The sequence below is a fragment of the Hibiscus syriacus genome, unplaced genomic scaffold (genome assembly GCF_006381635.1).
Source record: "Hibiscus syriacus cultivar Baekdansim isolate YM2019G1 unplaced genomic scaffold, ASM638163v2 tig00112215_pilon, whole genome shotgun sequence".
In the NCBI taxonomy this organism is placed as follows: Eukaryota; Viridiplantae; Streptophyta; class Magnoliopsida; order Malvales; family Malvaceae; genus Hibiscus; species Hibiscus syriacus.
Genome location: NW_024063268.1, coordinates 3,489,601 through 3,561,689, shown reverse-complemented (window position 1 = coordinate 3,561,689; position 72,089 = coordinate 3,489,601). Strand labels below are relative to the sequence as shown.

Sequence of the window (72,089 nt, the reverse complement as noted above, 5' to 3'; positions counted from 1 at the left end):
GGCGACACATGACTGGGCGGGGGCCATTGAGGGGCTGGGTAGCAGCACCAATAGTGTAACAGTGTATTAGGTTTGGAAATGAAAGGTGGTAGGGGTAACTACAATATGGGTATTAATTATTTATTAAAAATTAAATTGTATTGTATAGGGGTAGATGATAGGGGTAGGTAATAGGGGAAATTTTTTTGTTTAGAGAGTTGATTTTTGGTGTTAAATAGGTGAAGTTGAAGATAAATGTAAGAAAAATATAGTAAAGAAGAAGGAGAAAAGGCAAGAAAACTTGATGAAAATAGTAATTTCAGTAGATTTGGAGCAAAAAATAACAAGGAAAGAAGATTTGGAGTTTGGTAGAATTTTTTGTTCAAGCAAGTAAGTTGGCTTAATTTTGTTTAAAATTTTAGTATTTTCAAGTAGTTTGTATTATATTTGTTTAAAAATTTAGTGATTTTCAAGTATTATGTTTTAAATTTATTATTATTTATTAGTTGTAATTAAGTATGATAATAGTATATTTATTTTGATTTATGTATTTTGATTCAAAATATATATGTGTTTGAACATACAGAGAAAATGAGCAATAAGTTTTTAATGATTGCCCATTACAATTGAAAATTTTTGAAATTTGATGTCGATGTTGTATTTGAATCTGAAAGCCCTATGAACATGATGTTTAAAAGGGACATCAGGCGTTAACAATTAAAGGAGATGATAAAAAATGAAAATTGGAGCTAAGACTGATGGTTTGCGGTACAGGTGGAAGACATGTTACAATTCAATCAAATATTCTACAATATCTATTCGAGATGATAGTGATGTTGGTCGCATGATTGCAGTACATGAATCAACAAATACTCAAATTATTGAGTTATATGTTGAGGTGTGCGAGATATATAATGTTCTCGGCTCATCCAAAATCATATTTGAAAATTCATCTCAAATGGGTTTCGACAGTGGGATTGAGGACCGGGCATATCAGTCTAGAAATAATTTTGTTGTTGTTGGGAAAACATTTTGATATTTCGATATAACAAAAGTGTAAAGGAATTTTAAGATTGACTTGTAAGATTTTATATTCGATTCAAAATTATATTCGATTCAATTATTCAAATATGAAAAATATTACTCCAAGTTTTCAAAGATCAATTTTTACTCCTTAATGAAAATTTGTGATTTATACTTAATATTTTTGGAACAATTTTTACAAAGTATTTCAAACCAAAATCAAGTCAAAAATGAGTTTTAAATAGGGAGGTACCGATACCTTCTTAAGAGGTACCGATACCCCTCAAACATGGAATGCAAAAACGGTATGGATACCCCATAGGGTATTGATACCCTTATGTACAGAGGTACCGATACCTATGTCAAAGGTACCGATATCCCTTGTGTTGATTTTGGCTCCGAGAAAAATAGAATGCAAAATGGGTACCGATACCATGTGAGGTACCGATACCTATTTACACAGATGTATCGATACCCCCTTGAAAGGTACCAATACCCTTGGTTTTATAACAGTATAAATATTTGAATTTTATACAGGTAGTACCGATACCCATTGAAGGGGTACCAATATCCATACGCTCCCAACAACTTTTTCAAGTGGATTTTCACACTACAACGACTCTATTATCACCAATTTGATTACCAACGATCTGAATTCACCCAGGTGTATTTAAACAAGTTCTGAAGCCTTTGATCATCAAGAATTGAGAAAAAAATCAAGAGAGAAAGCATCAAACATCAAGTTTGAGAAATTCAAGCTAATTTTCATTCAATTTTCATTTTGCTTTCAAGAACACACTTTGTGCTCAATTATATTTATCTTTGAGTGTTCTTTCCTTGTTTTAGAATTGTGCAAACATTCTACATTGTGAGGTTTATCTGTTAAGTTTGCAAAATTTGTAATTTTCTCTTTGAGAGAGAGTGTTCTCAAGAATTTGGGGTATAATTCTTGAGGGAGTTGTAAGGTTACTCTTTGTCCTAAAAAAGACAAATTTGTGAATTTGTGAAAAATCCTTAGTGTTGATAGCTAAGGTAGTGGACGTAGACTTTGGTTGAGAAAGTCGAACCACTCTAAATTCTTGTGCAAATCTTTTCAATTTTCTGTCAAAGCTTCGACCAAAATTTTAATTGCCAATTCACCTCCTCTTGACCTATTTATCCGATCGATTAACTCGACAATTGGTATCAGAGCTATACTCATTTGAAGGTTTTACCACCTCTTGAGTAGATTCGGGAAGAGTTAGATCGATATTCAAGTCATCAATGACCTCGACATCAAACTTCGACTTCGTTCTTGATTCTCAGCCCGTCAACAAGTCTTCTTTCTTCAATGGTGCTAATTATGCCTATTGGAAGAATATGATGAAGTTCTTCATTCAGGTAAGTGACATGGGAGCATGGAAATCATGATGAACGGATACTCCGAATCATCCACAAATTCGAATATGTGGAGTGAAGAAGAGACGTGATTATTCCAACTCAACTCAAAAGCTATCCATATTCTTTTCTGTGCACTTGGACCAGATGAATACGTGAGAATTTCATCTTGTACAACGACCAAGGAGATATGGGATAAACTACAGGTCACTTATGAAGGAACTAACGAGGTAAATGAATCTAAAATCAATCTTCTTACTCATAGCTATGAAAATTTCAGGATGAAACTAGATGAAGACATCAAAGCTATGATGGATAGATTCTCGGTGATTGTAAACGGCCTCAAGGCGTTTGGAGAAATAATCCCCAACGAGAAACTTGTGAGGAAGATAATTTATTCTCTTCTAAAAGCTTGGCAATCGAAGAAGACTGCGATTATCGAAGCTAAAAAATTAAAGTCTTTAACTCTCTATGAGCTCATTGGTTCTCTCCTCACTCATAAAATGATGATTCAAGATGAGGTAGACCTCGAGAAGAAGGGTGACACAAAGAAGGAGACTGAGAAAAAAAAGAATGTTGGTGTTGCTCTCAAATCCACAAAAGATGAGAGTAATTATGATGATGATGACGATGACGACGATGTAGAAATGGCATTATTAGCTAAACGGTTCAGAAAACTAATGAAGCCCAACAGAGGAAGAAAATTCAAATGAAATGAAGACTTCAAAAATGAACCAAATGAGAAGGACCCTATTATTTGCTATGAATGCAAAAAGTCCGGGCATGTCAAATACGATTGCCCACAATTAATGAAGAATGGTCATTCAAAGAAGAAACATAAAGCACACATGGCTACTTGGAGCGATGATGAATCATCCAATGAAGAAGAACAAGAAGTAGTAAACCTATGCTTGATGGCCACCAGGGAAGATTCTCAGGTAACCTCTAACTCATTTGATTTAGAAGATTATTCTTTTGATGAGTTATTAGATGAATATAATGGGTTGGCTTCATATTATGAAAAATTGTTTTAAAAATACAAAAAAGATATTTCAAAACTGAAAACCGAAAAAGATCTCATATCCAAGACCAACATTGATCTTGAGCGTAAGATTAAAAATTTGCAAATCAAATTAGATGAGTTTGAAAAGAAAAATATTGATTTGCATAACTTACTTTCAAGAGTAAATGACGATCATCAAAAGAAAATTGATGATCTTAAAGCTTCTTTCAATAGAGTTGGGTCAAAACGATTTGAAAAAAGAGAAAGTTCAAAATCCAACTATATTATAAAGAATTTTAAATATTACAATCATATAGGTCCCCAAACAACCTCTAATGGTAAAATCGTTAGAAGTATATGGGTTCATAAAGGACACAATACTACTAAGGATAAGGATATCCTAAACAAATGGATACCAAAGGGGACTAGGATTTTAAGGACTAATGAATATGGACCCAAAAGAATTTGGGTACCAAAAATAAAAAATTAATCTATGTTTGTAGGAAAAGAAGCATTGCTACAAGGCACGAAGTACAAGTTCAAACTCATGGTTCCTTGATAGTGGATGCTCAAGACACATGACCGGAGATAAGAGCCAGTTTACAGAGCTTAAAGACAAAAATGGAGTAGTGGTAACCTTTGGTGATAACTCAAAAGGTTACATTGAAGGTATAGGTACTATAGGTAATATCTCTTCCATACAAATAGGAAAAAGTATTCTATGTGAATGAGTTAAAGCATAATCTACTAAGTATAAGTAAATTATGTGATAAAGAATATAATGTCTTGTTTGAAACAAATGGTTGTAAAGTTATTGACGTTGCATTTAATAAGATTATGCTCATTGGTCATAGAATAGGAAACATTTACATGGTGCATTTAGATTCTATTAATATGACTAATTTATGCCTAGTTGCAAAGCTAAAATTTGATCAAGATAAAATATGTGATGCATGCTCAAAAGGAAAATAAAATAAAGTTTCCTTTAAATCCATTAATGATGTATCAACTAGTAGAGTATTACAATTGATCCATATATATCTTTTTGGGCCAATTAAGACTACTAGCTTGGGTGGAAAACAATATGCATTTGTCTTGGTAGATGACTATTCTAGATATACTTGGGTTCTATTCTTAAGTACTAAAGATGAAGCATTAGAACATTTTATCACTTTTTCAAAAGTAATCCAAAACGAAAAAGATTACTCCATTTCAAGTGTTAAGAGTGATCATGGTACGGAATTTGAAAATCTTGGATTTACCAATTTTTGTAATTCAAATGGGATTAGCCATATTTTTTTCAGCACCTAGAATCACTCAACAAAATGGAGTTGTTGAGAGGAAAAACAGAACTTTAGAAGAAATGGCTAGAACCATGCTTTGTGAAAACAATTTGCCAAAATATTTTTGGGTGGAAGCCACAAATACCGCTTGTTATATTATTAATCGAGTAATGATTAGGCCTATTTTAAAGAAAACTCCATATGAAATTTTCAAAAATAAGAAGCCTAACATTATCTATTTTTATCCTTTTGGATGTAAATGTTTTGTTTTAAACAACGGTAAAGACAATCTTGGAAAATTTGATGCTAAAAGTGATGAAGGAATTTTTCTGGGTAATTCCTTAAATTCCAAAGTTTATCGAGTATTAATAAAAGAACTTTAGTGGTAGAAGAGTCTATCCATGTTGTATTTAAACAAGTTTTGAAGCCTTTGATCGTCAAGAATTGAGAAAGAATTAAGAGAGAAAGCATCATACATCAAGTTTGAGAAATTCAAGCAAATTTTCATTCAATTTTCATTTTGCTTTCAAGAACACACTTTGTGCTCAATTGTATTTATCTTTGAGTGTTCTTTCCTTGTTCTAGAATTATGCAAACATTCTACCTTGTGAGGTTTTTCTGTTAAGTTTGAGAAATTTTTAATTTTCTCTTTAAGAGAGTGTTCTCAAGAATTTGGGGTATAATTCTTGAGGGAGTTGTAAGGTTACTATTTGTCCTCAAAATAAAGACAAATTAGTGAATTTGTGGAAAATCCTTAGTGTGGATAGCTAAGGTAGTGGACGTAGACTTTGGTTGAGAAAGTCAAACCACTCTAAATCGTTGTGCAAATCTTTTTAATTTTCTGTCAAAGCTTCCACCAAAATTTTAATTGCCAATTCACCCCCTCTTGGCCGATTTATCCGATCGATTAACTCAATAGTTGTAATGTTAGAAAGTGAGACATCGAGTGCATTTTATCCATATGGTTACCCTTTGACATACGTACATGTTGATCTAAATGTTGATGTTGACGTTGAGAACCTTCAAGGTTGATGGGGGAAAACACTTGTCGATTCTAGCGATGATGATAAAGAGGATCTCGATTTGATTGGTGATGACCCTATTTTCAATGGTAGTGAATTTATTTCTAATGATGATGCAATTAAATTCTATTAACCTCCCGCTCACATGAACTTAATATATTATGATATGATGAGGGCACCTGAATTTCTCGATATGACACAATTAATTTTGGGTAACTCTCATGACTTATCAGTTGGGTTTCAATCTAATGAAAAAGAGGAAGTTGCATTGGCAATTGAAGAGTATTGCATCAAAAACAACATGGAGTTCATTGTTGTACAATCCAGTCCGAGAATTTTGTTTATAAAATGTGTTAAATATGGAGTGTCTAACTTCAGAGGAAAAATGATTGGGTGATCACAAAGTACAATCAAAATCACACATGTTTACGAAATTCCATCCAACAAGAGCACTGATAATTGGACTCGAACGTAATATGTGAAAATGTGAAGATGTTGGTTGATCAAATCTAAGGGTTCCCATTTCAGTGATAAAAGCATCTATTAAGAACCAATTTGGATATCAAATAAAATACGCCAAGGTTTAGCATGCAAAGGAGAAGGCAAAGAAGTTAGTGTTTGGTGATTACGATAACTCCTATAATGAGCTACCAACTTTATTACAAGCAATGCAATATTTTATCACGAGGACTATAGTAAAGTATCAAACCTTGGATGCATAAAATTGATAAGGTTGAGTTGTGGTATTTTGGGAATTCAAGCCACACATCGAAGGATTTCTATTTTACAAATGTATGGTCCAATTTGATGGGATATGGTTATACGGAAGATACAAACATGTATTGTTGATAACAGTTGCACAAGATGGTGACCAAAATATCTTCCCGATTGCATTTGCAATTGTTGATAAAGAGTCAACAGAGTCTTAGAACTTCTTTTTGAGTAATTTATGTGAGTATGTTGTTTAATAAGATGGTGTTTTCCTGATATCTAATAGAGAAAAAGGTATTTTAGCTACAATTGAATGATCAGGAAGTCGTTGGACACTTCCACATGCATATCCCACGTACTGTGTACGCCATATTGGTAAGAATAGTTGGGAAATGTGAAAAAATCACCACATTTTCTTTGAAGTTTTAAGTATAAGTAAGTTTCATTATGTCAATCTCAATTATATATGCGTATATATTTGTACATTTTGGTTTTTCTTGATGTTAACATCATATATGATGAAACATGATATGAACTATTGCGACCAAAATTTAAAAGGAAGTTAAAGTATTTGAAGTTTTATGATAAAAATGTTTGGATGTGGGCAAACAACATCAGAAGGGAAAAATAGGCTCAATCATATGATGAAGGTCGAATATACGAATAAATGATAACCAACCTTGATAGCTATATCGATCAACCGAAATGACCAAGAGGGGGTGAATTGGCCTTTAAAAGAATTTGTAGTTGAAGCTATCAAAAATTTTGCACAAGGAATTTAAAGTGGTTCGACTTTCTAAACCAAAGTCTAAATCCACTATCTTGACATTCACACTAGGGATTTCTCAAATTAACTAGATTTGTAAACCTTTAAGTACAAAGTGTAACCTTACAAACACGTCAAGGTTTATACCCCAAAACCTTGATTGCATACTCTCCCTAAGAGTAATTACAAATTTAGAAAATAAAATAAAAACCTCACAAAGGCAAATATGTTTGCACAAGTTAAGCACTCACCAAAAATCACACTTGAGGAAATTTAACAATGTAGTTCACAAGTGTGTTACAAAGAATTTGACAATTTTTCTCTAAAACTCTATTGATGTTGGTTTGATCATGCAATTGACTTTCTTCTTGTTCTCCATTTGAATCTTGGTCCCTTTTATGTCTTCTAACATCAATGTAGTTGTATGAAGCTGTTGGGGATTAATTTAAGCCATTGGAATCATTAATTTTCAACATTTAATGCTCACCTACATATTTGGTATCGATAATGAGATGTTGGTATTGAGATCGAGCATCCTAACGGTCAAATTTATAACCGTTGAACCCTTGGTATCGATAATGTTTAAATGAGTATCGATACTCAACCATCGGTCTCGATACTAGGACCATGGTCTCGAGATTGAAAAGTCTTATAGACTTTAGTAGCGAGATTATCACACTAATCTCAAGGTTGGGATGGGTTTTGGCTAAAATACTAGTGTTTTGAGCTTTAAAATAAAACTTACAATAGTTGGAAATACTCAAGAACACTTATGATTATTTTTCACACTTAAAAACACTTTAAAATCATTTTTGACAAATTCTTTATAAAATTGTGAAATACAAATTTTAATAACTTAAATCATTTAAAAATTAATGTTTTATCAAAATCAAAAGTTAGTTCAACGATCTCCCTATTTTTTTATATAACAAAACCATTTGTGAAAATTTGCTTTAGCTTTAAAAATGATTTGTCAATTTAGTTTTGTGAAAAATAAAATCTCCTCCTAAGTAAAATAATTTTTGGCTAATAAATTTTACACTTACACATATTTCTCTCCCCTTTTTTATAACAAAATCAAATTTAGCTTTAAAAGAGAAAATATGTTAGTACAATAGGGAACTTAAATATTCAACAAGTTTAAAAGATCAATTTCATGCTTAACATAAAATAAACAAGTTTAAAAAGATCAAATAAGCATAAATTCATCACTAGAGTATTTCAAACATAAAGTACCAAAATAAAATAGCATCAAAGATAAAGCAATATAAAGTGCTAAAATAGAATCCATAAAGTGCATGAAAACAAGTCATAATGCAATAATCCTAAAAGCATCATAAGTATGTCTATTCTTCCAAATGCGGTGGAGAAGGAGATGAAGGCATCAAGTGATGGCATATCGAACGAATGTCATGCTTAAGCGCATCCAAGTGACGATCCACAATAGACTCAAACGTGTCCAAGAGAGTATTTATGTTCCCAGAGCTTTAAACCATATAACCATACGTGGTCTTTATCAAAATATCCTCTTGAGGTGGGGGAATTAGTGGCTCATCCATTTCATTTTCTTATTCCTCAACTACATCCTTGAGATGTTGTTTAAAAGCACGCCACTCACCAGTTCTTATATCAAAATCCCAATTGGCCTTGTGGGTCAATTTAAGATCGATGATACTAACGAGATGAATTTGAGAGGTCATACTGGTGGACACTTTAAGCTTATCCCTAAATATTTAACTAAGGATACAATTATAGGGAAGAGTTTTGGCATAGTTTGTCCCTTTAGACACGGCATCGAAAAGCTCAAGAAAAATGATCATGGTAAAATTAGGACGGATATCATTCTTAATATGATAAAACCAGCAATAATCTTAAGCGCGCATATGTATAACTATACTACCGGAAGGACAGAAAAACCATGTAATGAGGAGTAAAAGGAGACGATCAGGAAAATCAAGAGAGGTAGGGTTATTATTTGGAAAACGCTCCATAGGAACATGAGCATTTACTTTAAAAGGACCATCATCGTTATTGGTTTTTAAAAAGAGGCAATTGAAGTGGGACTAAAGTGAAAGTTTTTTCCATGAGGTATGACTCAATCCCTACAACTTTTTTTACATCCTCCTCCTCATGAATAAGAATAACATTCGATAAGAAAGCTCGAACGAGATTAAGATTGGCTAAAGGAGGCATGTTAAACAAATCTAACAACCCCAAGTGACAAAGGTTTCAAAAATAGAAAATTGATAATCCCTAGACATAAGAAAGTTTGGATCAATGATACGTTCAGATCGAAGAGATTTTATTTTGAAAAAGCTATTGAAGAGTTCAAGGGGATTATAATTATACATTTTCAAAACTAGTGGTATTTAAGGATTGACCAAGTTTAGTAGTGTCAGTAGTCCTAAGATGTTTCAAATTAGTTCTAGAAGGCATATTGGACAAAAATAGTGGCTATAAACAAGAGAGAACTCTTTTAGGAATTTTGTCGAACACTTGGTGAACAAATCTAAAACAATGGTTCTAAGAAAATATTGGTGAATGAGTTATCCTTCTACAATAAAAACACATATAATACAACCCATAAACTAATTAATTTCATCAATTTTGTTCAATAATTGCATAAGTTTAAATAAATTCATAAATTGAAAATTTTTGATTTTTTTAGAGACACATGTTGTTAAAGCAATGAATATGTGTTCAAACAACTTATAACACATTTCTAGATTCAAAAGGAACTTAACAAAATGAATTAAAAGCAATTTTTAACATAAATTTTGAAAAAAATAACAAATGGGTCTAAAAATTGATTACCTTAACGTTTTGAAGAGAAATTGTGATGATGATGATGCTAACCCACTCTAAATAATGAAGGAACAAGGAATTTGGCACACAATTGTGATTAATCGAAGTGGAGAAGTGAGATTTTTTTAGAGGAGGTGCTGGTTTTGAAAAATTTTAAAAATGTGAGTTTTGGGGAAAACAACTCATTTTAACGCATACAAGGACTGGTCTCGATACCGGGACAGGCGGTCTTGTGACTCTCCTGCTAGTATCGATACTGAAAGGCGATTTTGATACCAATTTTGGCTACTGGAATTACGATCTCGATACTCGATAGAACGGTCTCGATACCAACATCCTGGAAATGCCAAAAATGACATTTTAAACCCTTAAAGCATTCTACAATAAGCAACTAATGATTTTAAGACTATAGGAAGCACTAGAAACTTATTTAGACACTATATATAAAGATTTGATACTAAATTTAATGTTTTTCTATGTACTTTACTAAAGTGTATGTTATGGATTTTTGAGGAAATTATTAGCTATATCAAACAAGGTCCAAAACTTACCAAAAAGAATTTAAGGCCATAAGTTATCAAATTGAACATATAAGGCCACAAGAATCCAATTCATGCAATATTAACTCCCCCTTACTAAATGTAATAAATCACTAGGTGGAGACATACAAGCAAACACAAAAATAAGTATAATAACAAAAAAAACATAGAAATGCATGAAATTGAAACATTTTACCACTTGAAGTAAGATTGATTGGTTAAGTCTTCCTTTCTTCAAGTTTTCTTCCTTAGTGTGTTTTTGGAGCTCCAAAATAGCTTGACTTCACTCACCATAGCTCTAACACACTTACAATAGACAATTATGCAATTTTTGGTACCCAAATCTTTTTGGGTCCATACATGTTAGTTTTTAACAATCTAGTCCCCTTAGATATCCATAAAGATATGATATCCAAATTTTTAGTAGCAATGAGTCCTTTAGGGACCCATATACTCTTAAACATTTTTCTTTTATAAAATTTGGGGGAATAAGTATGTCTATTGTAAAAGCCATTTTTGACAAAATTTGATTTTAAGCGATCTCCTCTTTCAAATTTACTTTTAATAATTTTTTCAAAATTAGATTTTTCTTTCTTAAGATCATCAATTTTCCTTTGATAATTCTCATGAACTTTGGAAAACAAGTTTTGCAAGTCTAAATTCTTTTTCTCAAAAACATTTAATTTTTCTTGCAAATCATTGACTTGGATTTCAAGTTCTCTATTATTCTTAGAAAGTGAGTCATTTTCGATTTTCAACTTTGAATGAATCTTTTTGTATTTTGAGATCATGACTTCACATTATAAAACTAATTCATCATAGGCATCTTGCAACTCATCAAATGTATGTGAATTTGAATAAGATGAGTTAGATGATACATTTGAATCTTTTTGGATGTCCATGAGGAAAATATTGGCTACTTCATCCTCTTCATCATAGGTGGAGTCTTCATCACTCCATGTAGCCATAAAAGCCTTCTTCTTTGGCTTGCTTGATCCTTTCTTCTTTAAGTGGAGACAATCATACTTAAAGCATCCCGATTTTTTGAAATGGTAGCATATGGTAAGATCATTCTCATTCTTCGATTCATACTTCATTTCTTTTTCTTTGGATGACATGAATCTCTTGAATTTCTTGAAAAACTTGACCATCTCTTCATCTTCATCATACACCTTTTCAGTTGAATATTCTTTGTGTTCATTGGTGGATTTGAAAGCAATACCAACATCCTTTTTCTTATTCTCATTCTTTCCCTATTCTTTCTTTTATTCTTCTTGCTCCTCTTATTTTATCATCAACTTACGAGTTATCAAAGAACCGATAAGTTCGTTAATATTGAATGACTTTAGGTTCTTTGCTTTGATGATTGTCATCTTCTTTGATTGTCAAGATTTTGGAAGAGAGTAAATCATCTTCCTCACAAGAATTTCTATATCTCTTAAGGACATTTACAATTATGGAAAATATATATGTCATAGCTTTAATGTCTTTATCCGATTTCATCTTGAAATTCTCATAGTTATGGTTGAGAAGACTGATTTTCATTTCCCTTACTTCATCGATTCCTTCATTAGTGACTTGGAGCTTGTCACAAATCTCCTTGGCATTTGAACAATAAGAGATTTTCCCATATTCACCTAGTCCTAATGCACAAAACAAAATATGCATGGCCTTAGCATTTAGTTGGAATTCTTTCTTCTCTTATTCACTCAATTCTGCCAAAACTCTAGTTGGAGTAGAATGACCCTTCATGGTAGACTCCCAAGCTCCTAAATCATATGCTTGAATGAAGAGAATTATCATATTCTTCCAATAGACATAATTTGTACCATTGAAATAAGGTGGCTTGTTGACCGGTTGAGAATCATCAACATAATAAGAGCTAGAAGTTGAAGCCATCTTTCTTGGTTGATAGAGAATATTGATAGATATCTCCTATTATCTTCTCAAGGTTGTTAAACTGTCGATAGAGACCCGCTCTGATACCAATTGATAGTTATATTGATCAACTGAAATAGCCAAGAGGGGGTGAATTGGCCTTTAAAAGAATTTGTGGTGGAAGCTATCAAAAAATAAAAATTTTGCACAAGTAATTTAGAGTGGTTCAACTTTCTAAAACAAAGTCTACATCTACTACCTTAGCATCCACATTAAGGATTTCTTAAATCCACTAGATTTGTAAACCTTTAAGGACAATGTGTAATCTTACAAACACTTCAAGGTTTATACCCTAAAACATTTAATACACACTCTCCCTAAGAGTAATTACAAAGTTAGCAAACAAAAGAAAAACCTCACAAAAGAAAATATGTTTGCACAAATTAAGCACTAACCAAAAATCACATTTGAGAAAATTTAACAATGTAGTGCTCACAAGTGTGTTACAAAGAATTTGACAATTTTTTCTTTAAAACTCCATTGATGTTGGTTTGATTTTTCAATTGACTTTCTTGTTGTTCTCCATTTAAATCTTGGTCCATTTTATGTCTTATAACATTAATCTAGTCGTTGAGGGCAGTTGGGGATTGATTTGAGCCGTTGAAATCTTTAATTTTGAGCATTTAATGCTCACCTGCACATTTGGTATCGATACTGATATGTTGGTATTGAGACCGAGCATTCTAATGATCAAATTTATAGTCATTGAACCCTTGGTATCGATACTATTTGAATGAGTATTGATACTCAACCACCAGTCTCAATATTAAAACCATGATTTCGAGACTATGAGGGGTTTTGGCTAAAATACAAGTGTTTCGAGCTTTAAAACAAAACTCACAATATTTGAAAATAATCAAGAACACTTATGATTATTTTTCACACTTAAAAACACTTTAAAATCGTTTATGAAAAATTCTTTATTAAATTGTGAAATGTAAATTTTAACAACTTAAATCATTTAAAAATTCATGTCATTTCAAAATCAAAAGTTGGTTTAACAAACCTTGTAGATGCCATAAATGGAGTACTAAAAGGGACACACTATCTCCCAATTGCAAGCTTGGTGAAAGAGTCATACTATAGGTTAGCTAAGGTTTGGAGCAATAAAGGGGAGGAAATCGAGTCCATGATAAATAGATGACAACGTTGGTTTCCTGACCTTGTGAGAAAAATGCAAGACAATGTGGATAAGTCAACCTTGATAAATGTTCACTAGTTTGACTAACTTAATCAGACTTTTGATGTTAAATCCATATGCAACAACGAAGGAGGACACAAAGAAATATTTTGAGTTGATTTTCGGATTCGGAGGTGTGACTGTGGTCGGTTCTAGGCATGGCAATATCCATTTACCTATGCAGTTACTGCATGTATGTCTGTAGGGGTTGATCCGTACACCTTTACGGATAAATGCTTTAATTTGCATACGATATTAAATATATATAGTTGTGAGTTTCCACCGATCACAAATTCACAATATTGGCCACTAGCGGAGCATGACAAATGGCTACCGAATAAATAAATTCGTAGAGAACTAAAGGGAAGTGTAACAACCGGATATTTTCAAAATAATATTTAATTGAAATTGGAGGTTTTAATTGTGAAAATCGATAAATTGTGGGGACTAAATTGAAATATTTTAAAACTTGGAGCTTGTTTTAGAGTTAAAGAAAATTTAGGGACCAAGCCCTGAATTTACCCAAGAAAGTTAGGTATGTTATGTTATAAACGTGGTTTTATGTTTCAAAACAGAAAACCACACCTCAATTGCTCCCAAATTCCCTTCCCCCTACGCCGGTTTCCGACTTAGATCCCGACGTCGTCTGAATTCCGATCGTCGTTTTGAAATCACCATCGTGTTCGTTATCGAGTCAGGAACAATCCCCTTAAATTAATTGAAGCGAAACGCTGCCAAACGTCGGGAATTTCAAGTCAAAGCATCGACGTTTTTTTTAGCTCTATCGCCGGGAAAATCTTAAATTCACCGCCGATCGTTGCTCCGTTTACGACACCTCCTACACCATCGTGTTCCTTGTGTTGTTTCGAGTCCGCCGGTGTCATCCTCGGTCTCAGTCAACAACGGCGCGTGAGGAGGTGGAGCAGTCAAAGATTTGGCCGAGTTGAAATCGAGCTCTCCGTCGTTCAAAAATTTGAACCAATCTTTGTAAGTATCTCGAAATCGCTCAAAATAATTTTTAGAAATTTTTCCGGGATTTTTAGAGCCCCAGAGGAGGTCTCACGCGCCACACGCGCCGCCGCAGGGAGAGTGGAAGCTGAAAAAACCCGACCGTTGACCGTTGACCGTGACCGTTGACCTCCTTTGACCAAAACTTAAAATGGCTTTGACCGACCATTAAACGACCGTTAATCTTTTCCGAGTATACCTATTCTGATAGTTTTCGACGTCCCTAATCCGTTTCCGAAGTCCGTTTTGTCAAATTCAAACCCGAAGGCCTCCAAATCGACGGTCAAAGTGGTTGACTTTGACTTTGACCAAGAATTTAAATTTTCGAAAAGTCATACTTTATGTTTTTCGATGTCTTGATTCCGATTCCGCAATTCGTTTGACCAAATTCAGACTCGAAATCCTCCAAATTGATAGTCAAACCCTGAAAATACTTATATACTTAAGAATTTTAGCTTTGAACAATTAGATAAGATTTGGGGCTAATAAATTATTATTATTTGAAGGTATAAGAGACTTTCCGGATCATTCGAAAGCTCGACCCAACTCTTCTAGATCAGTTAAACCACGTTCGAAAACTGTAGCAGAGCGTGGTGAAACCAGCAATCAGTAAATCTACTATTTGAACCTATTATCGAGGTGTGTTCCCTAAGTACTATTTAATTATTTTATTTGTTTTGAAATATGGTACATTGAAAGCTACGATTTACTGTTTATTGATGGTTTATGGACAATGACTGATATATGATTATTGGTTTTCACCTATATATGATTACGAATTTATGGAAATTATGCTTATTGCATAAATTATATTGATTGAAAATATTGATTTAGGGTTAGATTGAATTACAATGGTATAGCTCTGATCAAGCTAATAAACAGTACGGACCTAATGTGACTCTTGGGTAGACTCGCGGGCCCAAGATGCTTCATTAGGTTGGCTTCCTTTGCTGTGTGCTTAAGGTAAGCTATATGGACTTACGAACTTAAGGATACAAGCTCTAAAGCCTATCCTTAGGTTGGCTTCCTTTTTGCTATGTGCTTAAAGTAAGCTATATGGACGCAGTTTTGGAAACTGCGGATGGTGCACAAGAAAAGGGTTTAAACTATGATTTTCAAAAGTTAAACTCTATTATGAAATTATGATGGTTTACTGAACTATTACTCGTTTATTGTACCTATTGTGATTTTATGGTAATGTGGGACACACTGAGCCTAGCTCACCTTTCGAAAATGTTTTTTCCCCCTTTCAGATATTGTTGGTTAGATACCTCGGATTGAGCACTTGGAGGATCAACATATCTCTTGAAGTATATTTGATTGTAATGTTTTTATCATTCAGGTTGACTTTATTTTGGTGACATGGACCTTATTTTAAAGTATTGGATTTTATAGTGATTACACTTTTGCTATTAATATTCGGTTTATCGTGATTTTGATTTTTAAGACATGTTTTAAATTAATTTTTTTACTTATTGGTATTATATTTATGAGTTGGGTTTTGATAGTATAATATCATGTCATTTATAATGTGATTTTACAATGATTGAATAACGGTTTCAGAAAATGTCTTCAAGAATCATGTATGTGATCCACTAGACTTAGTCGAAACGCATAGGCCGGGTCTAGGGGGTTACAGGAAGACCTCAATCAACTTTTATCCACACTAGTATGGATCTTAATTATAGAGAGGCAAGACAACCAAAGAGATATAGTCTCTGTAGGGGTGAAGGACATTCAAAGAAAAAATGTCTTAATCGACCAAAATACATGCTTCAATGATTTCATTAAGTTCTTGTATTTAGAATGTTTTGTAGTTGAATTCGAATGAACGTTTTAATATTTTGATATTTGAATTATTTGTACTTGAACGTTTGTATCTGTCTATTTGAACTATTTGTACTTGAACACTTATATATGTCTATTTTTATTTTAATATTTTGATAGTGACAGAAATTATAGTTAGTATTTAAATACACCTCAAATGGTAAAATTAAAACATTAATTCACTTTAAAAACACACAATAAATGTCATTTATTCAAACATTGAAAAAAAGTGCATGAAATCATTTTTCCTTAATTTTTGTCCATGTCGGAGTGTCGTGAAATAATAATCCTTGGTGGTTGTCGATCTCGTTGTAGCCTTTGTAATTGAATGAGATCTTATTCATCGTCGGTCACCACATCAGTCACAACATGCATAGGAGACGGTGTTGTAAAAAAACAGTCACCACTATGTTCTCTCGTGGGACTGTAAGTTGGCATAGGAGACAGTGTTGTAAAAAAAATAGTAAATGAGTTGCATAAGATATGCTCGAGCTCCACGCTTAATCTCTTCTACTGTACTATAATTGGTTATTTGAAATTCCTTCTCCAACCAAGTCATTTTTATACGAGAACTTTTTATCTCTCACGTATGACACATTCCTAAGATATTTTAAGCAAAGCTGTTGAGCATTGAGTTCAATATGAGCAATCAATGGCTTTCATTTACCATGGCTCCGATTTGCATAACCACATCTTCTAGAGTAATGGTGCATTCTCTGTATGGCAAATGAAAATAATGGGTTTCTAGTCACCACCTTTCAATTAATGCAGTAATCAATCTAGGGATTAGTTTATAACCACGAATAAATGTGACATAATAAAATCCTGCCATATCCAAGAATGTAATAATAAGATCGTGTGGGTAATTATTCCCCATCCCTCAATGTCGAAATGATTCCACAATATCTTACAATGAATACAAACAACCTTAAATAAGATCATGTCAACATAAAACTACATAATTTATTTTATAATAAGCAAATAAATTCATACCAATTCATTTTGACATAAAACTAGTGATGTGTTAATTTTGTAATCTCAATAGAGGAGTTTGATAACTTCCATAAAATATTAATAATAATTAACATTTATTTATAATAATAAAAATAAACTGACATACAACAATTAATCTAAACATTAATTCAAACAAGAACAATTTTATCTAAAAATAATATAAATTAACTAATTGATTTAAACAATAACAACAAACTAAAAATCATTTTAAAAAAATACCTTCGAATCAAATATGATTTTTTTTCCTTCCTTCCTTCCTTCCTCCTTCCTCCTTCCTCCTTCCTCCTTCCTTCCTCCCTTCCTTCCTCCCTTCCCTCCTCCCTCCTTCCCTCCTCCCTCCTTCCCTCCTCCTTCCTTCCTTCATTCTCTTATCCTTTCTCTTCTCTTCACTTCACTTCAGTTCTCACCCACTCTAAATATAATTGAAAAATTTTTGCAACATTATTAGGTACCAAATATGAGCAAAATTTTACCCAAATAATTGTTGCCCAAAAAATCACGTGCATGCAATTATAATTGCTGCCCAAAATCACGTGCATGCAATTATAATTCTGCACACCCAAAAAAAGCTGCTGCAGACTGCCCCCGGCCTCTCACTCGCTTGCCCGTGAGGCTTGTTGAAACGTGAATTGAACAGTGAAACGCCGTGTAAGTATGACGTCCCCAATTTTTTATTTGAAAAATATCATGAACAATGAAAATGTCATGCAAGTATAGAGTCTTGAATTTTTTAATTAAAAAAATTGAACAATAAAGATGCCATATAATCATACTGTATTCAATTTTTTAATTCAAAGTATTATTTTAAACAGTGAAGACACCATACTTTCATTTAGTCTTTAAATTTACTGTAATTTTTGTTATATTTTAAGAAATAAAAACACCAATACAACATTTTAATTTTTTTTTACTATATATCTGTAAATCATCCAATAATTATGCAACTTTGTAAATTAAATACGTATTAAACGTAACATTACCGAAATGATAATAATTAGTAAAATCTCAACCTAAGCAAATTTTTAAAAGCACGAAGCAGAAGACCTCGAAAACCCTCAAAAACTTGTTGAAGTTCAAAGGATAAGGAGCAGAGCCAGAAAAAGAAAATTCGAATGATAGCTTGCAAGTCTCTTTTCAGGTACGCTTCTTTTACTTAACCCTCTGTTTGTTTACTGAGAAACTGAGAAGGGAAAAAATAATTAAACTCTGTAAACAAGAAAACCCTCCCTAAAATAAAAAGATAGAACTTTAACTTTAAAATCGTCCATGTCAGATTTCTTTCGAAGTAAGATGAAAATTTAGAATTTGGTTTCTCGTTTTCCTCAAGGTTTAGTTTGAAACCTTACATGCGTCTTTTAGTTATTGCATTTTCCTATCTGCTAAGCAGTTTATATGTACGCTTTCATTTCAATTCACGCCGTTGTTTCTGTCTCAGTATCTTAGGTTGTTTAAAGTTTAATTGATTCAAGCGACGCACAGATGAAATAAATGAAACACGATGCTTTCAATCGCTGGAAACCTATATTTTTTTAATAAATAATGTGTTAATTCAGTAATTATTATCTATGCAGAGCTGACCGTTTATTGAGGTTCACAAATACTTATTTCAATTCGAAGCCGGTTAACTATTTTCAGGTTTTAATCTCTGTGAATGTGTTAAGACTTCAGAGCATCACGATTTCATGTTTGTTCCCCCTTTTAAGCTTTGTTTTAAGGTTCTTTTTAAATCTTTATGTAAGGTAGTGCAATCATCTTAAGTAATAAGACCTTATTGCAAACATTTACATCGTATTCTTACCCTTTGAGTCTTCCATGTCGCTGGTATGCTTGCTTTGGTTGATGTGGCTCCATTCACGGAGGTGTTTTATGAGGGTGAGACGATGATTTATGTGTTTAAAGTGACAATCAAGTAAACTTTATGGTATATGTTGTAGCTTTGACAAGACTCGAACAGTGTTTGAAACCTAGATGATATGTTCGTAAAAAATGGTGAGCTTGGTAGCTATTCAACCTTGACGTGCAGGCTTTTAGAGATTCCCTTGTATCAGCAATGTGATTCACTTCTTTTCTTCCGTCCCAAGTATGTTAGGTTGATCTTTTTTGTTCTGTCTGCGAAGGATTATGAAGTACTTTATTGCGTTTGAAAGATATATTGAACTTTTGGTTAGCCAAGGAAGTCTATGTTTGGTCACTGGGTTGAATAGGTATAAGACCCCATTAAGTTTGGAAAAGTAAAAGAATTTTGAAAGCATGTTACAGAAATTATTCCCCCCCCCCCTGAATTTAGTGGCTTGATCTGCATTATGCTGTCCAAGTTTTCTTATGCTACAGAAAAAAGGGAACTGAATGTATGCTTTCCTTTCTGCCTAAACTCTGCTAAAATTGGTTAGACCATAAATGTTGTAGAGGTGGAAAGATGAAATTTGCAAGGTTGTAAGGTTCATTAAAGTAATATCAATTCATTGACAGGGAAAATATTCTTATGAAAAATTGAGCCTTGATTTGAGGATAGGTGGGACGAAAGATATGCCAGGCACAATGGACAAAAAGAAAAGAAGGAAAGGTACTCCTGTATGGAGACCAATATGTGCTCAAGCTAGTTCCCTTGAAGGTATTTCTTGTTTTTGAACTACGTAATGTTTTTATTCTCTCTCATATCCTTTTTGGATGATGTTCATCGTATGTATGTATGTTAATCACGGTTAGGATTTAATCTTGCTCGATAGTTGATGTAATTATACATTTGTTTGTTGGTCTGACTAATAACAGTGTTTTAACAAAATCTCAAATGCTTCAATTCAGGTAAATTTCTTGTCAATTTCTGGATTAAATAAAGATTTGAGAACCATTTTTGTTACTTAGATTGCTATTTATGGTTTTTTACAATCTAGCAGTTTTGGGAGCATTATACTTCTTGGCAGAAGATTCGCTTGATAGTTGTATCTTTTGTTGGTTTATGTCTATTTTATGTGGTCTATAGAGTCTATGTGTTAATTTGCAGAGCCTGTGATAAAGGATGTCAAAGTCAAATCAGAAACTGGAAGTCAAATGCAAGAAGTAAATGAATCAACAACTGTACTTATTGATGCAACTGTCAGTCCTAAGTCCCTGGAGGATGATATCAAGGATGAGTCAATAAAAAAAGGCAGTGCTTTCTGCTGCAAAGCACTCACTTTCTGTTGAGGTAAAGCTAAATTGTTAAACATGGCAAAGTTCTCTTGCCTTTTTCGATGCACATTGCAGTCTTTGGTCCTTGCTGGAGAAGAGGATTTAACTATTAAGAACTTTCCTAATCTCAGTTGAATTTTTATGCCTGCTGATCCTGGAGAAAATGATTCTAGAGTAGAACTTCCTTGTAGGAATAATGCACTACAAGCTTTTGAACTTTTCTTGATTCTACCGTAGTGCCTGCTTTACCTTTCTGTTCATGCTTTATTTTTTGTTCTACTCTAGGTATTTGACCTTTTCCCCGCAGAAGCTTAGATTGCCTTTTTTTTGTCTATGCTTGATAAGCAGGTTGGGGCCTCCGTGATTCGATTTGTAAGAGGAAAAGAGTATGGAGCTCAGCATCCAAGCATTACATACCTTTAATTTCATTTCTAATTTTATTATTTTTTTAATTTTATTATATCCTTTGCAGGGAATCTACAAAGGAAAAGATTGAAAAGGAGACAGGAGTTCAGATTATCCTTCCGTCATCAAAGCAAGAGGATGCTATTAGTAAGATTTTGTTTTTTAATTCCTCTAACTCTTTTGTTTGTATCACATTTTTCCAGAATTTTAACCTGAGCAGTGTCAAACTTATCTAGATGATGTTAGTGAATAAAAATTATTATTGAACCTTCACTTAAGAGTTTAAGCTTAAATTGGCCTGCGTTGTTCATGGTATGGTGAATAAAAACTATTCTTGAACCCCAAGTTAGGTTGAATGGTCCTTCATATGCGAATTCATTAAATTAATTTCAATGGGTTATTTCCTTTGAATGGTTATTGCTTGCAGTCATTGAAGGCAGCTCTGCTGATAGTGTAACCAAAGCTTCAAAAGAGATACAACATATAATTGATGAGGTTAGTCAGCTATTTTCCTGTATTTTATGATTGCTATTTTTGAAATATTTAATTGAAAAACATGAGACATTGTTCTGGTGATCAATGTCTTGTTTTCTTCAGCAACTTGATGACTAACGGTCAATAATCTTTTTGAGGTGATTGTTTCCATATTACAGGCGGTTAAGACCCCAAGTCTTGATTACTCTCACTTTGTGTCTCTTCCATTAGCCATACACCCTGAGTTGGTTGACAAGCTTGTCAACTTTCAAAATTCCATATTAGGAATCAATGATACTTGGGCGGGTGAGAATCAAGAAGGCAACTCAGACGGAGATGCTTCTGAAAGTGATGCTCAGGATCAGCAGTTAGGTAAAGGGTCTGCTGTCGCAGTTGAACTTAAAGTTGCGGATGATAGGGAAAGCGTTAAGGTGGACATAAGTGGCATTCCTCTTGTTAGTTATGAACCTAAAGAACTTAAAGAATCGAAGTCTTCTAAATCATCAGGCAAGCAAACAATCTGTTTCCTTGATGCCTGTTTTTTCTTCTAAAATTTCCAATTAGATATTAGAATCTAAATTTGTAGCTTGGTGCATTTCATATGTTCATATACATGCATACACCTTTTGGCTATTCCAAGTATTAGTACTGAATCATTTGTAAACTTCACCAAGGTTCCAGACTTATGAAATTTTCATGTTTAGAAGTTTGTGAACCATTGCACTTTATATTAAACCTACAATTTAGGGATTGTAAGCCATAGTCGTGCAACTTTGTTGTTGATTATTAAGTTGTAATATAATTGTTTTTTTCTTCCTTTTGCTTTAACAAACCTTGCTGGTGTATATTGCACTTGACAGATTTGAGAATTGAAAAGTCCATATTTATTAAACCTAAAACATTTCACCTGACGGTGCTCATGTTGAAGTTGTGGAACAAAGAACGAGTTGGTTTAGCGGCAGAAGTATTGAAGGTAAATTCTCTTGAATAGATCGTCAGTTGGATATTATTTGATTCTGGTGGTGCTTAATATAATGTGCTCCCCCTACCCAGAGTATCGCCCCAAAAGTAATGGATGCCTTGGATAATCGACCTCTGTTTGTAAGACTTAAGGGTTTGGTAAGTTTCTCATAACCCAGATGTTATGCCTCTGGCTTTCTTTGATTTTGACTTGTGAATAGGCTAATACTTTTTGAGCCATTAGTTTGCCAACTCGGACAGCATTGACTCTTTCATAAGTTTCCTTAAGGTAGTGATACGCATGCTCGAGTTCATTGATCATCGATTTTATTGCAGGATTGCATGAAAGGTTCTTTGGACAGAGCCCGAGTCATCTATGCTCCTGTAGAAGAAATTGGTAGTGAAAATCGACTTTCACGTGCCTGTCGTATCCTATTTCCCCAGTTTTAGTATTTCTGTTTCTTTTTTTTTTTTGATAGAAGATTAGGCCTCATTAAAAACCCCCTTTTTTCAACCTTCATGTTATAAAAGTAACATGAAGGACAAGGAAAGGGGGAAAAGAGTGCCTAGAATTTATTAGATGAAACAAAGTACAACAAAGGCATACCCTAAACATCTGCAAACACCACCAGAAATTACATAAAACTTAAACACAACAGCTAAACATAGGAAATAAAATTATCTACTCCTCAATACAAGCAGACAGAAACCATTACATCACCCTATCCCATCCTTAGCTAATTTGTCAGCTTCCCAATTTGCAGCCCTCAAAATATGCTTGATAATGATATCCTTCCCTGCCATAAGAGAGACTATCTCCTTCACCAATACTTGAAACATAGGAGTGCATAAACCCGGATTCTTGATCCACTTTAGGGCATTGCTTGAATCAGATTCAAGAATAAACCTCCGATTAGGGACAAAACTTAAATCTTCCAAAAGACATAACCCCCTCTTAATCGCCAATAATTCTGCCAAGATAGGAAAACCACCCCCAACTCTTTCTGAAAACCATTGAAGCAACACACCTTTATTGTCCCGAATCAAACCACCAATACCTCCCTTATCCCAACCCTTTACCATCACTCCATCAACATTGAGCTTTAAGAACCCATCCGGAGGAGGAACCCAGCAAATTGGTTTAGAGTTGCCATTTCCTTGTCTTCCCACCAAAATCCGCAAGTTTTAAATCTCCCACAAGAGAGTCTAAAGGAATATTCACATCCTTGAACTTTGTAACAAACCAGGAAGCTATTCTAAAACGGACAATAAAGAACAGTCTCACCACATCCAGCTTAACTTTCTGAAAAATAACCTCGTTTCTGCATTTCCACACTGACCACATCAACGCCCCTGGAATAAATTTCCATATCAAAGAATTCGGAAGTAAATCATCCCACAAATTTAAAAAGTCCATGATATTCTTTGGAATCACAAAGGACAAATTCCAAATATTCAATAATCTGGCCCACAGACCCCATACTACCTCGCAATGCAAAAATAGATGCGAAACTGATTCCATATCCCTACCACACAGAGAGCATAAAGGATCATCAATCCCTACCACTCCTCGCTTCAGTATTTCTGTTTCTTTTATTTCTGCAATTGAAATTTGAAAATGGAAAAACAACAATCATGTTCTTTTCTCTTTAAACTTTGTGCGTGTGCGTGTGTGTGTGTGTGAATATTCTCTTTTGAATCCCTTGACTTTTCGTAGAAGTTATTATTGATGCTTTTGTTGAGGTTGGGCTTGTTCTAGAAAGAGATATCGGACATGAGTTAAAGGTAAGACTTCCGGTCTTCTTTATGTTTTGTCAAGTTTTCCTTTTTCCATTATATTAAATGCTTTGTGATCTGTGTAGTTATCGATTTGTTTTTGTTCAAATATACCCGCATAATGAGATTATAGTCTTTACTTCCATGGTCTATTCACCTTTTGGGCATGCTCTGCCCTTCATTTCCTTCAGGTTGACCTCTTTTGCATGATACTCATTTACTTGGATCAATCTGTATTAGAGAGGAAACTAACATAGATATTTTATTACTCCTTTGTACGGTAATGCCTATTATATGAACAAACAATAAGTGGACATGTCATCAATTCTTGCTCCATGAAACATTGTTCTCTCCATAAAGCTCCATAAGAATGAACGTAGTTTAAAAAGGTATACATCACCATGGATGCACCTTGAGAAAAGCTGCAAAGTGTTGAACTCTTCCAACATGGCAGGGACCCTAGTGCCTTAAGTCAGTCTTTGGCTTCCCCTTTGCCTTGTCTGGGTTTTGTCCATCTGATGGTTTTCCCTCCTCGAGCAAGAGTCCTCTAAATCATAAAGACAGCACCATTTCTTAAATATTCGTAAGTCAACATTGAACGACAACCTAATTTCCTGTAAACCTATTTAGACTGCTGTGAGGGAAGGAAATAAGTCGAAAGAAAGTGGAAAGAATCGTATCTAGAAGTCGATAAACAAACTCTTGTGCCTTGTATGAAACGTACTTGTTCTTTTTAGTTCGTATGATTTTCCTTTCCCTTTGGTCTAAAAAATACTAACGTTATCCTCTGTTTCATTTCAGTTGCATGCCACTGTCATGAACGCGAAGCATCGGAAAAGGAGGGGAAATCGGAAGGCGAAGTCGGATTCGTTCAATGCACGCGGCATTTTCAAGCAGTTCGGATCGGAGGAATGGGGCGAGTATCTCATACGCGAGGCTCATCTTTCACAAAGATTTAAGTATGATGAGAATGGTTATTACCATTGCTGCGCTTCAATCCCTTTCCCTGAAAACATGCAAGTCGACTAGCTTTTGGTGTTGATTTCATGTTCTGAGAAATACAATAAAGTATCTTTTCTTATTACATATGTTAAAGATTTCATGTCGCATGTGTCACGCCAAACATATTAATAATTTAAAGGGTAAAGTATATAGATAGTCCCCAAACTTTTAGGGCATTTGCGTTTTGGTCACCCACCTTAGAAGCTTGTAATACAATCATCGAATTTTTATTTCGTTTTCATTTCTGTCTTTGCCGTTACCTTTCGTTATTTTTTGATGACTCCGTTAACCTTTTTTTAGTGATGTGAGTCTTCTTCTTCTTCAATGAACAGTGATGATCTATTAACGATAGCAAGATTACGACTTAATCAACTTGATGTTCAATTTGAAGCTCACAGCTGGACATTTCCCTGTAGCACTAAACCAAAAAACTTATTAAGCTCTTGGGTTTACATAAACACTTCATCTAGCTGACATGAACCCAATTTAGCATTGCAAATTATTACAACAAACAGTGGACTACAAAATCAAACACGGCAACTCTTTTTACTTGTTCATAGGGCCCAAATAATGAGGTTTTTTGGTTCTCTATTCAACATTCTCCTAGAACCCTAATAATACAAAACAAATGAAGCACTCATCAGCAAATGAAACTACCACTTTATCCTCATGATTACGAACCGGGTGATGGTCAGAAATGACACGCCACTCCTTACGCGACGATGATGACATTGGGAGCGAACCGCTCCCTGAGGCGGCTACACTGGCCGCTGCCTCCATTGAATCAGAATGTCCCTCGATACCCCAACTCGCTCACTTTTTTATCAGCAAAAAAGCAGACCCGAAAAGGGAAAAAGAAAGAAAATTAGAGTTTTTTTTCTTTCAATTTTCAATCGAGGATACAAATCAAACCCTAGAATTGAATAAGTTTAGAAGAAAGGATCGTAAATGCTGAAGGAGTAGCGGTGGAGAACAATGGGGAAAATTACGTTTTAAAGATTGGGATTTGGAGAATAATTTCAATTTGATAAATAGTGAGATTTTAACGCCATTGAGAGCGAGAGAGATGAGTTGGAGCGTGAAATTTCAACATAGGCAAGGCTCCCGCCATTTATAGAAGAAGAAGAAGTGTCACGTCAACAAAAGAAAATGTTAACGGAGGGTTAATTGACATGTCACCAAAAAGTAACTGATAATAACTATAGAAACAGAAATAAAAACAAACTTAAAGTTTGATTATTATATTGTAAGTTTCAAAAGTTTGAACTAATATGCAAACGACTTAAAAGTTTGAAGACTATTTATATATTTTACCTTAATTTAAATTTAGACATTTTATTATAAAGATTGATTAAAATTTGGCTCTACTATTAAATGAATCAATTTAGCTAAGTTAATATTTTTTATATTTTAATTTTACTTGTACATGGATTCAATTGATACCTTAAATAGTTGAGGGATTAATTTGAATAAATCTGTATAATGGGGGATTAAAATGATTTAATTAGCAATGGAGGTATTAAATTGATACACTAATCTATACAAGTGTGGGTGTTATACATCCTAAAAGGCTAGTATGATAGTTTTTTTATATAAAAAAAACAAACTTCATTAAAATCTCTTAAGCCTATAAGGGAAAAAGAATATAACTTAAGAATTTATATTACCATAAACATAATCGTTAGATACAACATACAATATAAATTCAGAACAAATTGAGTGAAAATACAAAGCAATACTAGACCTAATAGTCCATTTAATTAAAGTATGATCCATAAAATTACAAGATCTAAGAGCGTAACAAACTTTGAAGTGGATCTTAGTCTCTAGTGTCATATGAACTTCCAAAAGGTGGTAACCCAACATGGATAGATATTCCTCTTGTCGAAACAGTTTGTTAACAAAGAGCATCGAGTTCGATTTAAATATGACATGAGTCCAACTATACTCGTTAATCAACGAAAGAGAAACACTGAAAACGTGAATTTCTGATAGACTAGTTTCAACACAACCTGATGATGTCGTAGTCATTTCTCCAAATACATAGAAAATACATGGACGAGAGAGTCACGAACAGTAACACCAACAACTGCTATCATGCCAATGGATTTAAAAGCACCATCCACTTTAATTTTAATATAATCGGGAGAAAGATTGTTATTTCATTTGACCTAATAACGACGACATTTTAGGAAAAACACACGCAATCCTCACTCTCCCCAACGCTTATTCTTGATCGATGAAAATTCTTATGACAAGGACCTGACAGTACTACTATGATAGTTGGATTGCGAGCGAGGGACAAAAAGGATAGAAAGCAATGATATTCAACTGCCGCCCCTCATGCTTAAACTCACTATTAAATTAAGGAATAATATTTTATACATTATCCATGTATGAATCTCATGCATAGAGATGACAACTAAATCTTTTAGATTAAATTATTTTAAATTAATCATCTTAAATTAAATCAGATCGGAAATAATATTCAATATATTATAACAAATTATGTTGAATTTAAATCGATTTGAATAATTTAAATTTAAATTCAAGTAATAAAAATTTAAATTATTTCAACAATTTATTATAATTCACTTATATAATACGTAAAAAGATATACATTAAAAATAAATTAATTTTTAATTAATTTATATAGTGATTTAATTAATTTATATTTATATTTAATTAATTTATATAAAATGTTTAATATAAAAATAAAGTATCCAAAGTATACATAAAGTTAATTTTTAGTGTCTAAAGAATTTTTGTTAAAGATAGATAAGTATCTAACATTTTCTCCGTTACATTTTTAAGTGTCTACAATTAGAAAAAAAATCCGTTGAGTGACATTGTCATGTTTATATTTTTAAATTTTTTTAAAATTAAAATATTATTTAAAAATAGTTTTTGAAATTGAACACGACACGGTCATTTAACGATTTTTTTAACGGCAGACACCTAAAAGTGTAATAAAGAAAACATTAGGCATCTACTTTTAACGGAAAATTATTTAGACGACAAAAATTAACTTTGAATATAGTTTGAACACTTATTTTTACATTAAATCTTTATATAATTGTAATCTCGATTGGCTTAAGTATGTTTACATAAAAAGATCACTAAAAGATTTCTATGAATTTTTAGATTCTTATGCATCTCAAAGACTATGAAAAGTTTTAGAAAAAAGACTTCGAATATCAAAAAAATTCTTTAGGAAGTTGAGATATATTGAGTCAAATCACCATCCTTTCCGGCGTCTTTTACTGGATTGCTCAGCTCCTTGGATCCAATGTTGCTTGCTTCTTGCTCAAGGCTGTCACCGGTGGCTTGGTAAGCTTAAATGAATATTGTTGTACCTCTCTATTAATACCTCTCCTACGATTCATTAGGACATACTCCCCGGATGACTATAATCTCATGATTAGCGTTTGCTATCAGAATAACAATCGTTCTATAGTGATATTAGTGCTGTTCAGAGTCGTTATTGCATGAATACAATATCTACAATGACTACAATAGCACATGTTGTGGTTAAACGGAATGCAAACGAGAAAAATAATCGCAATTGTAATTTTAATATTTATCTTTGACAGTCTCACAAGATTTAACCGGAGTCAAACATACTCCAAAAGCTACAATTATCTTGTTTAAGTTGTCAACTTATAAATATCCTTATCATAGGTCTGACATTAATCACCTTGTAGTCCGAAGGGTTAAAGAGAGATTATCTCAATTTCTTTCCCTTTCTTGATTATTGCTTTTTTCCTTTCATCTCTGTTATAAAAAATATCGACCGACGATTGTTATTTTTCCAGTCCCAGTTCTCCACCTAAATAATATTTCTCCCCAATTCATCGGATTCTCATACTCTTCATAGGATTATAGCCTATAAAAAGTTATTGTCACCATAAGTTTAACGCCAACCATCTTATAATTAGGAAATTCATACACCAAAGAAAGATCTAAAAAAAGAGACTCTTCATTTCCTTCTCCTTTTTGACTGATTTTATCTTTTCCCTTACGCTTACTTCTTTCTCATATATAAATATCAGCCAATGACCGTTATATCACCCATCACATTCCTACTCCCAAACTAAATTAGTGAACCATAAACAACCAATAAAATAAATTTGTTCTCGTCAACGCATGTACTACCACACAACATAGGTCCGACAACTGGAAACCTAGCTAATGTTTGGGGTTTTTATTGCAGACAATTCCCACCCATGGTGTTGGAGCAATTCAAGGAGTGTTGATGGAGATCATCATCACATTTGCATTGGTTTACACTCGTACGCAACCGCAGCTGACCCGAAGAAGGGTTCACTCGGCACCATCGCACTTATTAAAGTTGGTTGTATTTTATTATTAAAGTTGGTTGTATATTTGTATTAAGTATATTGTATTTAATTAATTTTTCCCTAAAACTAGTTGGTTGATAAGAAAATGTTTATTTATTAATAAATATTATTTTCCTTCACTTTTGTCTCATATTGTTATTATTATAACATGAATGAAACTGATGTAAAGTGGCATATAAATGATCTAGAAGCACATAATATTTAAATATACATAACAAATCCATAGTCATACATTGTATACGCTTAATTCAGAACATAAATTCAAAGATTATAACATTCACATATCAAATAAATTAAAAGTTGTTATTTTACGAGACATACGATCATAACTTGATTGCCTTTAAAGATCGTAAGATATCTCAGTTTGTCTATTGTTAATCATACTGGTTTTGGTCATACTAGTTTTGCTAGTAGTTTGGTCATGTTACCTAGTCTTGAAATAGATAAGAATGTACAATTTGTAATTAATATAAATATTTGGATATGAAATATGTATAATGGGAAATAGTATATACTCTCTAGGGATGTGAAATCAGGTAATCGTTATGGTTTCGGTCGGATCATGTCAGGTCAAGTCTGGGTCAAATTAGTTCAGGCCATTTTCAAGTTGATTTGAAATCAGATTTAGTTCAGGTCTGGGTCGGGTTATTCTTAGTTCGGATAGATATCAGTTCAAGTCAAAACGGTTCCGGTCCGAATGAGTTAAATAACATGTTAATTTAGGTTTGGATGGACTTCAAGTCGAACTCGTTCATATTGGGTCACATCATTGATAGATAAAATTCATGTTGGACCATATCGGGTACATATTGACTTCAAGTCGAGTCATTTTTGGGATAACTCTTTTTTGCCTTTTATGAATGTCAAATTGTAATATGTAATTATAGATGGTTTGGAGTAAATTACAAAAAAATATAAATAATTATGGGTCAATTTTGATAAAAATATAATTTTAAAGGTTTAATGTAAGAAATATGAAATTACAAACTGAAATTTTTAAAAAATTAAACAACACTGATGAGGGTCAAATCGAAATAATTATAAAATATGAAGTTGAAATTAATATAAAATTGTACTAAATTGCATTCATTTGAAAAGATGACAAACACAAATTTATAGTGATCGGAGATTATGGTATAATTTAAAAAGAAAGCATGCATATAGTAGAAATTAACTAAAAATCATGCTAATCGTAAAAAAAAAAAAAAAAAAAAACAAGCTAATAAACTCAAAATTACTCAACAATTCGCTAATCTCTACAAGTCGAGTTTCTTATAACTCTAGAACATTTTTCTCGAACAGGTGATAATACATAAACAATAGTATGCGAACGTACCACATAAAATAGACTCTAGTAATTGAATGTACCACAAAAATAGAATGATAAATCTTTAATCAGATATAGGGCGACAAATCGCAAGTCCATAGATAATGCAATCAATCACAAGTCCAAAATTAGTACGATGAACCACAAGTCTAAAATAATACTTTCACCTGAACAAATAGAATCTCGAATAAAATGTAGAATGACATAAAAATTGTTGAAAAAATTATGATAAACTGAAAATTTTGAGGCATATTTTCTATTGGTAAAGGTGAATATTCGAAATGAATTTATTGACTCATATTCTACTTCATGAGATCTTTACACTGATATCTCATATGTTCAAAACGATTAAGTGATGAATAAGAAATTGATGTTTAAAGTAGGGTACATGTGAATTTTGTTGTGTAAAGAAAATGAAAAATCCATATCCCACAATGAAAAATCGTTCTTATGCTCTTACTAAGGAACATACTTTTTAAATATATATATATATATAATTCCTCTAGATTTCGGTGATGGGCTCAGTCAATATATAGTTTGGGTTATTTATTTGTAATTTTTAATTGTGCATGATTTCGAGTAAATTACAAAAAAAAATTATGTGTCAATTTTGATAAAAATATAATTTTCAGGGCTAAATTGAACAAACATAAAATCTTAAATTAAAATTTGAATAAATTAAACAACAAGCATGGATGAGGGATCAAATCAAAATAATTATAAAATATGAAGTTAAAATTAATATAAAAATATACTAAATTGCATCAATTTAAAAAGTTGACGAACAAACATTTATAAGATTCGGTGATTATGATACGATTGAAAAAGAAAGCCTGCACATAGTAGAAATTAACTAAAAATCATGCTGAATGCAAAAATTAATCAAAAAAATAAGTAGAACATAACAGATGCAGACTTAACTAAAATGATATATAAAAATACAGAAGTGAGCTAATAAACTCAAAATTACTCAACGATTCGCTAATCTTTTCAAGTCGAGTTTCTCATAACTCAAACATTTTTTCTCGAATAGGTGATAATACATAATCATATTACTAATATAAACTATAATAATTGAATGTACCACAAAAATAGAATGCTAAATCTTTAATTAGATATAGGGCGACAAATCGCAGGTCCATAGATAATGCAGTTAATCACAAGTCCAAAATTAGTACGATGAACCACAAGGCTAAAAATAGTACTTTCAAACAAATAGATTATCGTATAAAATGTAGAATGACATATAAATTGTTCGAATAATGAATTTATTCATTCATATTCTACTTCATGAGATCTTTACATCGGTATCTCATATGCTCAAAACAGTTAAATGATGAATAAGAAATTGATGTTTAAAGTAGTATACATGTGAATTTTGTTGTGTAAGGAAAATGAAAAATTTGTATCCCACATTGGTAAGATTGTAAGCATTGGAATGGTTTATATACAACAACTAGAGATGAACATTTGTCGGATTTCAAACCGATCCGGATCGGTTTTTATCCGATCCGGTTTTTTCTCATAGAAAAAAAACCGGTTTATAAAATAACCGGTTCGGTTTTTAACCGGTTTGGAGGGCCAGATTCCTAACCGGTGTAACCGGTTTCGGTTTTAAAAAACCGGTTTTTTTAAAAAACCGGTTATAAAAAACCGATTTTAATATTCCAAATTACTCATAGGGAACCGATTCCCCCCCAAGGGGGTACCGATTCCTCACTGAATGGTTTGGCTCCGAGATTTCCAGAATGCTCGGAGGGAACCGATTCCCCCATAGGAGGTACCGATTCCCCCCTATTCAACGGTCGAAATATTTGAATTTTACACTTAGGGAACCGATTCCCTATGAGGGTACCGATTCCCCCACGCTCCAAGCATTTTTATTAAATGTTTTCACACTTAAACGGCTATATTATCTTCATTAATTATCACTAAAGTTCAGAAGTGATTCAAAGTGTATTTAAGCAAGCTTAGAAGCCATTGATCAAAGACAAGAAACATCAAGCAACTAGAATCAAGAGAGAATCAAAGAGAAAGCATCAAACCTCAAGTTCGATAAATTTAAATACTTAATTGAAATACTTAATTAACTCACATAATTGAAATACTTAAATACTTCCAAGTTTGATAAATTCAAATACTTAAAAACTTCCAAGTTCGATAAATTCAAATACTTAAAAACTTCAAGTTCGATAATTGAAACAAAGTTTACGATAATTGAAATAAAGTTATAAAATAAACTACATTGCCATCTCTTCTTCATCATCTTCGCCTTCTTCGTTTGGAGGGGATATTCCAAGTTCGACTTCTTCAATGTGTAAGTTTGCTTCCAAATCGGCATCAATTGCATCTTCTTGGGTGGTGATATGTTGCTTACGAGCCGCTCCATCCAAATAATCCTTTAAACAAATGCATACTTCCACCGACTCGGGACTTAGTCTTGATCTCCGTTGCGATATAACCCTGCCACTAACAGAAAAAGCGGATTCCGAAGCTACCGTAGAAGCTTGGACGGTTAGTAAATCACAGGCCATGGCGGCTAGAATCGGGAATTGTGCTTCCTTTTCTTTCCACCAAGCCAAAATATCCAAACTTTCAAACTCTTCAAATGTCATTTTTGATAGAAAATCGCATGACATATAATTTCCCAACTCGCTACTTGGGGTGGTAGTACGTGATCGTTTGGATTGGGAATTTACAAGAGTGTTAAAAAGATTCAAATTTATGTTACTTGGACGTCTACTAGATGATTCCGCATTCATTCTCATTTGATCGTGTATTACACTACTTGATCCGTATTTATTTAAATAAATTGCAAACATGTCTCGAAAACATTTGTTAAAATAATTTATTTGGTTTTGGACAAAGTTGGGTTCATCATCGGTTAGATTAAAAGCAAACGCAATTTTTTCAATTAGTGTTTCAACCCCACCAACATTTAACGTTGGGTTTAAAGCGGCGGCACAAGTAAAAATGGGGGGAATCTCCTTAAAATATTTTAAAAGTTTTTCCTTCATTGCAAAGCCAATTTCTTGAAAAACTTCGGTTTCAAATTCAAAGTCATTTAGTCGGGTAGCCAACAAAAATATTTGATTAAGAACCAACGGGCTAGTAGGGTAATAAACACCGGATAAAAAAGTTGTTGCATTTTTAAAAACCTCAAGCAAATCGGTTATTTTGGCTATAGTTTCCCAACTCGAATCCGGATAAATGTTTGGGACATGACCCCTCTCGAAAAGCCGATCGTGAAATGTTTGCAATGTTTCCCTTTGCCTTAAGGCAGTATGCATCATCATCTAAGTTGAGTTCAAACGAGTTGGACAATCCAAATTAGGACCCAAAGCTTTTTTATTAACGGACTTACAAAATCGTTTATAATCATTTAGTCTTTTGTTGTTGTTACAAAGAACCGATTTTATCATTGTTTTGAATTCTAATCTAATCGGCTCAATAACCTCCAAACCGGCTTGCACGGATAAATTAATTATGTGTGCAACGCAACGGGTATGAAAAAACGCACCGTCTAAATCGGTGAAAGTAATATTTTCAATCTTGGAACCGCGTTTGTATTATTCGATGCATTATCAAAGGATATAGAAAAAACTTTATTTTCTAATTTATAAAGACAAATTACCCTTTTTAAAAGTGTAAATAAATTAACACCGGTATGCGGCTCACCGAATAATTCAAACGCGATTGTTCTTTTCATCATTTGCCAATTATCTTGATCTAACCAATGTGACGTAACGGCTAAAAAAGAATTTCCGGTATTATGAGGGGAACTCCAAACGTCACATGTAAGCGACACACCATAACGGTGTTCTTGGAATCCTAAAATCATTTTTTCCCTCGCCGTACGCCATATTTTTATAGCATCTTCTAAGGGTAGTACGACTTACTTGAGTATAACGTGGTTGCATTAGTTGTTGAATTGTTGTCGTGAAATCTTCATCATCAAAGTGGTCGAACGGCAATGCTTTTGTAATCACGAACTTTGTAAACGCTTCTCGTAATTTTTCGTTGTCGTAAACAAAAACACCACATTGCGGTGTAAGATTCGATTGACTAGGATCCGATCTTGAGCGAAGTGCCTTGCATGATTTTGTCAAATGGTTCTTCAACGTTGTGTTTCCTTCCGATGCAAGAAACTTTAGACAAAATTTACAACGCGCCCTCCTCGAGCCATTTGACATCTCACATAAATCGTAGTGATCCCAAATGTCTTTGTTTCGAGTGTGTTCGATCACTCTCACGACTTCAAGGTTTCCCCCGACGGAAGATTCAGCCGTGTTACTCATGATGAACAAAAATTACAAAAGTAAGATTTGAGAGATGTTTAAGTGTTGTGTAATAAGATTTGAGGAATTTGTAATCAACCAAATACATCCCCAACCTATTTATACATGTTTAGGGTGGTAAAATGGTAATTTTTTAAAGAAAAAAACGGTCACAAAACCCCCCCAACGGCTATATTAACGGCTAGTTTTTTAAACCCATACCGGTTTTTTTTTTCGGATAAAAACCGGTTTTTTAACCGATTTTTTTCAGACCGATTTTTTATCCGGTAAAAAAACCGGTCTAGGTTTTTTTCTCCAAACTGGTTAAAATAACCGGTTTAAAAAAATCCGATCCGGTTAAAAAAAACCGATTTTTCCCAAAACCGGTTTCGGATATTTTTTTCGGATATTCGGATATTCGAATTTTTTGTGCACCCCTAACAACAACCCACTTATCAATTTTTGAGTGAATTAAGTTGAAATTTTCTTTACTTTTCGTCTTTATAAATAAAACATATGTAAAATGACAAATGAACCAGAAGCATGTACAATTTGTAATTAATATAAATATTTGGATACCAAATATGTATAATGGGAAATATTATACTCTCTAACCCCATTTCAATGAATTTTGACATTTAATTCTCTCTTCTTTTGTAAGAAAAATCTCTGTTAATTACGGTATAATACTTTGCTTCTGATCATATTGGGGTTATTAATCTATGCTTTGCGTGTGACTCTTTGCATCAACACGGTCCTCCGGTGGAAAATCAGCAGCTTTTGAGAAGCTAAACTGTCTGTTTTCTCGATGAAAGTAGTTTCGTCGGCCGATATGTATTTGGATGCTGAATTATTACCAAGACTGAATCTCTTGACCTTTCGTCTTGGACGGAAGTTGGCTACATTGTTAAAAAAGAATTTCGGTAAACACATAGCCGATGTGTTAAGTAACAACCATCATTGGATGTATGTTGAAGATAATTTGCTTACCACACCGATGTGCCATTCATGTCTTTGAAACTCTTGAAATGTCATTGCATCCATTTCCTGCAGTTGCATGACTCAATATCATCAGAAAATCGAATAGAAAGTTTCCGTTTTCGAGAAAAATGTTATTACTCCCTCATGCCTGGACTCCTGCTAATGGAATGCATTTGATCTAATGACAGCCTTTTACTCGGACAGTGTCGATGTTCTTAGGGTTACTATCTATAGAATCTCTAAAGACAAAATGATCGATTAGCTGAAACACAGCCGACATGAATGTCCATTTTCGAAACCATGTAAAAGGCATTTCAATACAAGTCCTCATTTCTGGGACGTAAAAGCATCAGATGTAACTTAAAGCGAAAAGCAAAGCAGAAGCTGAAACTTTACGTGACCCTGGTGAACAAGTAGGCTACTTAGAGCATCAGTGTAAAAAACAGACATATCGACTCCAAGATGGATGTTCCTCCGAATTCAAAGCACAAATAAATGTTTCGTTTATGCGTGAAGTGATGTACAAGCCAATTCAATCATTAATGAAAAGCGTATTAAGGTTTTAAATTGAAGTCGACATGGCAGCTAAAGGCTATCCAGAGAGTATTACCCAGAGCAAAGATCAGTTTTTAAATGGAAAATTAGCTTACTACACGATAGATCGGAGGAACCGCTAAATCCACTTTAGATTTCAACGTTGGCATAACTGAAAACCGTGGTGTTGGTTCTTGTGACCTAAACGTCCACCTGCATATATATAGTACTTTTGATCAACAAAATATACGAGCTCGTTAAGTAAATATTTCCTAGGACTCATGATTGGGTAATTCATACTTACCCAATGAACATAAAGATGCAGAATTGAACCCATTCTCGAACCAATAACCGAAACCAATAATTCTCCAAGGAATCATCGATGTTTATGTATAACTGAAAAAGAAAATGTTAAGCGATCAATATCACTCATAAACTTATACATCTGTCAAAGAAAGAGAAGCTGAGGTCGCCGTATTCATACCATAGCTTCGGCCATTGCAACTATTTGCATAGCACCCTGAATTTCCTGCCCAGTCGAGAACAACGCTTATCTTATGAGATTATTGTCGCTAAATCAATCGATATGAGATTAAAATATTTAAACAAAAAAACATACTTTAACATCCTGTACTTCATATAAACAGCATCACGCATTGGTTGGACATCTTCATCCCCCATAAAGGTCAATTGTTCCCGCAACACTAACAGATTTTGCGATATATGGCGAAAAATTACATAGAAAGAAATCATGTAATTAAGCAGTAAGAGAACCTGTAAAACGGTGCAATAATATTAGTACATCATTTAAAGGATGAAATAAGCCGAAGTTACAGTTGGCTAGCTAGCCGAATTTGTATTATGAAATCAAGAAACTCACTGTGAAATAAGGTACAGATGCTCGGTAGCCAACAAGAGTTAAGTAAAATACACATCCGAGTGCGGCAGTAGTTCGACGCTCTGTCACGGAAAGGCGTTCGCAGGTGATGCAGTATCCATGAGAGATGAGCAAAAAGGAAACGAATGAAACCGTCTGAAAGAGCACTCCAGTTATATACACCCCGAATGACATCCATAGTGAACATAGCTCAAGATAAACACACGAATACCTGCAAGAACGGTCCCTTTGAAATCCGGAGAAAAAAAAAGCTTTTTTTCCACAGAATAAAGAGCAGTCGGAATAAGCAGACATAGCTTAACTTCTTGTAGATAGACATGAAATGCAACATGTGGTAAACAGGCCAGAGGTTCCTGCAGGGTTTCCTTATAGTTCAGAACTACGATCATATTGAACAAGCAAAGACCATTAACTTGTGGATACTTGCCATTGCCTCCACTATATCGTACATATTCGTTTCATCTCTTTCATCTTCACAATCATCCTCACGCCTAAATCTTAACCCTAAATTTATGCTAACCTTACAAACTGAAAATGGTTTGTTTTTGGAGATTCAACATTATGAAGAAGCTATCAATGTTACCCATTTTTAGAAGCTCTTCGCAAGTTAATGGCAAAATCGGAGACACGTGAATTGTACATAAAACCAATGCTCAACAAGCTGATTTCTAACCTTTTTTGTTATTTTTTTTTTCAAAGAAAAACAAGTTAAGTATTGCTGGAAAATCAAAACTTACCAGAAAAGGAAAGATAGCATGAGTTGCAAAGCTTTAATCAATGGTACAGATGCAAGAGTCCATTGTAAATTATTTATCTGCTTCATTATAACCATAAAGAATACAAAACTTCAAACAATGATAAAAATTCTTAAGAGAAATCCAACAATCGGTCATTATTGACCAAATTGAAAATAACTCCAAAAAGAAAAACTGGAATTCTTAGCGGCTGCTTCCTTCTTTCATTTGTATTATATATAAAGCAAACGAAATAAAATGATGAGAATCAAATTACTAACTAAACCCAGATTTTTTATATGAAAAGATGAACAAAATAAATAAAATTTGAGTAAAGATGTCACTTTGATAGAAGCAGTTATTCATCCAATTATGGGATACGGAAAATCATTAAAAAAACATGAATTTTAACAAAGAAAGCAATAAAATTCAATTCTTTTAAGAATATAAAAGTAAAAGAAATAACCTGGAAGTGGCGGTTTTTGAAAGTGTTGAAAGTCCAAGAACAAGCGGAGAAGAACCAGATGGAAAGGAAACCCAAGTAAAGTGCAGGCAAAGGTCGATACGAGTCGTGGAGGCCGAGTCGATTCGACTCACCGATTGAAGAGACATTCATCGTTGAAGGAAAAAAGAAAGCTAGTCTGGGTATTTCTTTATTCGTGTTTTAATTGAGTTTCATTAACATTTACTAATTTGTTGTTCTCGTCGTCTTCGTCTTCGTTGTTCTATGGTTTTAAATTCAGGCCTGGGTTTTAATGTCTGGTTTTTATACTAAGCTAGAATTTTGCATTTTCCTTTTAGTTTTTTTTTTCTCTTGATTTTAGATTTATCTCCCTTCAAATATTCGAACAGACAATTTCTTTAGCCAAATTAATAAATAGTACAAACATATTAAAAATAATAATAACACTGGAAATTTAATTAGTAAAATATAAAAATCAATTTAATATATTCTATTATATCATAAGAAAATTTATGTAATTTAATTTTGAAATTTTATTTTAAATATAACATCAAATAATTATTTCTTTAATAAAAATTCTATTTCAAATAACATTTGTCTTACTTCAAGAAAACACTAATGAATTTATTATTAATTAAATTGGTATCCTAATTTTTAGTTATAAAAATATTATTAACTGAATTTAGTAACGCTTAATTTAAATATATTAATTTAATTTTTTAATAATCTCAAGTGATTATAAAGTAATAGAGTTAATTATACAATTGATCACTTATATTTGTATTTTGTTTACTTTTCCTCACTGATTTTAAAAAACATAATATATAGTGATTTTTCATTTTTATTTAATTAAGATGTAGTTAGCACGAATTAATTGCCTTTAAATATTTTGGTATAATTATATATTTAGTCATTTCTATTTACATATTCTTTCAATTTAATCTTACTTTTAATAAATTAAAATAACTTTAATCCTTCAATCGAATGATACTACGTGTCATTGATACTACGTGTCATTGATACTACGTGTTGTGTCACGTGTCACCACTCGGTTGGAGAACTAATTTTATTTTATTTTTTTGAAAATATATTTTTAAAATATTTTAAAGTTGATATAAGAATAAAATATATTTAATAATTTAAAGTAATAATGTAATATATTAGTAAATTAAAATATATACTTTGAAAAGTTGAAATATTAATAAAATATATTTTTGAAAATTTAGATAATAATAAAATATATATTTCTAAATTTAAATAAAAATAAAATATTTTTAAATTAAATTAATAATAAAAATATTTAATAAGTAAATAAAAAAATATTCTTAAAGTTGATATATACAAAATATTATGAATTTAATTAAGTATTTATATACTAAGATACAAAATATATACATCATGTTGGAGGAAAAAATTTATTTTAATTTATTAAAAATATTATTAAATTAAAATAATACGTAAATATCAAAGACCAAATTGTAATTATACCAAAATATCACTTCAACTCTTCTTTAGGGCAAAGGTGTAGTAAGAATGTAAAGATGATGGGCATTGTTTTTAGGAAATGTAGTTAGTGGTTACAAATCCATGTTATTTCATTCAACAAAACCACCTCTTTCTTTACTATGCTGTAATTCTCAAGTACCAAATCATCAAACATGATTTAATTCTATATATTAATATTATCTTTTTAAAGAAGCATTATGTAAAAATATCGACAATCAATTAATCTATTAAGACGTTAAATCCTTTAAATAAAGATAAGTATTTAGATATCACAATAACAATAAATTCGATTAGAAAAATTATATAAAAAATTCTAAAAATTTATTCTGAAAAATTCCATTTCTATATTAAAATTCATAATCATAATTTCTTCAATAATACTTATATTATCATAGTTAAAGAGAATTTGTAAACAAATCCATTACTTAAAGTGTCTTGTCTGGCAGCAACGTGGAAAGCACCATTTGTTGAACAAACTATAATATTAATAATAAAATTTTGAAATACAAAAAAGCATAACTAGAACACAAAACATATCATTTGTTGAACAAACTCATTGAACTGAAACGTTTCTTTTATTTTCGTTTACGTAAAATTTTATATTAAAGAATTTAAATTTATTATATTTTAAAGAGACATAAATTTATAAACATTTAAAAGATAAAATAAATTATTAATAAAAATATAAAAAAATTATTTAAATTATATGAGAGTTTAAAATTTTCAAAAAAACGACCGAGTACGATCCTCCCTCTACTCCCTAATCCATTAAAGAAAACGAAAGTGTATTGTTTCCATATTTTAGGGTAAAATAGAACATAAGGAGGGATTGTTTAAGTTGAAGAAGGAATTAGTGGAGGGCATATCGGTAGGCAGCCTATAGTTTCAACCACTTCGATACTTAGATGTGATGATAACCCACCCACACCATCAACTAATAATAAATTAAAATTCAAATAAACCCCTTTTATTATTTTTGAAAGACTACAAATTCCATCACCTTCCCTATAAATATCATAACTTTAAATTTTATTTTTAAATGTTCAAAAAAATCTTAAAATTTATTCATATACTTAATTTAAAATATTTAAATTCGATTAAAAAAATATTCAATAAAATTATTAATCTTCGATTATGTGGTATGTGTATTGCCACGTGAATAATATGATATGGACATTATAATGTTCAACTGAACAGTCTAACTAAAGTGTTTCTTGTAAAGAGCTCAATATCATACCGAAACACCTATTTTATTTTTTGTTATAATGTATGTATCGATAAATTATTTCAATATATTTTTCGGATTTTTAGTTATTTTTTAAAATTATTTAATATATATATATTTTAAATGTAGAATAATTATAGATTAAGGAATAAAAATATGAATATTATAATAACTTTTAAAAATATTGAACATATAATATATTAATGAAAATAAATAATATAATTAATTTATAGTAATCTAAATTAATTAATGAATAAATTAATATGATAAGTATTCAACGGCCTAATAATTTTGGACCTGGAAATGTTTAGAGTAATCGAAAGTCAATTATATTTCACAAATAACTTGGGCTGAATTAGATGTGACCCAATATTAAGAAAATATCTAGTATTAATTAATTTTAAAATAAGTCATTTCCCAGGGAAAAAAAACATTAAAGGCATAGATGATGAGTATGAACCAAGTGACATCCGTGGTAAATGAATTATTGTTATTCTTGAGGATCTGGGTTCAAGCACCATAGATGTCAAGGATATAACGTTCAATGTCGAAAGGTTAAGAGTTATCTTTAAACAAATATTGTCTCGTGCTTACCCCAGATTAATAAAAAAACATGAACAATTAATTGGTCACTAAAGTTTCTTAAAAAGTTATAAAATGATAATTAATATTTAGATAAACTATTTATTTAGTCACTTATCTATTCCTACGATTATGTTTTTGTCACTTAACTATTTATTTTTTCAAGTACGTATCCAAGATTTACGTTTCGACCACTTGTCATTAAAAAAATTAACACATATCATCATTAGGTAATATCACATTAACATTAAAAAAACTTCAATGAATAATAGGTTTTGAGATGTATAGGGTTTTTGTTTCACCATAGATGTTGGAAGGATTGTACCCAACATTTTATAGTCAGAATAAGCCAGCTAAAGGTGAAAAATATGAATAATGTGGATTCCATTTCAAGTTCGGTTCAAATCATGAACCAGAAACAAAAACCCTAAACATCTCTAAGCCACATACAGGCAAGCCTAGAGAAATTGAACCCGTCCAAGCTTGTAAACAAACATAATGATGGATCGACACAGATGATGGATCGAAGAAAAACATCAACAGAAAAGGCACAAAGAAGGAAGACTGTAACACTCTAAATTTGATCCGTTATAGGATGAATTTAGTGTGCCACGTTAAGTCATTGAAACGATCTTCACTTAAAAAGTTCTCCCATGATTAAAGCATAATAAATCATTGGTTAATAATAGAATATTACTGTTGGTAAAGCTCTATTATAAATCAAAATAAATTTAAAATAAATAGAGTTACAAACCAAATACACTGTAACCCAATAGACTCGGCTTATACGTCACGACCAGATCTAACGGATTACAATAAAAATTTTCTAAAGACATTCTTCGATAATTTAAAATCCAAAGTATAATTAAACATCTTTAAGAATATAATTAATAGCATCAAAGTTTAAATTAAAGGCGTAAAAATAAAATATTTCTAAATCACTGAGGCAAATCTAACATCGGTAACAAAATAGTATTTTCAAACATAGGCATGTGTCACCCAAATTAAATGCATCTCGGAAGATAAACATTATAACAAAAAGTCACTTTACGAATGTGTAGATCTTCCAAGTGTCAGATACGGGTCGCCTATCCAAAAAGTATCTGAAAGAGAGAAATTTAGAGGAGTGAGCTAGAGAGTTCAGTGTGTTCCAACATTGCAAAAATAAAGCATACAGTTAAGTTTTTAAAATCAGTTCAGATCACAGTTATTAAAATATCAGTAGAGTTTGTAGTTTAAAATTTTAAAATCGCCCTCCAACCGAACACCATATGCAGTTCCCAAAATTGCATAACCTAAGGGAGCATCTTAGGGCCTGAGAGCTTACCCAAGAAAGTTCTCGAGTCCTCATAGCCTACTCAAGAGTCGCCTTAGGTCTATAATGAATTATCTGTTGGTGTTGAACCTATATAAGGAATTACCAGCATCGAAGCTGAACCTGCAGAGTCTTCATACCAGATCCCAGAGTACCCCAAATAAAAACATTTTTCAGATAATAACTAGTGGTAGCAGTAAATCAGAGTTCAGACAGATAATCAATTCAGTAAAATAGTAACCACAAATCATAAGTCAGGCAATCATGCTTTAAATTTCAGCAAATCAAGAATCATGCTTCAAATCAGGTAAATTATACATTAGTCAAACCAGATCAAACATTATATTTCAAATCAGAGAAAACAATCATGTGCACATTATATTTCAAACAGATATTTAAAACAGGTATATGACACATAAGGACACACCTCGCAAAATGGATTAGTCATGTATATATATTGAGTATAGCTTCACTAGGCTCTTCTGCTGAATGGAAACCTAAGTTGTATCAGAGCAGAGTTATAGATCGAAATAATATTCTAAACAAAATATCTATCAGGGTTACAGAACTATACGAGTATTCATGGGCTCTCGCAAATGAACTGATCGGGAGGAATCGGGTCGAGCAGTCGAACGATCAGGAGATCCTCGAGTACCTTAAATATACTATAACATTAATTAGTCATTGACCTTTCAGTTAAAATTGATGCACTGAAATAAATACTTAATTTACATATGCATATTTTAATTGTCAGTTTTTATTATTATGTCCTTTAATTTTTAAATATTTATATTTCAACCCTTTTAAATTCCAACACTTACATTTATGCTAGTTCTATTATGCTTTTTTCTATTTTAGTCTTTCACGATTCATGGTTTTTATGTCATCTCTATTACATGTGATTTACTTTACCGTTATGATTATTTCCTTTACTTTTATTGTCTTATTTCTGGTCTTTTTATATTTAATATGCTCTGATTCTTATATATATATAGGTATTTTATAGAGTTAACCTTTTTAAATTATTATCAAATGCTCATTTTACTTAATAATGCATACTTGTATCAATCTTCAAGAACGCCTTTTATAGAATGTGCGTGAGAAGTGCAAACTTGCTATAAGTAGCACAATTCAATACGAGATTTGAACAAAAAGCAAACTTGATTATGATCGAGTATGTTTTGTTAAAAAAATGGAATTAATCAATGTTCGATAAAAAGATCACATTTTAAATTTCGAATCGAATCTACAAACTCCACCACTACGACAATGTATAAGCGACTATGTACCAATTTTAGGCACTGTGAGGATGTTAATCCTTCTCCACGTGTAATCGACTCTTAAGCCCTTAAAAACGAATCTTTGGTTAACGCAGACCATTTCGTCTTTAAATGATTCTCAAAATTGTTTTAAAAGACGTTTTAGGTATTCAACCTACCTAATTCAAAGGTCGATGGTGACTCCAAATTAATTTGATTTCGAAAACCCATCATCAGTTCATAAATTCGATAGTAAATTTTTATTTTGTTAAAAAAATGGTGTTGACAGCTTGGCGACTCCACTAGGGATAAATTAGAGAGTCATACCATTGGTTGCGTATACGTTGTCTTAGTGTTGGAAATTATGGATTCGAGTCCAAAATTAGCTTGTGATCCTTTTCATTGAACATGGATTAATTTATTTTTTAAATATTTGAACTAATATTTGAGTTCATGTTTGCAAATTCATTTAGTATTATTTTTGAAAGTATTTATCTTCGTTTCGTGTGTGGTTAATGGCTTGTGTGTTCTTCCTCACACACGACACGTGCACTAGCATGACATCAACTCTATACCCAAGCTTCGTCTCGATTAAGTAGGAGTGAACGCTATACTTTCATGGTGAATTTATTCCCAGTATGAGCTATAGCTACTACCCTCTGAGATACACGCCTTGTACCTCCGTGGGAATTAATTTCCTTGTATGAGTACAGGGAGGTAGATCTCCTCGAATTGAACTCGTTTCGTTTGAAGCCTGTAGTGGGTGAGGACCGAGGGTTTAGCAACCCAAAGGGGCACCAACATCAAGGACAATTCGAGTACTCTTTCCCATAGAGATGAAACCCTGCATATAGTGAACCGTAGACCAATCACACTAGGTAGAGTCATACCAAACCTTCGTCCGTCAATAGGTACCAAAATAGGTATACACGAAAGAGGAGCGTACTCTATCTTTGTTCTCTTTAATTTTAGGTTATATGATAATTTTTTTGAATAAAAATATTCTAACTAGATACCATACGGTTAGGATTAATTTCTTGAAATAAAATGTATCGGGTAGAAAACTTGTCCGACTAGGATCGATATTCAATAAAAGCATGTCGAGTAGATATCATGATGTGATAGGTACTATATTCATCTTTGAATGAATTTATTCTTTATCGATTATGTTGTCTGTACTAACTTATTCTTGTTTTATGTCATTTTATTTCATCTTTTACATTGCATCATCATAAACATGATGCAAAGGTGTTGATCCACAATTGAATATCTAAGTGGAAAGGTTTCAAAGGGAAAAAGAAGTTTTCAATCAAGTAGTCACATACACAGATATGTACCGATGGTTAGAAACTCAAAGAAAACAATGATGAAGCTTGTTTGAAGAATCAAGCATCTAAGTTGATTGATAGAATGATAGCTAAGATTTGAGGGTATCAAAGGAGTATCATTCGATGAGCCATACTTTTAATGAAGCCTCCACGTAAACTCAAGGGATCATGGAGCATTTGAGAGTCCAAATTTTCAAAGAAGAAACACTGAGATAAAGCATCAGCGTACCTTAGACCAAGCGCTCAAGTGAAGGCATTTTTGTACAATGGGCTACTTTGTAAAGCGGAGACTTTGATCTTCAATTAAATTTTTTCTATGATATTCAACATTGGGATCCACATCATTCTACATTTGTATTTGTATTCACATTTGTATCCTCATCCTTGTATTCATATGCACTTGCAATTATTAAAGCATTATAACATTCATTCATAAAACACAGAATAATAAGAAACGGTTTTCGATCGCAACAATCCTTGCCCCTACTGGTAACAAGTGTACTTCACACCCATACAATACAAGAAAGATGACTAGGGATTCATATCATATGAAAATTTCATGCCCGAATGTCTTATAGATGGCCCGAAAGACTTATCATCACAAATGAACCAAAAGATTTACTCATCATGCTCGAAAGACTTACTAATGGCCCGAAGGACTTACTCAAGCAAGAAACCTTTGAAAATTGAACTTAGTTTCTTCAACATTCATTTGAAATTATCATATCGGTCGGGCAACATGCCCCGCTTCAAAGTAATGGTCGTTTTGTGTGTTGAGCTTCTCAATCTTGAGGTTCTTCTACTCTGAATATAATTCCCTCCATTTGAGGCTTGAAGTCTGACTTTCTCTTCTTTCTCTTCCTTCATTGAAATATCTATAAAATTATGTATCTACGTATGACAATATGAATGCACTTAAATTCATCTAAATGTAATGCACTAGGTTATTGTATGTTGTCGATCTTTTTCTGATTCTAAAATAGAGAACTCAATCTCCCTTCATTTGTTCATCCTTGAATAGACTATGCTTTGATGTCAACGTGGAAACTCAAAGAATTTAGGCTTGTGTCTTCTGGGGAATAATCTGACCACTCCTTCGTTTGAGGAAGAATGAGCCTCATCAACTTCGAGGACCTCCTTCATTTTCTAGTGATTGTCCTGTTAGGAAATGTTTTTCTTCTTTATTCTATTTTTAGAATTGACAATAATGAAAGAATTTTACAAAACAAAATGTTGCCCCTTGCTAGGAACTTCTTCAACCGCTACTAGGAACCTCAGAGAGGCCAAACGTTGACCTAAAACGCCCCTGTCCATCTTATTTCTTCTTCTTAGTCCTTCTTTCTTCACCCTAAACCCGTGAGAACTTCAAAACTAGCTGAAGGTCGTGTTTCTCGACCTCTGACCGCCACTTATGGTGGTCAGTACATCAAACCAAGTCTAAATAGAACCCTAAAATATTTCTTCCTTACTCAAGACTCTTAATTGATGCCCCAAATATATGACATGTGAGCCCTAAAATGGCCAAAAGACCCTTACTTAAAGCTTCCCGACGACTTTTTACACCTACGAGACCCAAAAACTCAGATAAATCTTCTGCTCTCTTTTTTTAAAACCCTAAAACAAATGTATCCGAAAACATAAATTGGAAATAAAAATGATGCTTATGAAATCTTTTTTATTCTATTTTTTTTATCTCATGTAGTTGTTTTTACATATTGTAATACCCTAATTTTGTCCGGGCAATTTAATTAATTTGAAGATGCTTGAGAATTAATTTGGAGGTTTTGTGTTCGATGATGAATTAATTCAAGTGATAAATCATGGGTATTTGCGTTTGAAAGCTTGAAGTGCTTAATTGGATTGATCGTATATGTTTCATTTTGGAGATTGAGAGGCAAATTAAAATTCAACCCCGAATTAATCATCTGGAGTCCATCTAACAAGCTCAAACCAAATTACAAAATAATAGATCCAATTACAAAGCCCAACAGTAATTACATTCAAACCCAGGCTTCAAGATAAGACTCGGTTTTGGAAGCTAGCTCCTACTTGAAGGCTTTGTTCTGCTCCACATCACTCGGTCACCAATTGTGCAGATCAAACAGCAGTCTTGAGCACCACTCCCAACAGCAGCCCCTGTCGACCACCCGTGAATCCACAACAGGAGACCCATGCATTGCAGCAGCCCCATGCTGCCCACGTTAAGACCCTGTGCCCATGCTCTAATGTAACACCCCAACCGAGAAAACACACTGCTCCACAACACTATGCCCGAGAAGACAGGCTCAACTCCCCATCTTATTTTCCATGCTCGCCCGTGCTTGAGACGACGCCCTGTAAACACACGAAAAGAGGAGGACTGAACCAAGCAGGGGATATAACCATTTTTCAACAACGAAAAAAGGGGGGCTCTCGGTGGAGGAAGCAAAAACCAACACAAAAATTCACCAACAGACAAAAAACAAAGTGGCCCTTCGAAATAGAAATCATCAACAACAGGGGGGACCAAAAAAAAGGGACAGACACGAGAGAGCTAGAAAAGAAACAAACACAGAGGAAGGAGGGGGTTCTCGGCTAGCAATCAATAACAGAGGGGGCAGTTGAGCAAAAATCCATCAAAGAAATGAAGAACCGAAGCAAAATAGGGGACGGAGGTCATTTTGTACGGTTCCCTCAACTCTTCAAGGAAAGATAGCCTTTGTAACAGCACTCTCATTGATGATTGTATTAAAAAAGGAGAAAGCAATAGAAACAATTTAAATCTGAGGTATCTCAACTTTTCCTTTGGTTTTTTTTACATGCATTTTTTTTAAATCTAAAAAAGAAACTAAGGAAACAGGAAGAGGAGTGTTTGATTACCGTGAGTTGGAGTCGTTAGTCAAGGCTATGGCTGTCGGGGGTCGCGTCCTTAGGCAAACCAAGTGCTTGCATGTAGGTTTCGGAGTCGGTCTCTGGGTTTTAGGAGGTAAAACAGGGGGATTTGAGGGGCTTAAGTTTAGATCTTGCTTGCGTCGTTGTTGATGGTTGGTTGGCCACGGAGGCCATGGAGGCTCTGGTTTAGTTGGGGGATAAAAGGAGAGATTGAGAGTTGAGAGTGAGGGAGAGAACGACGCTGGGAGTGTTAGGTTTAGAAAATGAGTTAGGACTTAAAGTTTTACCCTAATATTACATATATTAAGACGCCAAAACGGCGTCGTTGGATGCCCCCCAAAACGGCAGAGTATCGATCAGCTGGGGGAAACTGCGCGTTTTAGGAGTAATGGTGTAATAGCTATTTAAGCCATTGTAACTTTGATCCGTTCTGTATTGGCCCTGTACTGAACTTTATTTTCTTTTGATTTCGCCTCATAATTTATAGTTTGTTTCATTTTGGTCCAGTATCATATTATGGCTATTTTAGCGTTGTTTTTACTTTGGACGTGTATTTTTAAAAGTTTTTATTTTGGTCATTGCTTCGAGTTTCTGTGATGTTTTGATATGGTTCTTAAGTTTATACGCATTCTATTTTGGTCCCAAATGTTATCTTATTAACTTTTACTGTTAGACGTTCGACCTTTACATTTGTGCATGTTTCGTTTGAGTCCATAAATTAACGTTTGCATGTTTCTCGTATTTCTGGTTTTGTTTCCATGTTTTTTTTTTGCGTATTTAATTTCAGTCCTGTGGTATTGTATTTAATTTCTATTTTTTAGACATTTTAATTTAATTTTCGTATGTTTCGTTTTAATCCTGTTTATCTGTTTAGATTTTATTCTGATTTTAGTCTTTCATGTTAATGTTGCTTTATTTCAGTTTCATTGTTTACTCATACGTTCATTTCAATTGTTATTTTGTTATATTTTAGATTTTAAAATTCAGTTTAAGGTGATTTGGTTATTAGTGTAACATGTATAGTTTTTCTCATAGTTTGGTATGTTATGTTTTTTTTGTATTTTAGTCCATTAGTATGTTGCATATTAATATGCTAAGTAATGTTAGTGCATGTTAGTTCTTCATATATTATTTATTAATTAGATAATTGTTAATATCGTATGTTAACCTCGTATGCATGACCCGACGTCGTTACATAATCAGATTAAGGGTAATATTCTTTTAATTTAAAATTGTCGGAATGGCTTCTCCTAACTTACTAGAGAGTTGTTTTGGCAATTTTAAATTAAAATTGTATCCCATCAGTAACGCCTAATTAAATTTGGATTAATCACTTTAAAATTTGGGAATGAAAGAAAAAGAAATATTCAGATATTTAAATTATTTGAGAAAAGATCGTTAGAACTCACCTAAAGATCTAGTCTCGATATTTTTAAATAATCGAATAGCCTTTATCTTTCTAATGACTTGGTAATTTTAAATTAACATATTTGTTGCTCTTCAATGTTACAATTTGCATTTTCGTTGTTTAAAGGGATTATTAATCAAATTAAACTTGAACTTATGAAATTCGCTGCAAAGACATTAATTAATCGACTAGGTACCGATTTAGGGCGTTGTGGGGGTGCTAATCCTTCCCCACACGTAATCGACTCCCGAACTCAGATTTTGATAACGCAGACCTCTACTTGTCGTTTTAATTAAAATTAATTTTTATTTAAAATGACAAAAAAATTTTGGGTGCCCAATCACACCCTAATCAAAGATTGGTGGCGACTCCTCGAACCATATGTTTTTATCGTAAAAGGAATTCCAAATTTTCGAAACAAGAGGTTTTCTAAAATTGCATTGTTTTTAATTAAAATTTTAATTGAAAAGAGAATAACTAAAGATGATGCGGTTTTCAAAAATCTCGCCCCCGCTCCCGATAAAATCGTTTCGACAGCTTGGCGACTCCGCTGGGGATTTTTTTTTAGAGAGTCAGGCCGATAGTTGATTAATTAATTGTCTTTGCAAACGAAAGTTATAAGTTCGTTTTAATTTGGTTTTTGATCCCTTGTTTGTGTTGAATTTCTTGTTTTCATTTTTATTTTTTGATTTGGTTTACAAATAAATAGTTGTACTAACGTGTGATCTACATGTTTCAGTTTTCTAACCTTTAGTTTGTTGAGTTTCTTGGATCTAGGCAAAGGATTATGAGTTTCCCCACTGTTGCTAAACCTTCAATATTCAGAGCCTTCTAACTGTGCTCTGTCCCATTAAGTAGGGGTGAAAGCTACGCTTACGTGAGAAAAATTATTTTTCTCCGCACGGGCTTTAGCTAGTAACCTCTGGGGTACATGCCTTATGTCTACGAGAAAACATTGAGTTTCCTCGCATGGATATGGGGATATGTATCCTCTCGAATTGAACTTGATTCGTTTTAAGCCCATAATGGGTGAGAATCGAGGGTCTGGCAAGTCCAAGGGGGCACTAGCAAAGGACAATTCGAGGGCCCTGTTAGAATTCTGCCTGTTTTATATCGAAAATCTGCCCATTTTTCTTCAAAAGTTGCAGAGGGAGAAACTCATTCTAACATTTTCCTCGAATTTATTTTTGCAAAAAGTATGCGAACTAGAGATCATGTGGTTAGGTTTATTTTTTGAGCAAGCATGTGAATTAGATACCATGCGGTTAGGATTTTTGTGAACAACAAAGCATGGGTAGATATCATGTCGGGTAGGATCTACTAAAACATGATTGGGTAGTCAGCATGTGAGGGTAGGTTTTATTCGATGTTCACGGTACTTACTATCTTGTTGTTTATCTTATGCGTACTAACCCGTTTTTGTTCTATGTCGATTTTATTGTGCTTTTATTGCATTTGCATCCTCATGTCATCAAGGGGTGTTAATTCACAAGTGATTGACTAACAAGAAGGCTGACCATATTGAGGCAATAAATTCTCCACTATGTAGTCAAAATCGGGAGATCCAGAGATGTTCAAGTGATCCATGAAGAATGACACCCGATGAATGACGATATCTGAAGCTGATTGAAGAATCCCTTTAAAGCTGCAAAGGACGAGATGTTGACTCAAGAGATAGATACAATCATACCAAGGACGAGAAGATCTTTCACAAAGACACGAAGACTGTTTTGCGTTAAAGTGAAGATGGAGATCCCAAGATTCAATTTAAAGACATCTGACGTCATCAAAGGTGATGAAATACGCTGGCAATTTTGGAGGTGCAATTCCAGATCCCAGGAAGAGTACGACTCGAGAAAATGAAGAGATGAAGAATCACATTTGTATTTTGACTACATGGTGTACTTACTGAATTCTTGTTGTCTAAGTGAACGGTTGTTCTATAAGTGGTCACTTTTGAATTAACACCTTTTGCATTTGCATTTTGCATCCACATTTGCATTTGCATCGCTTTAATTTAAGCATTTTTTACATGCATCAATCATGAAAACATGAGAGTAACTCGTAAAGGAACTGTGACAGAGAAATACTGGGGAAGTCCAAGCATCATTATAATACAATGGAGAGAACCATGGAAGATAGAATTACTCAAATTGAAAAAAAATCAACTGCAGTTGCAAGATGATCTAAGGAAAATGCAAGAGGACATGCTTAAGGCTCAAGAAGATATGCTATCTAAGTTGGCAAGTTTGTTGGAAGGGAGAAACCCGGAACATGGAAAGGCCCCTGAGCAAATGACTGGAGAACCACTTTATCCTCCAGGGTTTACCTCGGTACAGTCTCAAAATGTCCAAGGAACGTCTGTTCCTACCAAAGTGCACATAGATCCTGTCGGCGTTGCTGTGAATCTTCAATCAGGACCTAGTTCGCACCCCGAAGAAAAATCTCTGTCACCAAGTCCCGGACCTTGATGAAGTGGCCAAAAAGAATAAAAACAAACACTTTCGGGAACAATTCGAACAATTAGCAAGTGAAGTCCAGGTTATGAAGGAAGACACTAGTATGTATCGACTGGACGCTAAAGAATTTAGTCTAGTTCCTGATTTGGTCCTGCCTCCAAAATTCAAAACTCCCGACTTCGAGAAATTCGACGGTACTAGATGCCCTTCCGCCCATATTACAATGTGCTGCAGGAAAATGATTGGGTACATAGAGGACGATCAGCTGTTGATCTATTGTTTCCAAGAAAGCTTGACAGGCTCAACATTGCGATGGTATAACCAACTAAAAAAGGCTGATATTAGGTCATGGAAAGACCTTGCTAAATCCTTTCTCGACCAGTATGAACATGTGAAAGATGTCAGGCCTAACAGATTGGTGTTGCAAGGAATGGAGAAGAAGCACAGTGAAAGTTTCAGACAATATGCTCAGAGATGGAGGGAGGTAGTAGTGCAAGTGCATCCACCATTGGAAGAGGGGGAAACAAATATGCTTTTCATTAGTACTTTGAAGGCTCCTTTTCTCTCACACCTTATCGGTATTCCTTCCCGAAGTTTCGCTGATATAGTTACGACAGGAGAAATGATCGAAATGGCGATTAAAAGGGGGAAGCTCGAGGGAGGAGAGTCCAGCAACAAACCGCCGATAAAGAAAAAGGAAAACGAAGTCACCCAGGTGAGCCAGTACGATTCCAGTAACATCACAATGTCCCGATCTCAGGGAACGGTGGCACCACCTCAAAATGACAATAGACAAGGGGCAAGGGACCCGAGGAGAGGGAGGCCTCAATTTGATCCAATTCCTGTAACCTATAAGGAATTATTTCGCGATTTATACGATCGACATCTAGTCTCTCCTTATCATGTGGTACCTATACAACCTCCTTATCCCAAATGGTATGATGCTAATGTTAAGTGTGATTACCATGGTGGGAATCCTGGACATTCATTGAAAATTGCACTGCATTCAAAAGGTCGTTCAAGCTTTGAGAAGGAGAAATGTTATCAATTTTGGTGACAGTGAACAACCATAGGTAGCCCAAAATCCATTGCCAAACCATGCTGGAGCCGGGATTAATGCAGTCGCTGAAGAGAAAGGAAGAATGACTGTAAAAATATTAGTGAGGTGATGTCACCCATGTCTTGGGTGTGGTGCCAAATGGTCAAGGTAGGATATTAAAGACTAATTTGCCATGTGAACAGTTCAACAATGAAGAGATGTGCCGCTACCATAACTGCACAAGACACATTATACAACAGTGTTCTGATTTCTTAGGGCTGGTACAAGAGATGATGGATAGTAAGGAAATCGAGTTCTTCAAAGAAGTGGCTGAAAAAGAAAAAGCAGAGATTTGCGCTTCTGAAGGATCATCCAAAGGGATACATAGTGTTGGTTGTCCCATCGTCATTACTCCCAAGAATCAAGTGAATGAAAGGGTAGCTCCTTCAACTCCGTTCCCATACAAAGATAATAAACAAGTTCCCTGGAGGTATGATTGTCAAATGAGAGAGGGGGCAAAACAACAAGAAGAAATAAATGAAGTAGGGCACTTGACCAGAAGTGGTAGGTTTTTTTTCAAAGAGCCAGAGAAGAAGATTGTTGCTGAAAAAGGAAAGAATGTCGATGTTCAGATAAAAGAAGACGAACTCATTATCAATGAACTGGGGTTGAAGGATGAAACAGTGGAATTCTTAAAATTTTTAAAACATAGTGAGTTCGGTGCTGTGGAACAATTGCACAAGCTGCCTGCCAGTATTTCTGTCCTATCACTTCTTTTGAGTTCAGAGGCTCATCGCAACGTCTTGATAAAAGTTTTGGACCAAACCTTTGTCTCGAAGGAGTTACCCACAGAAAAGCTGGAGCGACTAGTTGCCAAAATACAGGCTGATAACATTGTATCTTTTTCAAAGGATGAGATCCCTTCGGGGATGATTGACAATCATAAGGCTCTACACATTACAGTTAGGTGCAAAGGGCACGTTTTATCCAGAGTACTTATAAGCGATGGTTCAGCGTTAAATGTAATCCCCTTGGTGACTCTAAAAAAGCTGCCAGTGGACAGTACCCTGATGAGGAATTGTCAAAGTATGGTTCGATCTTTTGATGGAACAGAAAGAGAAGTGTTAGGCAAGATTGATATTCCTTTGACTATTGGTCCAGCGACATTTGAAGTGGAGTTTCTTGTGATGGACATCAAGCCTACATACAACTGCTTATTGGGAAGACACTGGATTCATCAAGCTGGGGCAGATTCATCAACTTTACACCAGAGGCTAAAGTTCGTATTTGATGGAAGGCTGGTATGCATTCATACGGAAGAAGACATTATTGCTTCAGTTCCTGCAACCCCATATCTTGAAGTGGAAGAACAAGCTGTTGAATGTCTTTTCAGATCGTTTGACAATGCCACGTTTATGGCCGAAGGCAAGAAAATCTCAGAGCCTAGATCGTCATACTGTACCAAAATGGGGCTTAAGCTGACTCTTGGAAGAGGAGCAAAAACTGGCAAAGGGTTTGGACGTCGGTTGCAAGGATTGGTGGGCCCAATCTACCCTGTAACTAAAAGAGACAGGTTCGGTTTAGGGTATCAGCCGACTTTAAAAGAAAAACTGAGAAACATCAAGAAGATTCAGGAATTGAGAAAGGCAAGATTGAGTGGTGAAGACCCAAGTTGGGGACCCATGACCTTCCCGCCATTGAGCAGCATTTTCACATCAGCAGGGCATGTGTTTCAAAGGACTTCAAGAAGTGGTAAAGTGATGATTGAGAATGCCTTGGAGGATTTTGGCATTAATGTTGTAACCAATGAGGAGTTTGAAGGAATGAGAGCTACAGGTGTCTATCATGTACCCCCAGGCTTTGTGTTGAACAACTGGACTATGGAGGAATCGCCCTTAGTTTACAAATCTTTTGCAGAGTAGCGCACTAGAACTTTTCCCTATTGTTCGTACCCTGGGGAAATAGGGGATCTGATGTAAAGGGTTAAGCTGTGTGTTTTTACTTGCTTTCAATAAAGGATGCATTTCATTGGTCCAAAATGGCAAACACTCTCCCATGCATTTCATGTTTGGTTGTATAATATATGTATTATTTCTTTCTATTTATTTGTATGGGAAAAGATTCTTCCATATATATATGTATATATATCTTCGCTTCCGTTATTCTTTCAGGAACTCAGATATCAATGATACAAATGCTAATGACTCTGACCCGGAGATTTATTTCGAGATGCCCATGTGTCAAGGAGAAATCGAAGGTTGTGATGACGATGAGTGATGTGAACTACCTTCGGAATTACTGAAGAGGGTGAACAAGAAGATAAACAGATTTTGCCTCACGAAGAGCTTATAGAGATCTGGAATTTGGGTACGGATGAGGATAAAAGAAGTAAAGATTGGTACCACCCTGTGTGCAGAATGAAGGCAGAGCTTGATAGAATTACTTCCAGAATTCAAGGATGTATTTTCTTAGTCGTACACGGATATGCCATGTCTGGACACAAAATTGGTGGTCCATAAACTACGATGAAGCCTGATTACAAGCCTGTACAACGGAAGCTGAGAAGAATGAGACCAGAGATGCTGCTCAAAATAAAAGAAGAAGTGAAGAAATAATTTGATGTCAGGTTTCTCACAGTGGCCAAATATCCTGAGTGGGTGCCGAATATTGTCCTAGTGCCAAAGAGGGATGAGAAAGTTTGAATGTGTGTCAACTACAGAGATCTCTACAGAGCAAGTCCAAAGGATAATTTTCCTTTGCCACATATAGACACTTTAGTGGATGATACTGCTGGAAATTCTTTGTTCTCATTTATGGATGGGTTCTCTAGCCACAATCAAATTAAAGTGCACTCTGAAGATATGAACGACGCTTGTCACTAATGGGAGTACCTGCATTGTCTGAAAGATTAGCCAGTTGGAAAATCCTGTTATCCGAATTTGATATCCAGTATGTAAGCCAGAAAGCGGTTGGAGGGAGCACCATAGTCGAATTCATTGCAATTAGGGCTTCCGAAGAATATGAACCGTTGAATTTTGATTTCCCGACTGATGATTTAATGGCTATCTTGGTGGAAGAAACAATTGCATCCACCGGGAGATACTAGAAGATGGACTTTGATGGCTTCAAACGCCTTGGGGCATGGGATTGCGACAATCTTGGTCTCACTATATGAAGAGCATTATCATTTTACCAGTCGGCTCAATTTTGATTGTACAAACAATATGGACGAGTATGAAGCTTGTGTCATGGGCCTTAGAGCTGCCATTGAACTCAAGGTAAAAATGCCCAAGGTATATGGCGATTCAGCTCTCGTAATCTACCAACTCAAAGGAGAATGGGAAACGAAAGGTCCCAAACCGGTGGAATATCATAAATTAGTCTTGGAACTTATTGAAGAATTTGAAGAAATGACTTTCAATTACCTCCCCAGAGAAGAAAATCAAATGACAGATGCTTTGGCTACTCTGACAACAGCCTTTAAGATGAACATGCATGCAAATATGATGCCTATTGAGATGAAGGCTTATGATTATCCAGCCCCACTGCTTTAACGTTGAAGAAAAGGAAGATGGGAGACTCAATACTATGATATCTTGCAATATATAAGGTATCAAAGTTATCCCAAACAGGCGACCGAGAATGACAAAAGAGCCATTAGAAGAATGACAGCAGGGTATGTGTTCAATGTTGAGACCCCGAAGAAGCATGGATCAGATCCTATTAAGGTGTGTGGACTCTAAAAGAGCTAAGACCATTCTTGAAGAAATTCATGAAGGAGTATGTGGTACCCACACTAATGAATTTATGGAGATATAATGCACACCCCTCCTCATCAGTTGCATATAATGACAATTCTGTGGTCGTTGGCTATGTGGGGCACGGATGATGGACTCTGACAATGCCTTGAACTTAAACAACAAGATAATGGACTATGTCTGTGAGCAATTCAAGATAAAGCATCATAATTCCACTATCTATCGCCTAAAGATGAATGGGGCAGTGGAGGCGGCTAATATGAACATTAAGAGGCTTATAGAGAAGATGACTGAAACTTATAAAGATTGGCATGAGAAGTTGCCATTTGCTCTGTTTTCCTATCGGACTTCTGTACGGACGTCAATTGGGGCAACTCTGTTTTTTTCTCTAGTTTATGGGATGGAAGATGTCCTCCCTATTTGAAGTGGAAACTCCCTCACTTCGGGTTTTGTCAAAAGTGAAGCTAAATGAGGCAGAGTGGGTACAGGCCAGATATGACCAATTGGATTTGATTGAAGAAAAGAGATTGAAAGCTATTTGACATGTTTAGATGTACCAGAAGCGGATAATACGAGCACATGGTAAGAAAGTTCACCCTCGAGAAGTCCACGAAAGGGATCTGATGCTCAGGAGGATATTGCTCGTTCCAAAAGATTTCCGAGGGAATTGGATGCCCAAGTGGAAAATACCCTATGTTGTCAAGAAAACCTTTTTGGGGAGCTCTAGTCTTGATTGAGATGGATGAGTTCGAATTACCTTATTCAGTGAACTCCGAACGCAGCTAAGAAGGGTTTTGCTTGAAGATGAAAAAAGAAAAAAAAATGAAAAATGAAAAAAATGAAAAAATGAAAAAATGAAAAAATGAAAAAAATGAAAAAAAAAATGAAAAAATGAAAAAAATGAAAAAAAATGAAAAAAAAACAAAACAAAAACAAATAAAAGGGGGGTTCAAGATGCAAACTTGAAAAAGACATCTTGAAACCAAATGAGGTCAAGTTGAAAACCCGTAGAGGGCGGCTTGAGTTTTAAATTCGGAATTCGTGCACGGTGGAGGTTCTGAATTATTTTTGGAAGAGGAAAGAGCTTATGACGTGAGTAGTAACAACGACAGTTGGTGATCAGGATTGAGACTAAAGATTAATGAGTCTCTATGAAAGCAACCATAGGAGAAATTGAATGCACATGAGATTCAATACTGGTTTACGACATCCAATAATGGGAGATTTTGAGGTTCAGAAGTAGCTTTGCACTCTTAGGTGTCATCACAATTTTGGAGTTCCTTTTGATAGAAGCTACGCTCGGGTTATTCTAACGGCGTGCCAGTTTAAAGGCATTTGTGTTATTGATATTTGAATGCGCCTATCCTTTTGTTCTTTTTCCAGTTAAAAGTTTGCCATATAGTTGCTAAAAATTCTTTGCATTTATAAATAAAGTAATATTTCCCTTTTCAATTTCCCTTTTACAAGCATCTAATTTTGAAAAAGTTAAAACGCATAGCTTAACTTGTGGTACGTGGATCATTTTGTATTGTTATGCAAAAGATGTTGAAAAGACAGGTATTCTGAAGCTAACATTGGTTTTAGCATGTATGTTTGTACGGTTATGGGAAGCAGAAACCTTGGGATTCATAGAAAATTACATCCATTAATAGGTGGCCCAAAGAGAATGTCATTCATCAAGAAGTTGGTCATGGGTAATGGCAGGCTTCAAGAATGAGAGAAGTCAAAGTTATGTCAAGCCGAGAGATATGATTTTGAGATTGTTAACTGGGGTGAACTGGTCAAATGTTCGGTGCCCAAGACGAAATCGAGGTCCATCAAAATCAAAGAAGACGATGTTCCTTTGAAGAAGAAAATGTGTTGAATTGAATAATTGCATACATTTTAGGCATGAATAGGATCATGACATTGCATGATGACTTAAATGTCTACAGGTTTCCCCATGATAGTGGAAAATTTAATATATTGAAGCATCAAGATGAGGATGACTAGTTTTGAAATCCTAAAAAGAATGATGACAACAATTGAGCCAAAGTAGATTCACATATCTAAGGGCTTCCAGACAAGTTTTCACGATGAAGATGAATTTTCAGAAAATTTCTCGAACTCAGAATTTTTGAGTTGGATATTTTCGAGCATACATTAATGATTGATAATGTTTGATTTTCAGGTTCAACCTTTGAAGCGAATCAAACTCAAGCCTTCACGAAAGAGTAGTGAAGTAAATCATCTATAAGCCTTCACAAGGAGGTAGTGAAGCAACAGAAGATTGTTCGAGTTCTACTCCCTGAAGAAATATGGTGGACCCGTAGGAAGATTATTGTTCGAGTTCTTACTCCCTGAAGAAATAGAGAGAGAGCCCGTAGGAAGAATATTGTTTGAGTTCTACTCCCTGAAGAAATAGAGAGCGGACCCGTAGGAAGATTATTGTTCGAGTTCTTAGTCCCTGAAGAAAAAGAGAGCGGTCCCGTAGGAAGATTATTGTTCGAGTTCTACTCCCTGAAGAAATAGAGAGCGGACTCGTAGGAAGATTATTGTTCGAGTTCTTACTCCCTGAAGAAATAGAGAGCGGACCCGTAGGAAGATTATTCTTCGAGTTCTACTCCCTGAAGAAATAGAGAGCGGACCCGTAGGAAGATTATTGTTCGAGTTCTTACTCCCTGAAGAAAAAGAGAGCGGACCCGTAGGAAGATTATTGTTTCAGTTCTACTCCCTGAAGAAATAGGGAGCAGACACGATTGTTGAAGATTGTTCGAGTCTTATACTCTCTGAAGCATAGAGAGCAGAGACGTTTGTTGAAGATTGTGCGAGTTTCATGCATCCTGAAAAATAAGAGCGAACCCGCTGATCTAAGATTGATCAAGTCCTATACCCATTGAAAGAATAGGGAGCAGACATGTTATCCGAAGATTTTTCAAGTCTAACTTACCCCGGAGATGGAGTGGAGCAGATCTCTTATCAAATTTTAAAGCAAAAAGATGGGACTGGACAAAAATGCCCGAGTACAATATAAGTCATCCGAGCCATTTTTAGCCATTTTAGAAGAGTGTTGGAGCAAACCATCGGACCGTCAGATGTGGGAAGAAACCGAAGATTCTCGGATATGAAGAAGCAGAATAATCCATTAAAAGGGTTCGTGCAAGTGACGGAAGTGAAAGTCAAGAAGAAGACTGAAGAAAGGGAAATGACGTTGCAATCAAGCAAAATTAGGTCATTATTTTTGTCTTTGCTACATTCTTGTGGTCACAACAACGAGCAAAGAGGGGCAGCTGTAATACCCTAATTTTGTCCGGGCAATTTAATTAATTTGAAGATGATTGAGAATTAATTTGGAGGTTTTGTGTTCGATGATGAATTAATTCAAGTGATAAATCATGGGCATTTGCGTTTGAAAGCTTGAAGTGCTTAATTGGATTGATCGTATATGTTTCATTTTGGAGATTGAGAGGCAAATTAAAATTCAACCCCGAATTAATCATCTAGAGTCCATCTCACAAGCTCAAACCAAATTACAAAATAATAGATCCAATTACAAAGCCCAACAGTAATTACATTCAAACCCAGGCTTCAAGATAAGACCCGGTTTTGGCAGCTAGCTCCCACTTGAAGGCTTTGTTCTGTTCCACGTCACTCGGTCACCAGTTGTGCAGATCAAACAGCAGTCTTGAGCACCACTCCCAACAGCAGCCCCTGTCGACCACCCGTGAATCCACAACAGGAGACCCATGCATTGCAGCAGCCCCATGCTGCCCACGTTAAGACCCTGTGCCCATGCTATAATGTAGCACCCCAACCGAGAAAAAACACTGCTCCACAACACTATGCCCGAACAGACATGCTCAACTCCCCATCTTATTTTCCATGCTCGCCCGTGCTTGAGACGACGCCCTACAGACACACGAAAAGAGGAGGACTGAACCAAGCAGGGGATATAACCATTTTTCAACAACGAACAAAGGGGGGGCTCTCGGTGGAGGAAGCAAAAACCAACACAAAAATTCACCAACAGACAAAAAACAAAGTGGCCCTTCGAAATAGAAATCATCAACAACAGGGGGGACCAAAAAAAAGGGACAGACACGAGAGAGCTAGAAAAGAAACAAACACAGAGGAATGAGGGGGTTCTCGGCTAGCAATCAATAACAGAGGGGGCAGTTGAGCAAAAATCCATCAAAGAAATGAAGAACCGAAGCAAAATAGGGGACGGAGGTCATTTTGTACGGTTCCCTCAACTCTTCAAGGAAAGATAGCCTTTGTAACAGCACTCTCATTTGATGATTGTATTAAAAAAGGAGAAAGCAATAGAAACAATTTAAATCTGAGGTATCTCAACTTTTCCTTTGGTTTTTTTTACATGCATTTTTTTTAAATCTAAAAAAGAAACTAAGGAAACAGGAAGAAGAGTGTTTGATTACCGTGAGTTGGAGTCGTTAGTCAAGGCTAGGGCTGTCGGGGGTCGTGTCCTTAGGCAAACCAAGTGCTTGCATGTAGGTTTCGGAGTCGGTCTCTGGGTTTTAGGAGGTAAAACAGGGGGATTCGAGGGGCTTAAGTTTAGATCTTGCTTGCGTCGTTGTTGATGGTTGGTTGGCCACGGAGGCCATGGAGGCTCTGGTTTAGTTGGGGGATGTAAAAGGAGAGATGGAGAGTTGAGAGTGAGGGAGAGAACGGCGCTGGGGAGTGTTAGGTTTAGAAAATGAGTTAGGGCTTAAAGTTTTACCCTAATATTACATATATTAAGATGCCAAAACGGCGTCGTTGGATGCCCCCCAAAACGGCAGCGTATCGATCAGCTGGGGGAAACTGCGTGTTTTAGGAGTAATGGTGTAATAGCTATTTAAGCCATTGTAACTTCGATCCGTTCTGTATTGGTCCCTGTACTGAACTTTATTTTCTTTTGATTTCGCCTCATAATTTATAGTTTGTTTCATTTTGGTCCAGTATCATATTATGGCTATTTTAGCGTTGTTTTTACTTTGGATGTGTATTTTTAAAAGTTTTTATTTTGGTCATTGCTTCGAGATTCTGTGATGTTTTGATATGGTTCTTAAGTTTATGCGCATTCTATTTTGGTCCCAAATGTTATCTTATTAAACTTTTACTGTTTAGACGTTCGACCTTTACATTTGTTGCATGTTTCGTTTGAGTCCATAAATTAACGTTTGCATGTTTCTCGTATTTCTGGTTTTGTTTCCATATTTTTTTTGCGTATTTAATTTCAGTCCTGTGGTATTGTATTTAATTTCTATATTTTTTAGACATTTTAATTTTAATTTTCGTATGTTTCGTTTAAATCCTGTTTATCTGTTTAGATTTTATTCCGATTTTAGTCTTTCATGTTAATGTTGCTTTATTTCAGTTTCATTGTTTACTCATACGTTCATTTCAATTGTTATTTTGTTTATATTTTAGATTTTAAAATTCAGTTTAAGGTGATTTGGTTATTAGTGTAACATGTATAGTTTTTCTCATAGTTTGGTATGTTATGTTTTTTTTTGTATTTTAGTCCCATTAGTATGTTGCATATTAATATGCTAAGTAATGTTAGTTCTTCATATATTATTTATTAATTAGATAATTTTTAATATCGTATGTTAACCTCGTGTGCATGACCCGACGTCGTTACATAATCAGATTAAGGGTAATATTCTTTTAATTTAAAATTGTCGGAATGGCTTCTCCTAACTTACTAGAGAGTTGTTTTGGCAATTTTAAATTAAAATTGTATCCCATCAGTAACGCCTAATTAAATTTGGATTAATCACTTTAAAATTTGGGAATGAAAGAAAAAGAAATATTCGGATATTTAAATTATTTGAGAAAAGATCGTTAGAACTCACCTAAAGATATAGTCTCGATATTTTTAAATAATCGAATAACTTTTATCTTTCTAATGACTTGGTAATTTTAAATTAACATATTTTGTTGCTTTTCAATGTTACAATTTGCATTTTCGTTGTTTAAAGGGATTATTAATCAAATTAAACTTGAACTTATGAAATTCGCTGCAAAGACATTAATTAATCGACTAGGTATCGATTTAGGGCGTTGTGGGGGTGCTAATCCTTCCCCACACGTAATCGACTCCCGAACTCAGATTTTGATAACGCAGACCTCTACTTGTCGTTTTAATTAAAATTAATTTTTATTTAAAATGATAAAATATTTTTGGGTGCCCAATCACACCCTAATCAAAGATTGGTGGCGACTCCTCGAACCATATGTTTTTATCGTAAAAGGAATTCCAAATTTTCGAAACAAGAGGTTTTCTAAAATTACATTGTTTTTAATTAAAATTTAATTGAAAAGAGAATAACTAAAGATGATGCGGTTTTCAAAAATTTCGCCCCCGCTCCCGATAAAAATCGTTTCGACACATATATGAAAGGGTTTTTATAGCCCTCTTTGATTACATAAAAAAAAGTAAAAAAAAAATACCTAGTTTATTTTGTTGGCTTGATTATGACATTTTTCCGTTTTTGTGCTTGTTGGAGTGTGGTGGCTATGACGAGGCTCGTACGAAGGGTCTGGTCGAGCATGGGTCACAATAAATGACCCGGATCTTCAGGGATTTTGTCTCCTCTTGTCGGCTCGATGAGTGGCGCAGCCGGGTGGCTTGACTGGTGACTTGGGGAGTAACTGGACGGCGCTGACCATGAAAGGCAACAAAGTTTGAACCCTAAGGTTTCTTTGGGTCTTCACACGTAGGCTTGGGATTGGGCACTTGTATTTGGTTTCTTGTTGGGCTTAATTGGGTATGGGTTTGTAGTCTTTAATTTGTAAATGGAGTTGGGCTATACATGGACTTGTAATTTGGACCAATTTGAACTTTAACAATTTACATTCGGTCTCCAAGACTCGAACTTCAAATTCCAACACGAGCAATTAAACTATAAGTTCCGGAATGAGCATGTATGGTCCCCAATTCAAATGTGAAATTTTTTTTTCCCGAGGTCCTTGAACTGAATTAATTCGATTTTGACTCGAATCATCTTCAACTTGGTTTTCGAACTCTTTAATTCAATTCAAATTGTTTAAACAAAATTAGGGTACGACAAACAAAAAGCAAACTTGAAAATGATATAGTATGTTTTGTTAAAAAAATGGAATTAATGAATGATCGATAAAAGGATCATATTTTAAATTTTGACTTGAAATTTTTAAGTCAACGAATGAGAGTTGACCTGGAATAGTTCTTAGGGTGTTCATTAAACGGAAGTGGTCGGAGGTCGTCCTTTCTAAATTTTAAATTTTTTATCTTTTATTAACACTTTATTTTAATTTCTCAAAAAAATTATAAATTTATTCTATTATAAAATTTTATAAATTTTCACCTTAACATAAAATTATGCTCATTGCCTATTTTATCCTCTTGTCCTCTCTATTTTCTCTTCCTTCCTTCCTAAAAGTAAAAGAAAAGTTTTAACTTCGTTAATAGGAATTTCAATTTAAGCATGATAAGAAACATATTCTTAAATATGGACGTAGAAATTTATGTCAGAGAATGCGAACATAAAAATTTATATTAAAATTTTAAGGCTGGGAGAATACAAAATTAAATAATTTATATAAAATATAAAAAATATCTAAAATATAAAAAAAAATTAAAATTTTTATGAAATGCGACCGCATCCGGCACCACCTCCATCCTTGCATATCCTAATTAACAACTGCAGGACAATGCAAGAAACGTGGAATGTTTTATAATATTAATGATTTTAACGTGGGTCTAAAAGTCTGTTAATTAGAATTATCTATTTAATCAAACACATGTTCAAGAAATTAGATGTAACGACATTTCGTCCTTGCAATAAATTATCAATAAAAATAAGACTTTTTAATCATTTTCTAGCCAAGTTGACACCCAGTTAACTCATTGCATTAAATTAATGACGGATTTTATAATTACTAATCTCTTGCACATGTGCGTTGCACGTGTATATGTACATTTATTTGTGATATTTAATAATTATTTTTATTTTATATAAAATTATTTAAATATATAAAATATTTTTTAAAAATATATTATTCAAATTATTATACAATATTAAAATTTTATATATTTTCAATATTAGAAAAATATAACATAACAATGAAAAATAATATTCCATATAATAAGTTTTCAAAAAATTATAAATCTAATCTTAATCTTACTTAAAAGAAATGGACTCTAAAAAAAGAGAATGTTCCTAGTGCATCTTAAATCCATAACACAAGAGAATATAAAAGAACAAAGATAAACAGTTTGGTCACCGAATAAATATACTTAGTCATTACATATAATAAATTATATAAACAAAATATTGTACTATTAAGGGTTCGTTTAGTAGCGCTATCTAAACACAATTTTAGTCTAAAAGTTTATGTTTGAAAGTAAAATCTTACCAAATGGATAAAATTTAAAGGTAAAAATGCATTTAAAACGATAATTTTAAACAAATCGTAAAAGTTAAATTTCTAACTGTTCAAATTTCAATTTAAGAATAAAGTTATACTTTTACTCGTACTGTGATTCATATTGTGATGCATGGGCTTCATTCTATTACCCATACATTTTTTTAAAAGATTCAATTGTTTTTATAAGTTATGTATTAATCATGTACCAACTTCATTTGTTATAATAATTTTTTAATTCATTTATATTTTTTATTATAATTATATTTTTCATTTATTTTTTTATAACTTAATTTAATATATTTAATATATTGAAGTATTAATAAATTTAAAATAATATATTTTTATTTTACAATATAATGTCTTAAGGAAAATTTTACAAAGTTTGACAATCACCGCTGAACATCACGATGAGCACTACTGAGCACCATTAATTTAATTTATAAAAAATTAAAATTCTAAAAGACTCAATGTATAATTATAAATTATTTAAAATTTTAAAGATAAATTATTTAAAATAAAATATTAATTATATTATTTTCTATAATTTTTAATAATCTTTAAATAATTTTATAAAAGTAAATTATAATTTTTTTATTATTAAAAGATATAAAAATAATATAATTAATATTTTATTTTTTTAAAAAAATGTTTTATCTTAATGTCTAAAAGGGATATTTTATCTTATTAAAAATGTTTTTGAATAACATTATCAAACACTAAAATCTTAAACTTAACTTTTCATAATCATTTTTAATAATTTTTAACATTAAATTCTAAACGCAATGTTCGAAAATAATGTAAATCTGACTCAATTAACTCGTGAATCATCCTATCGTATATGAACACAATTATGGACAGAGTCGGCTTAACATGAGAATACCAAGAGTTACCGCTCAAGGTTTTATCTTCTATCTTCATAAAATAGTATACATAATAATATTATAAGTTAATAAGTTCCCTTTATAATTTTAATTGTATTTGAAGTGTTTTTTATAAATGAAACAATAAAATCAATGTATTTGATAAAATTCAATTATATCTATAATTTATTAATAAAATATTATGTTGCTTTTTCAAAATGATAAAATATATTTATTAATAAGGTCACCTAACTATTTATATTTTCTAAACTCGTCTTTTTTCGTTTAAAACTGACGATCGTCTCAGCTGAACGTTAACCTACTGATTGAGATAATGATAAAATCTTATCCCATAACCATTTGACTTGTATAGTCGTTTGAGATTCTGAGACCAAATTTTATCATACCTCAGCCAATATGTTAATGGCTAGCTTAGATCGATGCCAACTTTTTAAAGAAAAATGATGAATTTGGAATATATCAATAGTCAGATGATCATTTTATAACTTTTAAGAGTTGAAAAACTAAAATATAACACCATATAATTAGGGGACCAGTTTATAACTTTTAATAGATAAAAGATTTAATGAAATAACATCCGAAGACCATTTATATACTTTACCCCAAAATAAAAGACAATTTTAAATGGAAACACCTTTTCATTAATTTATTAAGAAAATGACCCATACAAGTTTATTTGGAAAAAGACCCCAAATTGCCTACATAAGAATACCTCACATTCTACAAAATGTGTTTAAGGACCTCACAATTTGCAGGGTGCGAGATCCATCTAACGTGGAAGCAATTTTCAAATAACCTAATTTAATATTTGTATAAAGGAACTCACGTTTTGCACGTAGCGAGGTCTTCAAGAAATTGAATCGGCTCAAGAATTTATCGCGATTTTATTTCAAGGAACTCGTATTCTACACATAAGGACTCAAAAAAGGGCACTTGAGCATAAAAAGTCTCACCAAAAGTAAACCCCAAACAAATAACACTTCTATCTTATAAATACATCATCTTCTAGTGACATGACTTCTACCATTGACATTGACATTGACATTGACATTGACATAAGGATCTCTACTTGAGGAACTGATGTTGAACACCTTGGAGGTAAGAAACACAAGACTAACGAAGCAAGGTAAAAAGCTCATAACATTGCAAAAGAAACTCAAAAAGTCAGATGAGAAATTGGAGGAATCCTCTTCTAGTGGAAAGACTTTTAGCATTAATATTGACATAAGGATTTCTAAGTTTTGTGGCGCAAGAAGATGATATTTTTGCAAAAGAAATTCAAACATTAGGATCGAGTTTAACCCCCACCCACCTAACACCTTGGGCTCAAGTTTTGTTCCACCAGATACTTATATAGGTGTCGTAACCGTTTTTCAGCGGGGACAATCGTTTAATTGTTTGAAAATGATTACGACTTTAATTTTTGGAAATGGGGTGATTTGAAATAAACTGAAGAGAGTCGCCATCGACCTTTGGATTAGGTAGGTCGAATACTAAAAATGTCTTTTAAAAATAATTTTAAGAAAAAAAAATCATTTTTAAGACAAAAGCTAGTCTGCGTTTACCAAAGATTAGGTTAAAACAGGTTCGGGAATCGGTTACACGTAGGGAAGGATTAACACCCCCACAGCGCCCAAAATTGGTACTGTGTCGCTTAATTAATGTCTTTGCAATGAAATTTATAAATTCAAATTTAATTTAATTTTTGATCCCCAACAAAATAACAACATACAAATTTCACCATAAAAAAACAGATCGATTAAGTTAAAATTATCCAGCCTTTAGAAAGATAAAGAATATTCGATTATTTAAAAATATCGAGACCATATCTTAAATAGTTATAACAACCTTTTCTCGATAAATTTAAATAGCCCAACATTTTTTCTTCCATTACCAAATTTTAAAGTGATGAATTAATATTTTAGGTACCACTAATGGGATACACTTTTATTTTAAATTCGTTAAAAGCGGATCTCGAATAAGTTAAGACAACCCACTTAAAACGATTTTAAATTAAAAGGGTATTACCCTTAATTCAATTATGTAATAATGTCGAGTTATGCAAACGAAGATATACAAAATTAATAAATAAAAATAATCATCGAATTAACAAATAATATACAAAATTATCCGACAATTATGACCTTTTAATATAGAAAATTATGTACATGTAAAAAAAATGCATCATATATTAAAATAATATAAAATTTATTACTTAAAAAAACAAAACTAAACCTACTTCCAGTAACCTAATTTAATGGATTCACATGTAATCATTCCACTCACCCCACGTGTATTCATCCAAGGCTAAACACTGCCATTTTACCCAACTAACTTAAAGCCTAAATTAAGTTAAATTTGACTTATAGCATACAACCCTTGGCTAAAAACATCAGCGCCGCTCTCTTTAATTTTTTTTTTGTTCCTCAATCGACTGAGATCCCAAACCCTATCTCATTTTTCTCTCCGTTTTGCTCTCTAATCACTAAATTGAGACCTAGAATCAATAAACTAAGAACCTAGTCTTCCTAAAACTCTCGTCGCTTTGATCCTAACACTGATGAAGAAGGTCTATGGGTAAGAATCTACTCTCCTAGATCCAAACCGAAACAAGAGAACAATATGAAACGCTTTTGGAAACCTAAGAACACGACCCCGACTTTGCTTTATACACGGTGTGAAATCTTATAGCAGGTAAAATTTGATTTCCCTTTCTGATTTGATTCAGATTTTTATTTACTGGCCAACCTAAATTCTTTTTTTTTAACATGGAATCCGAAAGACGACCAAACAGAGTTAACAAGACCCCATATGATTTCGCACGACCCATGTAGATTTCTAAACCCTTTTTATTCTTTATTTTTATCTTGTATTTGGCATCTAATTTGAAAATCATTAAAACGAATAAACAAAATGCTACTGTAAATAATAATGAAGAGAAAACCTTGTATGAATGATTTGGCTTTGTATTGCTTTGGCTCGTTGAAAGGAGAGAGCTACTATGTTTTCATTGATCTTCGAATGAGAGGAAAAAACCTCCTTTGTACACTTTTTTTCTTGTTTTGAATAAGGTAGCAGAAAATTTCTCCTTTACAAATTATTTCTCCACCCGTTACAATTTGTTTTGCATCTTTTGTCTGTTGAAGAAAAACCCCCCCTTTTGTTACAATTGTTTTTCCTTTCTTGCTTGCTAATCCCCCCTTATGTTCGTATTTTCCCCCCTCTGTGTTGAATCCGTTTTCTCCTCGAATCCTTGATGGTTCTCCTCCTCTTATTATCCGTTTTCTTCTTCCTTTTTATTTCTCTTTTCAATAGCAAATCCTCTTGTCATTGCATGCTCATTTTCTACGCATTTGGTGAGATTTTGATGTGTTTAGGTGAAATGATTAATTTTGCTTGACTTTGTTTGATTGAAGCAGGTGATCTATCATTGTGGATGATTTGTGCAAATTGACTCTGATGGCGGCGCAACATATGATGTGTTGAAACCTTAATTTGTTTAGGGTTTCAAGTTGGGTCAGATTTTGGGTTATTGGGTCTGGATCGGGTCTCCATCTGCTTCATGGGATGCTTGGATTTATAATCTGTTGGGCTTTATTTTATGGTTCTGCACAAAATATAAATAAACTAATTAATAATAATAATAATAATTTAATATACTATAGTATATAATAATAAATATAATATATATTTTAATCCCAATAAAAAAATGGGTGTCTACAGTTGCCCCTCTTTGCACATTCTTGTATTAACAAGAATAGGGCAAAGATGAAAAAGACAACCAATTTTTTGTCCATTCTTTGTTTAGGTTCCTCTCTGATTCGAAATGTCCTGAATCAAGGAATGGAAATGTTGAAAGCATTTTGCCCGAAGGTCTTATGGTTGCCTGAAAGACTTATAAAATAAGAAACCCCCGAAGGCTTAGTTTCTTAAATCTCATTTGAAAACATTCTGCACTGAAGGTCTTACAGATGGCCCGAAGGACTTAAAAATCAAGAAATCCCTGAAGGTTCAATTTCTTAGATCTCATTTGAAAACATCCTGTACTGAAGGTCTTATGGATGGGTCGAAGGACTTAAAAAATCAAGAAACCCCGAAGGCTCAATTTCTTAAATCTCATTTGAAAACATCCTGCACTGAAGGTCTTACAGATGGCCCGAAGAACTTAAAAATCAAGAAACCCCCGAAGGTTCAGTTTCTTAGATCTCATTTGAAAACATCCTGCACTGAAGGTCTTACGGATGGCCCGAAGGACTTAAAAATCAAGAAACCCCCGAAGGCTCAGTTTCTTAGATCTCATTTGAAAACATCCTGCACTGAAGGTCTTATGGATGGCCCGAAGGACTTAAAAATCAAGAAACTCTTGAAAATCAAGCTCAGTTTCTAAATTGTCACCAAGGAACCCCTACATATCACGTTGGTCCCTCAAGTGTTCATCAAATTTGTCTTCAAACATATCACGATGGTCCCTCAAGCTTTTCATCAAGAAACCCCTACATATCACGATGGTTTCTCAAGCTTGTCATCAAGGAACCCCTACATATCACGATGGTCCCTGAAGCTTTTCATCAAGAAACCCCTACATATCACGATGGTTTCTCAAGCTTTTCTTCAAGAAACCCCTGAAAATCAGGCTTAGTTTCTAAAAATATTGTGTTTCGAGCAAGACTATCTCAAGCGAGACTGTCTAAAGGGAGATAAAATTTGTTTCAAGGGAAACCGTCTCAAGAGAGACAAAATTTGTTTCGAGAGAAACTGTCTCAAGGGAGACAAAATTTGTTTCAAGGGAAACTATCTTGAGTGAAATAAAATGTATTGTTTTAAATAAAACATGTCTCCAGCAAGACAAATCTTGTTTTGAGAAAAACAATCTTGTGTCAAATGAAATGTCTTCTTTCAAGTAAAACAGTCTCAAGTGAGACGACTTTGTTTCAAATGAAACATACTAAAAAAAATTAAAAGAAATTGTCTCAAGAGAGACAAAATTCGTTTCAAAAGAAACGATCTTACAGATGGGTGTTTCAAAAGAAACTGACTCAAAGATTATAAAATTTGTTTCAAGTGAAACAGACTCGAAATTTGTATCTCAGAGAAAAATTGTCTCAAGCGAGACGAAATTTGTTTTGAGAAATTGTCTCAAACGAGACGAAATTTGTTTTGAGAAATGGTCTCAAGCGAGACGAAATTTGTTTTGAGAAATAGTCTCAAGCGAGACCAAATTTGTTTTGA

At 33.7% G+C, this 72,089-nt stretch overlaps 1 protein-coding gene and 2 pseudogenes across 1 annotated transcript; 2 read left to right on the top strand and 1 right to left on the bottom strand.

Moving 5' to 3' along the window:
- The first annotated feature begins 18,500 nt into the window (after positions 1 to 18,500).
- Positions 18,501 to 25,501, top strand: LOC120175743 (annotated as a pseudogene).
- Positions 25,502 to 25,957: 456 nt separating this feature from the next.
- LOC120175731 lies at positions 25,958 to 29,655 on the top strand (annotated as a pseudogene).
- A 6,113-nt stretch (positions 29,656 to 35,768) lies between these two features.
- Positions 35,769 to 39,136, bottom strand: LOC120175771. Its single transcript, XM_039182335.1, has 9 exons — positions 38,839 to 39,136; positions 38,376 to 38,452; positions 37,621 to 37,849; positions 37,356 to 37,514; positions 37,225 to 37,269; positions 37,045 to 37,136; positions 36,857 to 36,953; positions 36,216 to 36,272; positions 35,769 to 36,124 (listed from the first exon to the last, which is right to left on the bottom strand). Exons 1-9 carry the CDS (start codon positions 38,986 to 38,988, stop codon positions 36,014 to 36,016), a joined length of 1,017 nt encoding a protein of 338 aa, XP_039038266.1. The 5' UTR covers positions 38,989 to 39,136; the 3' UTR covers positions 35,769 to 36,013.
- Between the last annotated feature and the right edge of the window lie 32,953 nt (positions 39,137 to 72,089).

Bases quoted from the DNA above. Each gene is read 5' to 3' on its own strand.
- LOC120175771 (XM_039182335.1), bottom strand. From the start codon at position 38,988: ATGAATGTCTCTTCAATCGGTGAGTCGAATCGACTCGGCCTCCACGAC. The intron at 36,273-36,856 runs GTAAGCTAATTT...ATGCAACTGCAG, and splicing joins TTCCTCCGATCTATCGTGTA to GAAATGGATGCAATGACATT. The intron at 36,125-36,215 runs GTAAGCAAATTA...TTAACAATGTAG, and splicing joins ATGAATGGCACATCGGTGTG to CCAACTTCCGTCCAAGACGA.